The 70,757-nt window shown below is 46.4% G+C and overlaps 3 protein-coding genes across 7 annotated transcripts; 2 read left to right on the top strand and 1 right to left on the bottom strand.

The window, feature by feature from the left end:
- Positions 1-31,520: 31,520 nt before the first annotated feature.
- On the top strand, positions 31,521-39,091 carry KCNE2 (potassium voltage-gated channel subfamily E regulatory subunit 2). Of its 2 annotated transcripts, none has more exons than XM_025380362.1 (2): positions 31,521-31,653; positions 38,169-39,091. In XM_025380362.1, the coding sequence occupies exon 2, from the start codon at positions 38,181-38,183 to the stop codon at positions 38,550-38,552; it is 372 nt and encodes a 123-aa protein (XP_025236147.1). In that variant the 5' UTR covers positions 31,521-31,653; positions 38,169-38,180; the 3' UTR covers positions 38,553-39,091. The 2 variants fall into 2 exon arrangements, with proteins under 2 accessions (XP_025236147.1, XP_025236148.1); XM_025380363.1 differs by lacking the exon at positions 31,521-31,653 and adding an exon at positions 37,393-37,445 and having other exon boundaries at positions 37,727-39,091.
- Positions 39,092-43,041: 3,950 nt separating this feature from the next.
- On the top strand, positions 43,042-68,331 carry SMIM11A (small integral membrane protein 11A). Of its 4 annotated transcripts, XR_003118770.1 has the most exons (5): positions 43,172-43,259; positions 47,074-47,184; positions 53,406-53,572; positions 65,280-65,468; positions 67,662-68,331. XR_003118770.1 is itself a non-coding variant. In XM_025381194.1 (4 exons), exons 2-3 carry the CDS (start codon positions 47,173-47,175, stop codon positions 53,568-53,570), a joined length of 177 nt encoding a protein of 58 aa, XP_025236979.1. In that variant the 5' UTR covers positions 43,042-43,870; positions 47,074-47,172; the 3' UTR covers positions 53,571-53,572; positions 56,735-57,267. The 4 variants fall into 4 exon arrangements, 2 of the variants coding, with proteins under 2 accessions (XP_025236979.1, XP_025236978.1); XM_025381194.1 differs by lacking the exons at positions 65,280-65,468; positions 67,662-68,331 and adding an exon at positions 56,735-57,267 and having other exon boundaries at positions 43,042-43,870; XM_025381193.1 differs by lacking the exons at positions 65,280-65,468; positions 67,662-68,331 and adding an exon at positions 56,735-57,269 and having other exon boundaries at positions 43,142-43,259.
- On the bottom strand, positions 65,668-66,789 carry FAM243A (family with sequence similarity 243 member A). The gene has a single exon (XM_025381192.1). It carries the CDS (start codon positions 66,640-66,642, stop codon positions 65,887-65,889), a length of 756 nt encoding a protein of 251 aa, XP_025236977.1. The 5' UTR covers positions 66,643-66,789; the 3' UTR covers positions 65,668-65,886.
- Positions 68,332-70,757: the final 2,426 nt, after the last annotated feature.

Raw genomic sequence — 70,757 nt, 5'->3', positions numbered from 1 at the left:
CTAAAGCTTGCTACTTGGAGGCTTCATCTGCATGATAAAACCTTGGTCTCCAACCCCTTATCACAACCCAGACATTCCTTTCTACTGATGATAACTCTTTCAACTGATTGCCAATCAGAAAATCTTTGAATCTACCTACGGCCTGGAAGCCACCATTTTGAGTTGTCCCACCTTTCTAGACCAAACCAATGTACACCTGACATGTATTGATTTATGTCTCATGTCTCCCTAAAATGTTTAAAACCAAGCTGTATCCCAACCACCTTAGACACATTGTCGTCAAGACCTCCTACGGCTGGTCACAGGCATGTCCTTAACCTTGGCAAAATAAACTTTCTAAATGGATTGAGCATCTGTCTCAGATGCTTTTGGTTTACATGCTTATCAGCGGTGCAGAGCTGAGGGGCAGTGCAGAGTGGGCTGTGGGGATCTCTGATGGACTCAGAAAGTTGGGGCTCACTTAGACTTGGGTAAAGGTAAGGAAAACTTGGAGGAGACGGGAAATGAGTTGTGCAGGACAGGGTGGGGTGATATGGGCTGGCAGAAGTCATGGTGCACAGAGAGGGGAAGGAGGTGACACCTCTAGCAACAGGCTGTTGACTTCCAGGTGCCATTTTGACTGTCTGGAAATTCATTGTGTGTGATTCTGTGATTTGCCCCCAAAACACAGCATCTCAGCCAGGCACAGCTTCTAATCTCCCTGCTCATAGCCTTGTGTTTCTCCTGCCTCCCTCCCTGGAGTAAGGATTTGCCTAGGGGCTCAGTCTTTGGCCTTGGAATGAAGAATTTTATTTGATGGGGTGATGGGACAGGAGCCAGACTACAGACATTCAGGAGTGAAGAGTGGCTATGAGATGTGGTGCTGGGTAGAGACCCTGTGATCAGGAATCTTGGCTGTAGGAACCCACTGGGGAGGAGGTGTGAGAGTCCACTGGGAAGGCACAGTAGGCTCACGAAGATGGTTTTGTAATGTGAGAGTCTATGTGTGGGAAGGGAGAGGAAGTTCCCTTGACATGAAGGCAGATGCCAGACCAGAGTTCAGGTACAAAGTGGGCCCTGTGGAGGCAGGGATGCTGCTTTCCTGAGGCCAAGTAGAAGGAGAAGATGCCAGACATGAAGGGAAGTCATCACCAAAGACAGATGATGATAGCTGGAGAAAATGAAGACAGTCCATTTTTCATGACAACAGCCTTCTTTACAATTCTGTGGGTGCAGTGAGTGACCAGGAATGAGAGAATATATTAAAAATTGAGAAAGAGTCTGTATTGGTCTGTTCTTGCATTGCTATAAAGAACTACCTGAGACTGGGTAATTTATAAAGAAAGGAGATTTAATTGGCTCACAATTCTGCAGGCTGTACAGGAAGCACAGCTGGGGAGGCCTTAGGAAACTTACAATCATGGCGGAAGGCAAAGGGGAAGCAGGAATGTCCTACATGGCTGGAGCAAGAGGAATAAGGTGAAGTGGGAGATGCCACACATTTTTAAACAACCGGATCTCATTAAGTCTCACTCACTATCATGAGAACAGAAAGGGAGAAATTTACCCCCAGGATCCAATCACCTCCCACCAGGCCTCCCTTCCAATACTGAGGATTACAATTTGACAGTCGATTTGGGCGGGGACACAAGCTCAAACCATATCAATCATCAAGTGTAATACCGAACACTTATCTATGGTGTTACCATTGACTGCGTGTTTGTTTGTGCCTCATCTCACTTAAACAGAGACAAGAAATCTGAAATCGCTACTGTGGTGAGACAACTTTGCAGGACCTGAGCATTTACAGAAAGTTTTGTCCAAAAAGAGAAGCTCGGCAAGGAATCTGTGGCTGTCAAAAATGGAGGGTGAAGAGGGTGCCTTTCACTTATTGTTAGTAAGGTACAGTAATGGTATTTGGCCAGGATCCAAGCCACTGTGGTTGGGAGACCTTTTAGGTTCTCCCAGATTGGAGGTTTAAGTTCAGAGATGGCCGATGTCCAGTATTTTCTAAGCCAAACAGACTAAATGTAGCTTAAGGGCCAGGACTGTGGGTGAGGGGCGTAACCTGTCATCAATGCGTGGTCACAGTGTCCCTGGAAACCCTGCTGCATAGGAGAAGGCTCAATGTGTAAGCCTCCCTGCTCTAGTCCTCTAGTATGTTACATGGTACAGGTATGAGGGAGGACAGAGTAACCAATTCTTAAATACAAATAATTTCTTTGGGGAAAGAAAACAGATTATATAAGGACGAAATCACACGTGACCAATTTATTAGAGCTTGGCATGAAGATAAGTAGCCTGGTGGCTATAACTTACATAGACTTTCAGCAAAGCTTTGTCTTGTCCGTGGCTGGACATGACATACTGACTTGCTTTATTTATTTATTTATTTTTGAGACGGCGTCTCGCTCAGTCTCCAGGCTGGAGTACAGTGGCACGATTTCGGCTCACTGCAACCTCCGCCTCCCCGGTTCAAGCAATTCTCCTGCCTCAGTCTTCCAAGTAGCTGGGACTACAGGCGCATGCCACCATGACCAGCCAATTTTTGTATTCTTAGTAGAGATGGGGTTTCACCATGTTGGTCAGGATGGTCTCGATCTCTTGACCTCGTGTTCCACCCACCTCGACCTCCCAAAGTGTTGGGATTACAGGCGTGAGCCACCACGCACAGCCACTGACTTGCTTTAAAATTGGTGAGGATGTAAAGTCATGAAGAGGGAATTGGTTTAGAGGCAACACACCTGTGAGTGTGCCCTCCAGAGTTGTGTGACATAGTGGCCCAGAGAGAGTGTGGAATCTCCAGGGCTATCCAAAACACTAAATTCTTTGGTACTTACTCATTGAATCAATGGAGAGCCTTGGGGATGGCATTTGGTACAGATCTGTAAGTAACATATGAACAGCCATTGGTCTCTAATAGGAAGAATGGCAATTTTAGCCATCAGAATTATTTAGCCTGTGCCTGCTCTGTGCACAGATCCTGTGCCATGTGCCCTGTCACTCTTAACCCTTACAAGAGCCTGGGAATTAGAGATAATACTCGTATTTTATAGACCAGGAAGCTGAAGCGTGGAGAGAGAGAGTCAGAATATCTGATCTTATGCAGTGTCTTAGTCTGCTCCGACCGCCATAACAAAGTATCACAGACGGAGTGGCTTCAACAACAGGCACTGATTGCCTAATAGTCTTGGAGGCTAGAAGTCCAGGATCAACTGTTGGAAGGACTGGTTTCCCCTGAGGCCTCTCTCCTTGGCTGGCAGGTGGCCATCTGTGTGCATCCCAGGTGTCTCTCTGCGTGTCCAATTTTCCTCTTATAAGGACACCAGTCAGATTGGATTAGGACACACCCTAAAGACCTCATTTTAACCTAATCACCTCTTTCTCTAATAAGAAAGGCCTTATCTCTAAATATAGTCACATGCTGAGTTACTTGAAGTTAGAGCTTCAACATATAAATTGGGAGGGGTGGGGTTCAGAGATACAACTCAGCCCCTTTCAGACAGCAAGTAGGATGAGTTAAGGAGAAAAATGGGACTAAGGTGGCCATCAGGTCTCATTAGGTCCCCTCTCAGAAGCCAGGCGTGGGGCCGGGGATGTTTAAGGGTAAGAACACCCACATGAGGCTAGGAGGACAGAGCATGTCTCTCTCCTTCCTGCACTCCCTCCTTCCATCCCATACTAACGCATCAGTCTTCCCTATAGATCAAAAGTATTGAATGGTTCAGTTAATTTCCTTCAGCCTAGAACCTAAACTCCAGTTACAATGAGAGACCCGTTCGCGCCCACTGTGCACCGGGGCCAGATCGGAGCTGACAGGGAGCCATGCCAAGCACAACAACATTCCTCAGCGCATAGTTGAGGTGGAGCATGTGGAATGGGCCTGAGGTTCCTTGAATTCTTTTCGAGGCTGAGTTCTATGCAGCCCTCTGGCCCCAAAGCCCTCTCTCTGCATTCAATTTGTAGGAAAGTAAACAATTTGTAGCCAGTAAACAGGGAGTCCATTGTGACAATGTTCTGGGGACTGGGCTTCAAAGAGATCTTTGTTCTAAGTGATATTTAAAAATTCTTCATTAGCTATAAAAAGTTGCTTTAAAAACTCTTTCCCAGACACCCAAATACCTCTCAGATGAAGGAAAAAAAAAAAAAAAAACCCACAAAGCTTATGAATAACAAGGAATGGTCATCTGTGGCCCAGACTTCTAGTGTGGTCAAGTCAATGGGGTGTGCGAGGCTCAAAAAGAGAAGTTGCAGGCGAGGGAGCTGAGCCTCCTGCTGTGACGGGCCTGAGGAGCTGTTGGGGACAGGAGTAAGACCATGAGTAAACCGAAAATGTCTGCAGTGTCGAGCCCTGTGATATGTGCACTATTGCTTGGGGACAATTTAAAGAAGGCAGGGCCACTGGCTCCCACTGTTGCAGGGGGCATCCTTCATCCAGGTCAGTTATCTCAACTGCAGTGTGAATGTTGCCTCTGCAGGGGAGTACACCCGGGTAAACCTGAGCCAGGCACAGCAAAAAGCTCTAGAAGAAGAAAGCAGGGGGCACCTGAGCTAAGGAGACTGGGCATGCCTTCTGGAGGGGTTAGGACTTGAATGGGTGCTTGAGGAATTTGGGCAGGGAAGTCTACTTTTCCGGAGGTCTCCCTAGGGACATGGAGAACCCCCAGCATCTATGCTACTAAACCACCTATATGACCCTAAAATGCTCCCAAGGGCACCATGAGAGCAACTGTTTGTAAACAATGGCCTTTCCCCTAGGGCCCATCCTATCTCCAAGGCTGGACTCTCTGCAGAGCAATATCGCTTGGGGCCTGAGAAGCAGGCTAGCCATGGAATCTCCATATCTCCAAGAACATGCCCAGTTACTTCCCAGGAGCTCATGGGAAGCTCCTGCTGCCCTGCTGCCCACAGACTGCTCAAGAAGCAGGAAGGTGCATTCTCTGAACACCCAATTTTGCAAACATGATCGTCTAGTCATTTCCCTAATTATCTCTTTCAGCTATAATGTCTTCACATCCTTTTTTTTTTTTTTTGAGACAGAGTCTTGCTCTGTCACCCAGGCTGGAGTGCAGTGATGCAATCATACATAGCTCACTATAGCCTCAAACTCCTAGGTTCATGTGATCCTCTGGCCTCAGCCTCCCAAGTAGCTGAGACTACAGGCACACACCACAATGCCCAGCTAATTTTTAAATTTTTTGTAGAGGTGGGGGTCTCGCTATATTGTCCAGGCTGGTCTCGAACTCCGGGCCTCAAGCAATCCTCCCTCCTCAGCCTCCCAAAGTGGTAGGATTAGAGGTATGAGCCACCACACCTGGTCTGCATCCTATTCTTACTGAGATGTTTGAGACTCAAATGCATTCTGAGAATTCTTAGATAAATTTCACTCTTTATGTACCAGTGGAGGAACACTGCAGTCACCTAAGTCATGCCCCTCCTTACGCCAATGAGGAAACTGAGGCCAAGACAAGGAGCCCAATGCCCAAGGCACTCCCAACAAGTTAAGCGACTCTTCCAGTGCCCTCCTCCAAAGCATTGTTGGATACATCAGCCTGACTCTTGCCTCCTGCTCCCAGCTCATTCTTCAGTTTTCCCAGTGAGAATTCCAACACTATCTGATGGCATTTACTCCCATTATAATATAAATATATTAACATTTGACCTGTGATCAGATCTTCTTCCTAAGAACAGGTTTTGGCAGGAGAGAAGGGAAGAGCCTAAACTGTTCTTGTTGGTGCATGTGTGTATGTGTGTTTGTGCTGGGTGTGTGTGTGTATGAGGCAGACCAGAAGGAAGACGGGCAAGAGTTAGGGGACGGACAGAGAAAAGGCAGAGACAATTTTGCCCACTGCACAATATTGCCTCCATTTGGCCTGGCTTGGATGATCTGAAAGACACTGATATGATCCAGAAGACTGGGGGTGCTGACCAAAGATTTCTCCAGGCTCTCAGAAGTTGTCCTTCCAAGCATATTCCTTGGCTCTCCGAGAACCACAAGTAATTGATGACACCTCCCACCCCAGCCCCGCCTTCTCCACATCCTATTCTTTCCAGCTTCTGGGCAGATAGATGTGCTTGTTTGTAGACTCATTCATTCCAGGCTTTGCAGTAATCTCAGACTTGACAAACACAGCATGGTCGCATTCATCGTGGTCACCTGGTCCTCATTAGGGCCATCGGGGAGGCCGGTGCCTGGCTTTGTGATGAGCGGTTCCTCCTCCACGTGGGCTCCAAAGCGCCCAGCAGCCTTTTGTTGTCTGCATGAAGGCCTTGGGTGACTCTGCCAGGCTCAGCTCAACATTTTCCACATGACCGATGGCATTCAAAGCTTTGCATTGCCAATAGGCAAATGTCTTGACTGGCTTTGTTTCTTGTTGGTTCAGGTGGAATAATAAGGTTGATTCTGCCAGAAATGTCAGTGTGAGGCTGGGAGGTTGGTGTTTGTTCGTAAGGAGGCAGGAAAGCAGATAGTTAGGTGCCCGGGTGCCCCGGGGCCTGGGTGCCCAGTGCCAATGGTCAGAAAGGTTGCTTTGGCGTTTTTCATTGTTAGTGAGACAGAGATGGTGTGCCTTAGGGGTAGCATGGGCCGACAAAAGGGGTCTTCCTGGGGGGTTTGCAAATGCCTTATGCTCACTGGCCAGGCTGTTGTGTTTTTGTTTGTTTGTTTGTTTTTGAGACAGAATCTCACTTTGTTGCCCAGGCTGGAGTGCAATGGTGCAATCTTGGTTCACTGCAACCTCCGCCTTCTGGGTTCAAGTGATTCTCCTGCCTCGGCCTCCCGAGTAGCTGGGACTACAGGAACGTGCCACCATGCCCAGCTAATTTTTGTATTTTTAGTACAGATGGGGTTTCACCATGTTGGCCGGGCTGGTCTCTAACTCCTGACCTCAAGTGATCCTCCCACCTCGGGCTCCCAGGATTACAGGCGTGAGCCACCATGCCTGGCTCAGGCTGTTGTTAAATTCTGCTTCATGCAGTCTCCCAAAGGCACGTGGGGCCTGGGGATGGGGTGGAGGGTGATCTGGGACTTGTCTTTCGTTTCTGCAGCTGTGAGAATGGCTTGGCCTCAGCCACAGTTCTCCCATTTTTCTCTTGCTTCATTGGGACATTTCCGGAACCAAATATATTCAGCTAGTCCTCAGCGTCAGGAGGTAATCAAATATCTGAATGCTGGTCCTTCCATTGTCTGATGACCAGATCCAGCTGAAACACCCAATTTTGTAAAATATTCTGCTCTGGCATTTCCATAATTATCTCCTTCAACTGCAACGTGTTCACATCCTGTTCTAAGTGAGGTGTTTGGGACTCACATGCATTCTAATAATGATGATAAATTCCTCCTTTGTGCACTAGAGTCATCAGGTGAAACTGCTTTCACTTAGGGTGTTTTGTTCTACTGTACTTTGACATGGATTCCAAAGTCTGCATCGTACAGAAGACAGGCGATTGTAATTATTATTTTGAAATGGACACATTGCTGAGCTCCTGGAACTGAGCCTAAAGATAAACATGAGGACTCAGGGGCCTTGAAATCCATACCAGGCAGCTTCCTGATTCTTGCAGGCCCGTTTGGTCACTGCCAGACTAAACAGAAGCTGCCCCTCCCCTCCCTGGGCCGGCACTTTGGGGCTTTTGCTAGTTGGGCAGGAGTGCAAATCCTTGAAGACACTCTCTGTGGAAAACCCGCTTCTTTGCACTCTCTGGCTGAGACCTTGGCCAGTGCTGGCAACGTGGCCTCGAGCTGCCCTGGGGTTCCTTGACATTTCCTCCTTTGGGCCTCTGGGGTCTTTGCTCCAACTCAGCTGTGTATCTCAGGGGGCAGGAAGGAGCAGTAGCCTATGGTCTTGTTTCTCAGCCTCTGGAATTGGGAGGAAGCTTTGGAGTTAAGAAGAGTCCCAAGCCACAGGCCTTGGCCAGTTTCTGACCAGAGAGGTAGAGGGGCAATCAGGGAGGTGGGCTTTGGAGTGGTGAGGGGGCCTGGGGACAGATGGCAAGCAACAGGGAGCGTGTGTTTATTACCCTGTGCTAAAGGTGTATCCGATGTCACTCAGTCACTGAGCGCCCAGGAAGGTTACCGTCATGTCCAGCCAAGCACCTGCAGACACATAGATTCATTGGCTCTCAGCCACATATGGTGATGGGAAACTCTACTTTGTCCCATGTGGTGGCATTTCAGCGTCTACTGAGTATCACCGGCAACCCTCCCGCACTGTTCCCTGGCAGGTCCTGGCGCTGCAGGTCATTTTCTGGGGCGGCAGTTCTTTCCACAGGGTTGCCTCCCTCCTCCTGCCTGCCATGTCTCCCACTGGCTTCTCTTACGACTTTCTCTATCTCCAACTCTCTTCCCTTTCCAGAAAGACACCAGAGAAGAAGGGAGGAAACCCTCCCATCCAGGGAGTTCCCTCTTTTCACTCCTTTTTCTTTGGTTCTTAACCTCAAGCATTCCCTTGTCCCACCTGGGTGACCCTGCTTCAAGGTAGCTCGCCTTTGGGGCCTGTTTTCCCTTGTTTTTGGAAAGCAAGCCCCAGAGGTGAGTCAGCATTCAAATATAGAACATGTTCCTCGGAATAAAGGAATCCCCGCTTACATTGTGGCTGGTGACGGTGTGGGGCACAGATGTGTGGAGGGCGGGCACACGGAGAGGGGAAGGGACGTGAATTGGGTTAGGGGAGGCCAAGTGACCCCACCATGTTGCAGAAGAACCTCAGCTGCATCACAGGAAATGGCATCTGGGAGTCACCATGGAAGCCACAGTTTAAAATGTCAGGCCACCTTCCTCACAGCTGAGGAGGGGCAGATAGGCTGATGGGGGAAAAGTGCATGAATTTTTCTGGTTCCATCAATGCCTCTGAGAATCAGTAAAGAACAAAAAGAGCAAAGCCCAGACACTTGGCCTGGTTGAGGACCCTTGCACTCCTTGAAGGCAGGAATCAAGCCTTGTTCACGTTTGCATTTCAACACCAAGCACAGTTCCAGGCTCCAGGAAGCGCTGGCTGCCCTGAAGGTGCTCGGTCTGAAGGTGTTGGGCCCTGGTGTAGGAAGCAGAGCCAGAGGACCAGGATGGGAGGCACTGGGCCCAGGGTGGTGAGTTTCTGCAGATGCTGTGCTGAGAGGGCCATCGGCAGAAGAAAAGCATGGAAAGGCATTTTGATGACATTTCTTCTTAAACATTTTTAAAATAATGAGCATTCATTTTCACAGTACACATCAGAACAACACAACGATGTAATCAGAACAAGTTGTCCTTCCCTTCCAACCCTTTGCTCTCCCTTAGAATTCTGAGATTTCACCAAGTTCTGTCTAGGTGTGTGTGATTTAAAAAATAACCCTGTCTGAGACTTGGGCCTTTCAATATGCAATCTAAAGTCTTCTAGCAGGTCAGGGAAATTTTCCTGTTATTTTTTAAATAGCATTTCTCTTCCATCTGTTCTCTCTTTCTTTCTCTCTTTCCTTCTGGAACGTTTACTATTTGAATGTCATGCTTCTCGTTTTGTCCTTTAAGTCCCTTACTGTTCCCTCCTGGGTTCTACCTCTTTGTGGAAGAGAAATGCTATTTAATGTCGTGAACTTGATCTTCTAAACCTCAAATTCACTACCCAACAGTGATCCTCCTCTCTTCAGTCCATTTTCTGAGTTTTTTAAAATAAAAAAAAAGAAGGTTTTCTTTTAGCTCCAAGAAGTCTTCTTCTCAGACTTAAATGGTGTCTTCTTGAGCATTCTCTTTTTACTTGTTTTTCAAGCCTCTTTTACCTCCACGGGGGTGCTCCCTGGGATGGAGATTTGGTCCCTCTCCCCCTCATCACAGAGGTCCTTACGTGCCCACGATTTTGCAGGCCACGGACAGGCAGATCAGGGCATGAACATTCATCAGGCAGCGGACGTCACAGACATTTCTGCTTTTCAGAGCCAGCAGCAACAAACCAAGTGACCAGCCACTTCTCTGCAGATCAGAGCAGGGCATCTTCTCTGCTTTGCACTCTTCCTGGGATTAAAGTCCAGTTCTTGAACATGGAGGGATAGGGAATTATGAGAGCAAAGGTGGGAGAATTAGCTTCAAAGAGCTAGGGAGGGGGATATACCTTCTTGTGAGCCTGCAGGACTGGCAGGAGGGGTTGCAAATGTGGACCCTGTAGATTTCGGCAGTAAGTTGGGGGATTTCATGGTCAATGACAGAGATGGGCTCAAGGCAGCCATTTGAATGTTTCCTCTAATTCAGAGAGGAATTGCCCCTGAAGTATTGGCTTCAACCTCCCAGAGCTTTCACCTATCCCAGGCAGCCCAAACAATTGACTGCTGTGGGATGCTGAGGAGACTCAGAGGCAGAGATCTCACCCCCACCTCACCTGCTTCCCTCACCCTTCAAGGTGGTTTAATTACCACCTCCTGAATTCTCCTTCATCTGAGCCGTCAGAGGCTTTGGTCGTCTGTCCCTCTGTTTGCTCCCTCTCTGGGGCTCTGGGAGGATGCTACAGCGGCCCTGGGGTTAGCTCCTCCACACAAACACGGAGGAGGTACAGGGTGGCTTGCAGGTAGACCCCCGGGCTTTCACCTTCCTGAGCTGCCCTTGGTTTATGTGTGGTGAACATAGGACCCAGGGGAATTGAGGATCTGGCTGGGGTTGGGGTGGGATCTTGGCAAGGAGAGCCCAGGGGAAGTCACAGCCAGAGTCCCTCTAAGGGGAGGCAGAGTCCTGGGGAACAGGAGGCCCCTGACAGAGCCAAGTAAAGACTGAGTACACAGCCACAGCCTCTGGAACAGCATCTGCAGTGTGGCAAGATGCAATCAGAAGACAGGACATGGCCCAGGAGAAGGAGGAGGAGGCGGCGGCGGAAGTCCCCGCACCACAGAGGCTCGGGCGTCCTCTCTGCCTTGGTTGCAAACCCACCACCACCCCACACTTTCAGAGGCTGTGACCACCTTCAGGCCAGGGAAGAAAAACCTCAGTGACTTATAACTTGTGTTTGTTTTGTTTTTCCTAGAAAGTCTGAACGTAACTGCGAGAGCTGTTTAAATTTAGGATCTAAGCTATAAAGCAGATAGCACTAAAAGTTCTTTTTCCTACTAATCAGCAGTAAAGACCCAGAAAGAAGACAAATAAGTTTTAGACAAAATAAAGGGACTTGACTTTATTTCCTGCACATCCAGGTTGCACTGTGAATTGGAATTTGCAACCCTCCCCTACCCCACACTTTCATGCCTTTTTTTTTTTTTTTTTACTTTTTCCAGACCCCTTGGCTAGCAAATGACCTAAAACACATCGGAGAAACAACAAAAAGGGAAAATGCTCATTAGAAAATGAGCATAAGACGTGAACAGACATTTCTCCAAGGAAGATAAACAAATGGCTGATAAGCACATGAAAAAGATGCACCATGTCATTAGTCACTAGGGAAACACAAATCCAAACCACAACAGTATGATAACACTTCACACCCACAGCGATGGCCACAATTATTTTTTAGAAAGGAAAATGTCCGGGTGCGGTGGCTCACGCCTGTAATCCCAACACTTTGGGAGGCCGAGGCAGGTGGATCACTTGAGGTCAGGAGTTCAAGACCAGCCTGGCCAATATGGTGAAACACCATCTCCACTAAAGATACAAAAATTAGCTGGGCGTGGTGGCTGGTGCCTGTAATCCAAGCTACTCGGAAGGCTGAGGCAGAAGAATCACTTAAACCCAGAAGGCAGAAGTTGGAGTGAGCTGAGATCATGCCACTGCACTCCAGCCTGGGCAACAGAGTGAGACTTTGTCTCAAAAAAAAGAAAAAGAGAAAATAACAAGTGTTGGCAGGGATATGGGAAAATTAGAACCCTTATAACATTGCTGGTGGGAAAGTAAAATGGTCACTATAGAAAGGAGTTTGGTGGTGTCCCAGTAATTTAAACACAGAATTCCCATATGCCCCAACAATTCCAGCCCAGGTGTAAACCCCTACAATGAAAACAGGTGTTCAAGTAAAAACATGTGCACAAATGTTTATAGTATCTCCGTTCACAATAGCCAAAAGTTGGAAGGAACCCAAATGTCCATCAACAGATGAATAGATAAACAAAATGTGGTATATCCTATCCATACAATAACCTATTATTTAACCATAAAAGGGAGTGAAGTATCAATGTATGTTATAGATGGAGGAATCTTGAAAATACTATGCTAAGTGAAAGAAACCAGATGCAAAAGCCCACATACTATATGATTCTATTTATATGAAATGTCCCAAATAGGCAAATCCATAGACACAGAAAGCAGGTTAGTGTAGCCAGAAGAAAGGGGCAGGGGAGAAATACGGAGTGACTTAAAGGGTGGTGAAAAAGTTCTGGGACTAGATAGATGGCTGCACAGCATTGTGAAGGTACTCAAGCTACTGAATTGCACACTTCAAGGTAGTAAATTTGGTGTGTGTTGGTGCACACTTGTAGCTCCAACTACTCAGGAGGCTGAGCTGGGAGGATGGCTTGAGCCCAGGAGTAGAAGCCTGCAGTGAGCTGTGATTGTGTCACTGCACTCCAGCCTGGATGACAAAGGGAGACTCCATATCTTAAAAAAAAATTAAAAAAAAAAGTAAACGTTAAGTTGTGTGTACTTTATCACAATTTAAAAAAAAATCCATACAGAGGATGCTATCGCTGAAATATTGACCTCATATTAAGAATAGCCTGCATTCAGTAAGTGTTCAGCATGTGCTGGGCATTTTGTGTGGACTATTTGTTTTGGTTTGCCCAGCGATCCCAGGAGATAATATCATTATTCCCATTTTGCAGGTGAGGAAACAGACTTAGCTCAAGGGACAGCCCAAATCCCAGAGAGTCTGACTCAGAAACTCAAGCACTTAGCCCTCCCAGCATGCAGCGAGGTGGGAGGGAAGGAGGGAGCTGCCAAGGCTTCCTTCCTTCTTAGGACCATAGGTTAGAGTTCAGGGCACAGCACCCAACTTGGATGGCACAGGGTGCTCCTTCCTGGCCTCGGGCTGAAAAGAGGGTGGCACTATTATAATTGCTTCCAGCTTTTGTCTCTAACATATGGAAAAACAGCGTGGATAAGGGAATCTAGAAGGAGACATCCTCCTAAAGCCCGTTGGAAGGACGCCCGAGGTTGCAAGGACCCTCGTCCATGAAGGAATAGCTGGTGTTACCTGGCGCCTGAATGTAGGGCCTTCTCCTCTCTGGAGAATGTGGGCCTGACCCCAGGGAAGCCACTTGTTCACCATTTCCCAGCCCTGGAGGCTGCAGTCTTCTCATGCCATCACTTCCCATTAGCTTCCAACAATAAAGAGCCCAGACTCAGCCTGCTGAGCCGGAGAGATGAGGAGGCATTGGCTGGAAGCCACTGCGGAGGGGGCAGCTGTCTCTCAGAACTGACTTTGGGGTGGTGGCTGACTCTGTCCCTGCGGTAGCCAAATGCGGGCAAAAACTCCAATTGAAGGACAAGTTTCAAGGGCGGGATGGGGTGAGTAGAAAGGATGAGTCCCTGGCAGTGGCTGTCCCAGCCCTGGGCCACCGTGCCTGGGTCTCCAGTGAAATCCTGTCCAGCGGTCATCATCAGAAACCTAAGCCCTGACTCCAGGATCAGAGGTGACTGTGACTGGAGTGGACCGACCCAGAGGGGTGACCACAATGACCAGAGGAGGCTTCTGGATGGGGAGGGGGTGGAAACACCATTTGAACTCTATCCTGAACATTCAGCTTTGGGCAGGAATTGGCATCAAAGCCACAGTCCTGAAGTAGGGCAGCATCACTTCACTCTTATCTTCAAGGAACTTATTATTATTTTTTTTTTTTAAAGAGACGGAGTCTTACTTTCTCACCCAGGCTGGAGCACAGTGATGCACATGGCTTACTGAAGCCTCAAACTCCTGGCCTCAAGTGATCCTCCCGCCTTGGCCTCCCAAAGTGCTGGGATTACAAGCATGAGTCCCTGTGTCCAGCCAGAAGCTTTCTGATGATATTATAACTTTCTGACAATATTATAACGATATTTAGGCCTCTTGTGAGTTACTAAATTGAAGTGGCCAATCCTGTTCAGCTCCCATGACAGCTTCTATCGATTTGTTATGCCTTCCTGGACCACAGGATTGAGAAGGATTCTGAGTCTAAGCCTCAGTGGAAAAGATAACCATTGTTGATTAGTGATGCCTGCAGTGAGCACACAGCAGGAGCAGCAGTGGCCATGGCTAACTCCTGCAGCATGGGCAGCAGCTCCTGTTAAAACGGTGGCTCAGCTAAGGATTGGGATAAGCATCCCTGTTATCACACGTGTTCATGGGAATGATTACAAGGGAATTCATGACCTGGACAGTTTCTGGAGGTGACGATCACCCCCTTCCATCCAGAAAAATAAATCCTCCCAGAAAGACTATTTCCTTTATTCTCCATTATCTTGTGCTCCCAAGAGGGGCAGCAGGTCAAGGAAAAGGGCTATCTCCTCTTCTTTCCCCAGGAAGGAACCAATGATTGGCAGGAGGGGGCCTCTTTCTCCAAGGCTGTTCTGGAGCTCTTGCTGGCCGAGGGCAGCTGCAGCCACACAGCTCATTTCTTGACAGGGAAAGCTGAAACTTCTCGGATCCCAAGCTAAATACCGCTGCTGCGGAACAGCCAGTTTTTTTTTCATGGGCCCCTGGTGAATTAAAACCCAGCAGCCAGAGGCCCACCTGCCAATTATTGCAGTTAATTCTGTGCAGGCTTGACTCAGGAACCGAGACAGAGCGTTCTGTTTGCTACCGGGGGTGTGCAGGGCGGGCGGGTGGGAGCCGGCTGTGGCCACGGTGCTGTGAATAACCTCTGTGTGTGCCGGGCTAGGCCTGGCAGCCACAGTGCCCTCCCTTGCACCGTGAGCTTGGCATCCAAGTGTGACTTCAGTGGGGCCTCTTTCTCCTTGAGTCTGCCTAAGATCGAAGATTCCGTCAGGAGCTTTCCTTCCTTCTGCTACATGTGCAGCCCCCCACAGACCCCTGAGGAACTCAGTGACAAACACTTTTATTTTTTCCAAGGAACAAGCGAAAATAGCACTCAGCTTAAAACCGTGGGGTTTTTCTGTGGCCTTTTCTCCTCTGACCCAATTGCCTTGAAAGATCCCGCTGGTGTGGGGAGAGAACAGTCACCCTTTGTTGCCCGGAAGCCCCTTTTGTAGTGGACCACCTTTGAGTCCCGGCTTGGTCTTGCCTCAAGGTGACATCAATGCTGGTTGGTTGCTCAAGGCTCTCCCTGCTGGGTTCTTCTAGGGCCCCTTCGGTCGAGTCATTGGTTTATTTATTAGTTCATTCATTCCTAGGCCCTGGGAAGACCGTGGAGGAAAAGATGGAGTTCTTGTCCTCTAGGAGTCAAGCAGGAAAGTAGCAAATGGTTGGGTGCTGATAGTGAGGCCCAGGGAGCCGAGGCTGGGCTCCCCAGATTCGACCCTGTCCCTGCCGCCTGCATACAAGTCACATAGAGCAGCAGCCCCTGGCATGTGGTGCAAACATATAAGGAGGGGCTTCATCTAACTGAGAGCGAGACGCTACCCAGGAAGTTGTCCCTAAGGAGGGGGGTTTAAGTAGAGACCTGAACAGTGAGTAGATGTAGCAGGGAGTGGAAATGAAGGGGCAGGAAAACAGGCTCAGGGGAGGAAACAGGGTACAAGTCCCCCAGGGCGCAGGGATCCTTCTAATAACTGAGAAATCCAAGAGGCCCGGAGTCCAGATAGCTAGGAGAAGCCCAGCATAGCATGAGCTAGGGCGGGTGCCAGGCGGCCATGCCTGGCCTCAGAAGCCAGGATAAGAATGTTGGCCTCCTTCTTCAGGATGCAGGGAATCGATGGGATGACTTAAGCATCCCAGATTTTGAACACTGCACCACAGCTCCTGCTCTTGTCTTTTGGACCAGATACTTGGCCCCTGGACATTGTCTTCCAATGACTCAGAGAGATAAGCCATGTAACAGTGGAGTTGCCTGTGGTGAACACTATACCAGGGCCAAGGCTGGTGGAAAGATCATGAAACCTAAGCCCTGACTGCAGGGTTGGAGGTGACTACGAGTGGAGTGGACTGACCTAGAGACGGGTGACCACAATGCCCAGGGGAGGGAATAATGGCTTCTTCTGGATGGGAAGGGGCTGGAGAACATTTGGAGAGGAAATGCCATTTGAGCTGCATCTCGAAGATGAGGCTCTTGGATGAAGGCCATCTGAGTCACAAGACCGGGGGTGCAGAGGTGTGAAGGCAATGGTGGGTTCAGGATCAGGGTTCGGAGGGAATGTTTTATTGGGCTGTGCATCTCCTGGCCCTGGAACATTCGAGCCTCTTGACTGACCCAGACAGTGGGTGGCTGATGAGAACCATATGCTGGAAGTCTTCTGGTGGGCAGGAGGGGGCCTCATTCCAAACCCCATGCTGAGAAAGGAGCTGGCTGTCTCGGACCCCTTATTGTCCCCTGCTGGGAGGGGTGATGCTGCGGCTTGCTGGACTAGTTCCCCTTTGATGAAGGATTCCATCCTCTGGGATGGGCAGCAAAGAAAGGGCCAGCCTGTGACTTCTGTCAGCTCCCCCTTGCATCTTAAATGTGCCTATCCTGGGAGATTTCCGGACCAGAAAACTCATCGTTAAAAAACTTCATACCTGCCCCAGGTCCCAGGGGATCCTGTGTCCCGTGCTCCCCTCTGGCCCCAGCTGCAGCAAATGTCTCCTCACAGGGTCCCAACTCCCAGTAGCCACCTTAATCACATGGCAGGAGTGTCTATTTTCGTTACGTAAACAGAGTTGTCTACATTTGGATTCCGGGGCTGGCTACAGGAATTTGTAAACAGCATGGTGTACGTGTTTCACAGAAAGTTGCCAGGCCGTGCTCTCTTTCCCACTGCCTGTTGTCCAGTTTTCCCTTTTATAGAGAGTCTGGCTGGGAAAGAGAGACAGAACTTATTTGGGAATAGAGGACAATCTCTCAGGCGAATTCCTCTCCCCCAACCCTAGTCACCGCTACCTCCTCGGCTTCAATTTTGAGGTCTGATGCAAAATTAAGACCGCTTCTGAATTATGAATCCCTCCTAAATGCTAGCTTCTATAAATATAAATATAAACCTCATGGAAAACAAATTTGGGGAGATTTTATTCCCAGAAGGGTAACGAGGAATTTTGAAGTTTGAGGTAGATTTTTAAAACTCTTGGACACTGCTGTCCCTATCTGAGCTACGACCCCATGGGACATCATGACATTCTACTGGTCCCCTCTTCTACTTCCCCCAGGAGCTGTCTTGAGCTTGCAGCAGAAGCTTTTAAGGCTCCAGAGTGAGGGCAGTGGTAGCCCCAAGGAAAAGGTGGCTCACACCTGTAATCCCAGCACTTTGGGAGGTCAAGACAGGTAGATCACTTGAGGCCAGGAGTTCGCGACCAGCCTGGCCAGCATGGTGAAAGCCTGCCTTTACTAAAAATACAAAAATTAGCTGGGCGTTGTGGTGCACTCCTGTAATCCCAGCTACTCAGGAGGTTGAGACAGAGAGTCGCTTGAACCCAGGAGGTGGAGGTTGCAGTGAGCCAAGATCGCGCCACTGCACTCTCGCCTGGAAGACAGAGTGAGACTCCATCTTAAAAAACAAACAGACAGACAAACAAACAAACAAAAACCTGCAGTGAAAGGTGGACTTGTTAAGAGTCACTGAGATGGATTTGGGATGGCAGAATGGATTTGCTGAAGGAATGAATGAAAAATAGGTCTGTGACTGACAATGAAGCCTGTTACAGTGGTTGAAGTTGAATCTGAATCTTAAATTCAGTGTAGGCTAACTTTTGCTCTAACCAAAAGCTAGGGCCACAAGCCATCCTGCTTTGCCTGGGACTAAGGGGATTCTCAGGACACAGGATGGAAAAGTTCTCAGGCAAACTACTGCAACTTGGTCACCCTACTTAAAATTCAAAGAAAAGAGAATGAGGAAGAAAAGCTCCTGTATAGGAACTATCCAAACTAGGAAAAACAACCACAAGAGGTCACTGGGACATGAAGCATATATGAGCAGTTCTTTTTCTCCTTTTATGGGAGAATGAAGAAAAAGAAAATAATCTATCCATGTAGAAAGAAATAGAGGGAAATTAATGGGTTATGAGAAATCGGGCATTGGCAATCAAAACAAAAGGGCTTAGGTTCTCAGAACATTCTCGAACAAACCTGGCATTAAACAAAGCTACTGATACATTTTAACTTCATCTGCACAGAGAACTGCAAAGAAATGCATGGCTTTTAATCACTTCAAATGCTGTAAGGGTCTGAACACATCCATTTCCCAAGAACATCTGTGTTCAGAAAAGGTGAAGTTAGCATAAGCAGCAGTTTAAAACGTTTAATAAGAAAGGTTTTACGTTATATCTAGATGTTGTATTTCTTTACTGGTTGCTGTAAAGTGTATCCTTTCCAGAAAGATGTGCAGATGTTAATAGTTAATGATTTTCAAGGAAGCAAGGATGTCTGCTATTTTAATAAAGAGCTTACTGTGCTAGAAATGTCATGGTTAGTTCCGCAAGCACCGTGATGTCAAATCAGTTAAGGGCTGTGGGAAAGTGTAGCCGGTCCCCTGGATTAATAAAGCTCTGCTTTGGCGCCACCTGGCGGCAGCTACCCAAATTTCAGGTACAGAACCCAGGAAGAGAGAATCCCACCGCGCTTTTAAAAGTTTAGCAAGCAGCAGAAGGCCAGGCGCGGTGGTACCTGCCTGTAATCTCAGCCCTTTGGGAGGCCGAGGCAGGAGGATCGCTTGAGCCCAGGAGTTGGAGGTTGGAGACCAGACTGGACGACATGGCGACACCCCATCTCTACAAAAAATACAAAAATTAGGCGTGGTGGCGCGTGCCGGCCTGAGGTGGGAGGATCTGTTGAGCCCAGGAGGTCAAGGCTGCAGTGAGCCGTGACTGCATCAGCCTGGGTGACAGAGTGAGACCCCGTCTCAAAAAAAAAAAAAAAAAAAAAAAAAAAAAAAAAAAAAAAAAAAAAAAAGCAGCAAAGGCTATTTATATCACCAAAAGCAATATTTTCTGCATTTTGAATTGTGAGGAGTTGTGCAAAAGAACCTGGGTCCTCTTGTCCAAAACTTTTCATTCAGAGTGTGAGTTTTCGCAGCCTTTTTCTTTTCTCAGCTGTCAGATGAGGTTCTTTGTAACTACCTTGCAGGGTTGGCATAAAACCAGAGCCATGGTATATAACGTTTCTTACGACATGAAATACTACGCAGCCATAGAAAATAACAAGATCACGTCCTTTGCAGGAACGTGGATGGAGCTGGAGGCTATTATCCTTAGCAAACTAACACAGGAACCGAAAACCCAATACTGTGTGTTCTCACGTATAAATGGGAGCTAAATGATGAGAACTAATGGACACAAAGAGGGGAGCAACAGACACGGGAGAATACTTGAGGGTGGAGGGTGGGAGGAGGGAGAGGAGCAGGAAAGATAACTATTGGATACTAGGCTTAGTACCGGGGTGACAAAATAATCGTTACAACAGACCCCCATGACACAAGTTTATCTATCTAACAACCCCTGCCCATGTACCCCTGAACCTAAAATATACGTTGTTTTTTTAAAGAAGCTATTACTTAAAATAAATAAATAAATAAATACATAAGTAAATAAGGTTTCTTGCACATTGCCTGGCACTCAGGAATTGCTCAATAAATGGGAGTAGCTGAGCCGGTAGCAATGGCTGCTGACGTTACTGATGGGCAGGGTGAACCTGAAAGTGCTGGCTGTGGGCTCTAGGTTCAGATTGCTTTTGAACTTTGCTGCCGTCAGTAATTTCCTGAGAGTAGATAATGCAGGGTTGCTTGAAGAGTCGAGACACATGAGAATCTGAAATTGCTGCTGGAGCCTGAGCTCTCTAACGGAAGCAGAGCACAAGGTCAAGTTTCCTGGGCAAGACCTTTCCCAGAGGCTCCAACAAGGACCTAAGTTCCTGCCCAACCTTTGACAAGTTTCCAGAGATGTTATGAAGAGGAGACAGTTCTTTCTGAGACTGGGCAAACAGGGAAGGTAGTGAAAAATACTAATACTTTGTTTTGGTTTGGTTTGGTTTTGAGACAGAGTCTCGCTCTGTTGCCCAGGTCGGAGTGCAGTTGCACGATCTCGGCTCATTACGACCTCCACCTTTTGGGTTCAAGCGATTCTCCTGCCTCAGCCTCCCCAGTAGCTGGGACTGCAGTATGCACCACCACAGCAGGCTAAGTGTTGTATTTTTAGTAGAGACAGGGTTTCACCATATTGGCCAGGCTGGTCTCGAACTTCTGAGCTCAGGCAATCCGCCCACCTCAGCCTCCCAAAGTGCTGGGATTACAGGTGTCAGCCACCACACCCAGCCTAAATACTAAGAATTTTCGAAGAAGGAATTGATGCTTATAGAATTTTGGTTCCTTTTTCTGTGGAATCAACAGGCTGGACTAGATCATCTTTAAGGCCCCATATAGCTGTTTTGTACTTTTTTGAGACATTGTCTCACTCTGTTGCCCAGGCTGGAGTGCAGTGGCGCAAGCACAGCTCACTGCAGCCTTGACCTCCTGGGCTCAAGTGATCCTCCCCACTCAGCCTCCTGAGTAGCTGGGACCACAAGCATGCGCCATCACACCTGGTTAATTTTTATTTTTATTTGTAGAGATGAGAGTCTCACTGTGTTGCCCAGGCTGGTCTCAAACCTGGACTCAAGCGATCCTCCCACTTCTGCCTCTTGAAATCCTGGGATTACAGGGGTGAGCCACCATGCCTGGCTAATTCTAACATTCTTGAATCATAAGAGTTCATGACCAAGGAATACAAACAGCACAGCTTTGTGGGTGAGGATTTGGAGCAGCTGGATCTTCATTCATTGCTGGTAGGGATGTAAAATGGTATAGCAACTCTGAAAACTCATTTGGCAGTTTCTTATAAAATTAGTCATGCACCTGCTATGTAACCGAGAGATTGCCCAAAGAAATGAAAATGTATGTTCACACCAAAACCTGTACATGAACTTTCATAGCATCTCTATTTGCAATAGCAAAAACTGAAAATAACCCAGAGTAACAGATATTTAATGGTTAAATATTCATATGATGGAATACTAGTTAGCAATAAAACAAAATTAGCTCTTGATATACACAACTCGGATGGATGTCAAGAGCATTATATAAAGTGAGGAAAAGTTGATCTCAAAAGGTTGCCTGCTGTCTGTTCTTATTTCTCTAACGTTCTCAAAATAACAGATACATAGAGAAGGATACCTGATTAGTGGTTACCATGGCCTAGGGATTGGAGAAAGGGTTCAGTTATTAAAGGGGTGGCACTAGGGAGTTTCTTAAGGGTGATACAGCAATTTTGTTCCTTGGTTGTGGTGGTAGTGTCCCAAATCTATACATCAGATTAAATTATATCAAGGCTGGGTGTGGAGGCTCACACCTATAATCCCAGCACTTTGGGAGGCCTAGGAGAGAGGATCACTTGAGACCAGGAGTTGGGCAACCTGGCAAGATCCCGTCTCTATAAAAAAATAACAATCACAAGAAAATTAACTGCATATGGTGGTATCTGTCTGTAGTCCCACCTACTTGGGGGCCTGAGGCAGGAGTATTGCTTGAGCCCTGGAGTTTGAGGTTACAGTGAGCTGTGATCATGTCACTGCACTCCAGCATGGGTGACAGAGCAAGACTTTGTCCCTGGCACACACACACACACACACAAATTGCATCACTGGGTGTAGTGGCTAACACTTGTAATCCCAGCACTTTGGGAGGCTGAGGCAGGTGGAGCACCTGGGGTCAGGAGTTCAAGACCAGTCTGACCAACATGGTAAAACTCCGTCTCTACTAAAAATACAAAATTATCTTGGAGTGGTGGCAGGCACCTGTAATCCCAGATACTTGGGAGGCTGGGGCAGGAGAATCACTTGAACCTGGAAGGTGGAGGTTGCATGAGCCAATATCACGCCATTGCACTCCAGCCTGGGCAACAGAGACTCCATCTCAAAAAAAAAAAAAAAAAAATTGCATCAAATTACACACACACACACAAATGAGTGCATGGAAAAAATGGTGAAATGTGAATATGGTCTGTGGTCTATGTAGCTACAAGGATTGTATCAGCATCAGTTTCCTACTTTTGATATTACACTATAGCTGTGTTCCATGTTACTATTGGAAGAAGCTGGGTGAAGGGTACACACAACATCTTTGCAATTTCCTGCGAATCTATAAATTCTTTGAAAAAATAACTTAAAAAGAGAGAAATGTACAAAATGGTTGTATCCTGCGTTCTCTAAAACTTGAAAAAAATTGGAAAAAAAGAAAAGCAAATTCCAAAGCCTTTCTCTGGGCTGTTGGCAGCCGCTGCAGGCAGCGGAGGGAGCGCCACCTGCCCAGAGCACGTGAGGTTGGTTTTCATTGTCACTGCAGAGGTGACACCTCTGGACTTTGCTGCTGCTTAGGAACCAGGCACACTCGGCAGCACAGTGGGGACACAGTGTGGCCATTTTGAACACCACAGCCTGAGATTTAGATTTTTCTTTCTCTGGCCCTAGCAAAAGGGACCCCTATGCTAAACATGCTGCCTAGAGAGGCTTGAAAGAGAATAAACGAGACTGTGGTTGGCAGGGGTTCTCCAGATGTGGACAGCAGGCTCTCCTGGGCCATGCCCTTTCTGAATACTCAGTCCAGCTGTGCTATCTCCGTGAGGTTGCTAATTGGAAGCAAATTCTGAAAGCCACCCCACTTTGGGTGGCTTTCTGGGATTTCAGCCAATCCCAGAGAGGCCTGGAGATGAGCTTCCTTTAAGACAAGGCAAGGAACCATGGGTTTGTTCTAAATTTTCAAGGACATGGAATCCTTTGAAAAGATTTCTTAAGGGAGAAGGTGCTTGACTTTAGCGGACATCCCCCGTTGAGTCCAAACCTGAGAGCATCGGGAAAGCAGAAGGTGGGAGTTCATGGTGAGGGGTGTGTGTTCCCAGGGAGAAGCTGGGGGCGCTTTTCCTGCCCTGAACACTCTCCATCCTGGGTTTCTGTCTTTGAATTAGAAACAAAAGTTCCAGGGAAAACCCACTTCAAAATCTGCCCAAATAAAGGGCTGTGACAATAAGGAGATGTTGTCAAAAAATATGTCTTTATGGTTTGGATCTCTGTCCCCAACAAATCACATGTCGAATTGTGATCCCTAATGTTGGAGGTGGGGCCTGGTGAGAGGTGATTGGATCATGGGGGTGGATTTCTCATGAATAGTTTAGCACCATCATCCCCTTGGTGCTGTTCTCGTGATAGTGGGAGCTCTGGTGAGAGCTGGTTCTTTTTGTGGGAGGGGGGAGGGGAGGGATAGCATTAGGAGATATACCTAATGTAAATGATGAGTTAATGGGTGCAGCACACCAACATGGCACATGTATACATATGTAACAACCCTGCATGTTGTGCACATGTACCCTAGAACTTAGAGTATTAAAAAAAAAAAAAAAAGTGTGGCACCGCCCCCCTCCACCTCTTCCTTTTGCTCTGGCCATGAGAAGTGTTGGCTCCCCCTTTGTCTTCCGCCATGATTGTAAGTTTCCTGAGGCCTCCCCAGAAGCTGAGCAGATGCCAGCATCATGCTTCCTGTATAGCCTGCAGAACCATGAGCCAAAGTTTAAGAGGTTTAGCCTGTTTTCTTTATAAATTACCCAGTCTCAGGTATGTCTTTATAGCAGTGTAAAAGTGAACTAATACATACACATCTGTCAGAAAAAGATACAACATTTAATAAAGATGGAATGTAAACATCAAGTATTTTTATTTACAAACAAATAAAAGTTTTAAACTAGAACTAAAATAATTTCTATAACACATGTTTTCACTGTTCTTCAATATTTCTCTTTTAACTTTTTAAAGATTTTCTTTTTAAAATTTTCTTGTAGAGATGGGGTCTTGCTATGTTACCCAGTCTGGTCTCGAACTCCTGGCCTGTGATCCTCCCTCCTTGGCCTCCCAAAATGCTGGGATTACAGGCAAGAGCCATCACACCCAGCCAAGATTTTCTTTTTTATTGTCTGCATTTATTATATGCAACAAGATGTTTTGACGTACATATATGGAGTGATTACCACAGACAAGCAAATTAACACACCGTTAACATATTACATGCACCATTAACGTGTCCTTGTTCTTGTGTGTGTGTGTGGTGGGGGGTATGTGTGGTAAGAGCACCTAAAACCTACTCTCTTGGCAGATTTCCAGTGTACAATGTGTACAATGCTTATAAACATTTTTCTCTATTAAAACAAAACAAAAAACCACCACATATATGGAAAGGGCTGCGCTGGATGCCTGAAGAGGAAGCTTGATGGTTCTAAGCAAAGAACCAAAAGGAGCCTGATCTACAGAAAAATTGGAAAGCCGGCAAAGTTTGCTGTGAGAGCCCTTTCTCTGCTCCCACCTGTGCTGATCTCCTTTCTTCCTACAAGAGCCCATTGGCCTTTTATAGTTCCTGGGAAAAATGAAGCCGCCTTGAATTCGAGACTTCCCCCTCTCCTTCCCATCCAGTTTCAACCCCCACACACCTGTGGCCTGCACACTGGGGGTTCTTTTCTGTTTGTTTTGATCATCTTCCTCTTTGAAAATAACCTTCGTAAAACAAACCGAATACGGCACCATTTCCCTCCAGATTCACGCTCCAGGAAGAAAGGGTGCTGGAGGCTCCCGGGGGCCTCACAGCCCACATGATCTCTGTGTTACATTCATTTTCCACTAACAGAAATCACAGAACATACCCTGCCATTAGGCCTATGCCAGCCGTCTTTGTTAACTTTGGGTCTTGCTGAAGTTGAGTAATGTCAGGGCAAATAGAACACAAGGAAGCTGAGGCGTTCTCTGGCTTTCCGTTGCAAAATAGGCCTGTTGATGCTTGGTGACAAGCTTCTCAATCCCAGAAGCATGAAGCCAGCAAGGCTTGGGTGAAGAAGCCAGAAAGCCCCTTGGGTGAAGGCTCCATCAGAAGAGAATAAACTTTATCAAAACTTGGTTAGCCCTATCACAGCAGCAGCATTTCAGAAGCATCCTACAAAGTTGCTTGTTTCGTTGACAAACTCAAGAAACCCCACATGTTTGGAGAGTTCTTGGTGAAGCCTGTTCATTGGAAGTGGTCATGCTTGTGTGTAGCTTAGAGAAGAAAATTCCAGTGGTTCCTCAGTCAAATGGTGTAATCCACTCCAGAATCATTGCCATCTCTTCTAATATTCTGAACCAGGCATAGAGAAAGTAGAAGCTCAGTGCACAGCTAAATGAAATTACCAGAGATTCTCAAGGCCGCCATTTCCAGCTTTTCACAAAACCACTGTGCTCACATCAAGAGCATCAAGGAAAGCTTCCTATTCCGTGAGCTCCACTAGAAACGTCATGTATTGTTCATGGTTTTGAAAAGGTGAAAAGTTTCTTTTCCAGAATATTCTTCATTGGAATGATCATCTTGGTACCTTGTAAATCAGTGGCATTGTTTATTTCATCACAGCCAGAATCTAGAATTATCACCATTCTTTTGGGATACAGTGAGAGCTTTTTTCCAGCCAGACACAGAATGAGCAATACAGGTAAGGTCCCTGTTGTCATGGAGCTCAAGTTCTGTTAGAGACAGGAAAGAAAAAAACAATCAGTAAAACAGGATAACTTCATAATTCAAAGGCGCCATGCACAGCTGTGAGGCTATGCACAGGCTCCATTCAAACTATAGACTAAGTGACTGCTACTGCCTGGATTAAGCCCTGCCCTGCCTGGGCAACAGTACATGGCATCCCCACACAATTCAAATAATAAAAAGCGCTATCAGGAAGATAAAACGGGGTAGCCGACGACAGTGTGGGAGTCAGTATTGTATATTGCACAGGCAAGAGAAAGCCTGTCTGAGGAGGTATCATTTGACGTGAAAAAGGAAGAAGCTGTGCCAAGATCGGGGGAAAAGCATTAAGAGGCAGAGAGAGTAGCGTATGCAAAGGTGCTGAGGCAGTCTGTATAACTGCACCATGAAGAGGTCCCTGTCCGAATCTCTGGAAGCTGTGAATATGTTACCTTACCTGGTAAAATGGACTTTGCAAGTGTGATTATTAAGTTAAGGATCTTGAGATGGGAAGATGATCTTGGATTATCCAGGTGGGACAAATGCAATCACAAGGCTCCTTATAAGAAGCAGGCAGGGGGCTCAGAGAGTGGGAGAAGATGTGATCGCAAAAGAAGAGGCTGGGCCGGGTGTGGTGGCTCACACCTGGAATCCCAGCATTTTGGGAGGTTGAGGCAGTCAGATCATTTGAGGTCAGGAGTTTGAGACCAGCCTGGCCAACATAGTGAAACCCCATCTCTACTAAAAATACATAAAAATTAGCCTGGCATGGTGGCGGGCACCTGTAGTTCCAGCTATAGGGAGGCTGAGGCAGGAGGATCACTGGAACCCAGGAGGTGGAGGCTGTAGTTATTTGAGATTGTGCCACTGCACTCCAGCCTGGGTGGCAGAATGAGACTCCGAAAAAAAAAAAAAAGAAAGAAAGAAAGAAAGAAAAGAAGGAAGGAAGGAAGGAAGGGAAGGAACGAAGGAAGGAAGGAAGGAAGGAGAAAGAAAGAAAGAGAGAGAGAGAAAGAAAGAAAGAAAGAACGAACGAAAGAAAGGAGGGAGGGAGGGAGGAAGGAAAGAAGAAAGAAAAGAAAGAAAGAAGGAAGGAAAGAAAGAAAGGAAAGGAAGGAAGGAAGGAGAAAGAAAGAAAAAGAAAGAAAGGAAGGAAGGAAGGAAGGAAAGCAAAGCAGAGGCTGGAGGGATGCCAGGATGCCACGGAGAGGGCCAAGAGCCAAAGAATGTAGGTGGCCTCTGGAAGCTGCAAAAGGTAAATAAATGGATTCACACCACCCCCCGGCCTCAACCCCCAGAGCATCCAAAAGAAACTCTGCTGCCATCTTGATGTTAGCCCAGCGAAATCCACTTTGGACTTCTGACCCCAGAACTTTAAGATAATATTATAAATATGTGTTGTTTAAGTCACTTAAGTTTGTGGTCATTTGTTATAACAGCAATGGGAAGCTAATACAGATCCAAAGACAAAAACAAAACAAAAAGCAGAGAAGCAGGATGAGACTATGTGAGAAGAAAGTGAGCTCGCAGAAAGGACCAGCGGCCAGCTTTCCCATGGCCTGGCCAGCTGCACTAAGCAGTCTGGATTTTATCTTCAAGGTGAAAGGAACCCAGTGGAGAGTTTCAAGCAGGTAATCATACCTGGCTGATTACAGGTATGAGCCACCATGCCCAGCCTCTTTTCCTTTTAATGAATTCATTTACTGTATAAATTTGCCTCTAATGTTCACATTGTCTACATCCCAGAAGTTTTCATATATATTGCAGTTCCTTTGTAATTTAATATCGTATTATGTGTGTGTTTTCCTCTTTATCCATATGTTAAGTGTGATGCACTTATTTTTTGGTTTTCAGATATATTAAGGTGTACAGACTATATTTTTGTTGATTGATAATTTAACAGCATTGTGGTAATAGAACCCAGTCTATATAAAGCTGATATTTAAAAATGTGGTTGGACTTCTTTTGGACCCAGCACATAGTGAGTTTTTAAAACAAGTGTCCGTTTTATGGACACTTGTAGAGAATGCACATCATTTATTGGTTAGGTGTGGGTTGTCTCTATCTATTCATTTTATAAAGGTAATTAATTCTATTACTCAAATATTCTATATGTTTGCTTTTTAAAAAAATGTATCAGTTTCTGAAACCTAATTCCTACCATTGTGGATGCCTCAATTTCTTGTAAACCTGCCTGTTTTGCTTTGGATATTTTGAGTCTACGTATAAGCCCATGATTTTACTATCTTCCTCGCAGGTTGTTTCTTTTATTAAATTATAGTGACATTTCATATCCTATGGATCACCTGAAATTTCACTTTTTCTTAGATTTCTGCATTTTAGCCTTAGCTTGGTATGTTTTTTCATCACTTTATTTTCAAGTTTTCATTTGCTTTTATTTTGGATGCGCTTTATTTTGTATTTTATTTTTTGAGAGAGAGTCTCGCTGTTTCACCCAGGCTGGAGTGCAGCAGCGTGATCTTGGCTCACTGCAACCTCTGCCTCCCAGGTTCAAGTGATTCTTATGCCTCAGCCTTCCAAGTAGCTGGGTGTGCCACCATGCCTGGCTGATTTTTATATTTTTAGTAGAGATGAGGTTTCACCATGTTGGCCAGGCTGGTCTCGAACTCTTGTCTCAGCTTCCCAAAGTGCTGGGATTATAGGAGTGAGCCACCGCCCCAGGCCTAGATGTTTATCTTTTAAGAGCATATAGCTAGATTTTATTTTGTTATTTAATTTAATAATACTTCTTTTAATAGGTGCTTATTTTATTTAAGGATATTGTGATTATAGATATATTTGGATATTATCTTAGTCATTGGGGCAGTTATAGTAAAAATTATAAACTGGATGACTTATAAACAACAAAAAGGTATTGCTCACAGTTTGGAGGCTGGGAAGTCCAAGATCGAGGCACTGGCAGAGGCGGTGTCTGGTGAGGTCTCCCTCTTCGGTTCATAGACAGCGCTTTCTAGCTGTGACCTCACATGATGGAAGGAGAAGCAAACTTCACTGCAGCCTCTTTTAAAAGGGCACTACTCACATTCACCGGGTCTCCATCCTCTTGGCCTAACCACTTCCCAAAAGTCCTACCTTTTAGTAATATCACATTGGGAGTTAGGATTTCCCTATATGAATTTTGGGGGGACACAAACATTTATGCCATAACAGATATATTTCTACCACCTTATTTGGTGATTTCTGGTTGTTGTTTGTTTTAGACAGAGTCTTGCTCTGTTGCCCAGGCTGGAGTGCAATGGCATGATCTCAGCTTACTGCAACCTCCGCCTCCTGGGTTCAAGTGATTCTCCTGCCTCAGCCTCCCAAGTAGCTGGGATTATAGACGCCTGCCACCACGCCCAGCTAATTTTTGTATTTTTAATAGAGACGAGGTTTCACCATTTTTGCCAGGCTGGTCTTGAACTCCTGACTTCAGGTAATCCACCCGCCTCAGCCTCCCAAAGTGCTGGGATTACAAGCATGAGCCACTATGCCCGGCCGGTGATTTCTGTTTAAAAATTTTTTCTTAAAGTGTTTTTCCCACTTAGTTTTTCACTGAATGGGTAAAACATTCTACATTTGCTTTTATTAAAACAAGAAATGAATTTTGTTGCATTTCAATTTACAGATTGTATTTCTGTTTCTCGTGATCACCCACACGTTGTTAACATGATAGTATGTGCCATGTGAGGTCAAAGACTGCTCCACGCTGGGAGAACTCATTCAAGCAAAACAGCAGAGCTGTCCCTTAAAATTGATTTCTGGGAAGATAAGTTACTTTTTATTTCATTCATACAATGTAATTTTATTTTAATTCATTTTTAAGGGAACATCACATTTCGTATGAAAAAAACAAAGATTTTAAAAAATATTCTCCTTATGGGAAATAAATATATTTATAATTACATGCCTGTAATTACCAACGCGTAGTCAAACACGCTGCTTTGATTCTCCTCTCCTGGGCACCGGGGAATTCAAGAGTGAAGTTAAACCACAAGGGCTGAGTTAGAAGATTGACCTCAGTTCCCTGTTCCCACCAGCAGGTGGCACCGTCTCCTAGCGGAATTCTTACTAGAACGTTTTGCTTCCGTTTCTGCAGAGGCGTGGTGAACTGAGTTGCACCATCCAAGTGTTCCTCCTGGCTGAGTTTGCCTATCTTGTTCAGTGAAGGCAACTCATGAGGACAAATGGTGTTAATGAGAAGCTTGTGCGGAGTTAAAGGGATCCTTCTATTTCTTTAAAATACACGTAATAACGCTAACTCTGCAATAATTTGTAGATCATTTTAAATCTTAGCCATCTTCCTCTTGCCACCCAGTGTGCTTCAAGCCACATGGTTCAGAGCACCATTTAATATGAAACTCCAATTTTAAAACAAAGTGAACCTTCCTCTTACAAAACCATGAGACAAGTTACAGAGTAATGACCACCCACATGATCTTGAAGTGATTTTGAGTGAGTGAATGTAACTTCCGTGGCTGCCATTTAAACTGGATTCAAATCCAAATGGCTCCATCTCCATGTCATCGGACCTCTTGTGCCCTGATTCCCTTGACTAAGTTCATAGTACCTTCTACATCGGGTTGTGGCAATGGTTACCTGAGGTTAATCATTAGCACTCCTAAATGACAGCCAATATAAAGACTCAATTCTCCCAAATCCATGATAGTAAAGGATCTTTTGGTAAATAGAGTTTGCTTAGCTCTTGCTAGGTCTTTAAATACTTTGCTGGGGGCCAGGCACCATGGCTCACACCTGTAATCCCAGTGCCTTAGGAGGCTGAGGCTGGAGGATCCCTTGTGGTCAAGAGTTTGAGACCAGCCTGGGCAAGAGAGCAAGGCCCTATTTCTACAAAAAATAAAAATTAGCCAGGCGTACTACACACTTGTAGTCCCATTACTTGGGAGGCTGAGGCAGGAGGATCCCTCAAGCCCAAGAGTTCAAAGCTGCAGTGAGCTGTGATGGTGCCACTGCACTCCAGCCTGGGTGACAGAGTGAGACAGAGTAAGACTCTGTTTCAAAACAACGACAACAACAGCAAACAAAAACGAAAACCTCAAAACCTCTTTGTTGGACTTACTTCCGTCTCCTCCATGTAGTACTTTAGTACCCTTGCGGCTCGTTTCTCTTTTACAAGACAACAATGTTGTTATAAAGTCATTTGGAAATGGTCCCATGGAGGAGTATTTACACAAAATTTAGCGTATTTAGTATCTTCAGAACATGGCACTTGCCTGGAATTATACTGACCTCCTCAACCCACACCAGAGATGGCTGTTCTCGACTCCTCTCCCTGGGGCCCTGTCCTTCTCCTCCTCCTCCTCCTCCTCCTCCTCCTCCTTCCTCCTTCCTTCTTCTTCTTCCTTCTTCCTCCTCCTCCTCCTCCTTTCTTCTTTCTTCTTTCTCCTTCTCCTTCCTCTTTTTTTTTTTTTTTGAGACAGAGTGTCACTCTGTCACACAGGCTGTAGTGCCATGGTGTGATCTCAGCTCACTGCAACCTGTGCCTTCTGGGTTCAAGTGATTCTCCTGCCTCAGCCTCCAGAGTAGCAGGGACAGAGTAGCATTTTTTAAGTAGAGATGAGGTTTCACCATGTTGGCAAGGCTGGTCTCGAACTCCTGATCTCAGGTTCTTCTCCCGCCTCAGCCTCCCAAAGTGCTGGGATTACAGGCGTGAGCCACCACACCCGGCCCTTCCCACGTGTTCTGGCAGGGAATGCTGTTGTCCCCCAAGCCTACCCTAAGAGGAAGACTTCTTCTGGGGAGAGATGCTCACTGTGCCCAGGTCCTTCCCTGGCTGGAGCTGGCAGGAAGGGTCCCAGAGCAAGGACTTGTGCCACTCTGCCCAAAGCCAGAGTCCCTGAGGCACCCCCTCCATGAGGCACCAAGGTGAATTCCAGCTGCCAGTTAGTATTTAACTTTCCACATACGATTAGATTAAACATGTGGGTTCATAAAAGCCTAGGATTGCAGACTGCAGTTGCAAGGGCTTAGATGGTCGTAAGGTGAAGGTGCCTAGCAGGCTGAGGCTTGTGTGCAACCCACAAGAGAGCTCGCTGACACCAGCAAGAAGGTTCAGAACAGCCTGGCTTTGGAAAGAAATTTCATCCTGCCCACACACTGCATAGGTAAGTCTTAGCACGCGCTCTTTATGTTTTGAGGAATTAAGTAACAAAGTTATCTATTTGCCTTTTCCAGAAAATGATAAAAGGAATTATTTTCCTGGTATATGGCCTGGCTCCTCATCCACTCTTCCTTCTTTCTTTCTTGTGTTTTCTGTACTCATGTCTTTGTTAATTGCCTTAGAACGAAAATTTTGAGAGTTTTTTTTAAATGGAGGATTCATGGTAAATGCAGGTAATCATATTGTTTTCTCTTCTTAATACGAAAATGAAAGACTTTGCTGCCTTTTGTAGGCCCGGGTGATGTGAGCGATCTACCATGTTTCAAGAAAAGAAAACTTTGGGGCCAGGCGCAGTGGCTCATGCCTGTAATCCCAGCACTTTGGGAGGCCAAGGTGGGCGGATCACCTGAGGTCAGGAGATCGAAACCAGCCTGGCTGACATGGTGAAACCCATCTCTACTAAAAATACAAAAAAATTAGCCGGGCTTGGTGGCTGGCGCCTGTAGTCCCAGCTACTTGGGAAGTTGAGGCAGGAGAATGAACCCGGGAGGTGGAGCTTGCAGTGAGACCAGATCGTGCCACTGCACTCCAGCCTGGGCGACACATCAAGACTCCATCTCAAAAAAAAAAAAAAAAAAGAAAAGAAAACTTTGGACTTTGGGGTCAAATGAATGTTACTTTCCTAATAGTGTCCTGATTGCCCTTGTCATGAATAACACACATTCGTGACAGGAGTGGCTGGAATTAGGGGATCATTCTGTAGCCTAGAGACAGGGCACCACTAATGACATGTGTAAGCTCAAACCGTGGTCTTGATCTTATGTCTTGTATCCAGTTGAGCCAACTGGTCACAGCAATGAAAACAGAGTTATTGGAATGTGTGACCTCTGCTAGGACAGTCAGTGCTGGCCCCTGGTTTGGGTGATGTGAGTTCTAGTCCAGGCACTGCAGCCAACTTGAGAGGCCTGTGATCTTGGACAGGTGACTTAAGCTCTCTAGGCTATAGTTATTCCACCTATCAGAGAGCAAACCAGCCTAAATGATCTCCAGGGCCCAGCCTGTGCTAGGACTCAGCAAGAAGCATTCACTGGAAATGGAGGTCCTCCTAGGTTGATATACATTAATTGCCCATATTTGACCATTTCTAACTTGTATATAAATGGCCATTTCATATAATTCCAGAGAACATAAATAATAGCTGTCTTACCATTACTAAAGTAAATGCCTATTATGATACTCTACTTAGGGGTAGGATAAGTATGTATACCAAATATGGCTTGTTTTGTTTTGATTTTTGAGACAGGGTCTCACTGTCACTGCTGAGTGCAGTGGTGTGATCATGGCTCACTGCAGCCTTGACCTCCCAGGTTCAAGCTATCCTCCCACCTCAGCCTCCTGAGTAGCTGGGACTATAGGAGTGTGCCACCACATCCAGCTAATTTTTTAATTTTTTGTAGAAGTGGTGTCTCACTGTGTTGTCCAGGCTGATCTCAAACTCCTGGATTCAAGCGATCCTCCCGCCTCAGCCTCCCGAAGTGCTGGGATTATAGGTGTGAACCACTGCGCCTCCAAATATGGTTGATGTCTATCAGTTAAACAGTAATTCTGGGAATAAAAAATTGAAATCAACCCACTTATAATTTGAATGTCTTGGTATAATGTCCTTCAATGGAACTGTTTTCACACACTGTGATTTGTTTTTTCCCTGTGGTCATGGAGCAGGCGTGGGCCACTCAGCCACATCTCATGCATCCGTATGCAAAAGCCAAATCCCTTTTGGATCCTGTTTATTTGGCCTGGCCAGGGGTCAGCACTCAGGTATTTAATCCCCATAGGCCCTTTCATCCCTGTGATTAAGTCTTATCAAAAAGCACCTCCTGACCTGCTTAGCAATGGGGCCTTTGTTCACATTAGAAGGCTTGAACAAATAACGGGCAGTTGGGGCCAGTTAGCTCTAAAAGGCTGGTGAACGCTGCCATGCCTGCATCTGGAAACAAACCCAAATGACTCCAGTGGAATCCAGCACTGAAGTCCCTCATCTCAAAGACCTTTTGTGGCAGAGATTCTTGGATGGGCCTTAGGGGGCCCAGGAGTCCCCTGAAATTGAATGTAGAGTTTCCTATGTGCATATGTATACTTTCTTGGGGAAAAATAAAGTCACATCATTTTATTTTACTTTTCGAGGGATCTTTGGCACCGCTCCTCCCCCACCCCCAATTCCCACACCCCTTAAGAATAAATCAAGAATCACTGTTCTGGTAGTGTCGAATTGAATTCCACAGAGAGAGGAACTGTCATTCATTCATACATTCATTCAACAAACTTTTAGTAAAGATTTGCTACGTACCCATCGCTGCGTACGGTCCTGGGATTCAGAGATGAGTAAAGCAATCCCTGCCTTCCAGGGGCTCAAGCTCTCCTGTCATCGGGACTCAGTTACTTAATCTCAATAAATATCCTGAAGGTAGGAGTTTATAGAGTGGTTTTGAGGATCACATGAATAAACACACAATACATGGGTAATTGAAAAACAAAAACAAAACCAACATGGTCGTTTGCAGAAGGGGCACAGAAAAAGGGCCTCTGCCTAGACCTGGGGAGGTCAGGGAAAGTACTGTGGATTGGTAACAGCTGGCAGGGTTCCTACGAGAGAAAAAGAACTATACCCACAGAACCAGACCCTGTCTCTTAAAAAAAAAGGCGTGGCATGGTGACTCAAACCTGTAATCCCAGCACCTTGGGAGGCTGAGGCAGGGGGATCACTTGAGGCTGGGAGTTTGACAACATAGTGAGACCTCATCACTACTTTTTTATTTTAAAAAAGAGTTAATAAAAAATAAAATTAAAATAAAAGGGTAAAAGAGCCACTGGCAACGTCTTGAGTGGATTAAAGCCAGCTCAGCTAACTTTCACAGCAGACTATATCATTGAAAAGGGGAAAAAGCACATGTCTGTTACATTGCTTAGGAAATGTGCTTGGTATATACCCTGGGACAATCTTATCTATATTTGTTAAGTTTCCTTCCAGCCCACTAGTCTGTGTGACCAGAAGAGGGAGAGAAAGATCTGAGAGCTCTCTAAGTAATAGAACTTAAAACATCAGACAGAGGAGAGTATATTATCTTGGTGACGGTAATTCTCAATGAGGAAGATCCTGGGGAGGGATGTTCTATGGGAGAAATGCCTGCAAGTTTATTTGTTTAATAGGTTTGTTTATTCAGTTTATTGAAATTCCTTTCCCAGATGGGGAGATCTGAAACTTCTCTTTTTGTGAAGGAAACAAAAGTCGCATGCTAGAGACGGCAGGTCTTTAGAACGGCAGCAAACCCACTGCTGGGATGTTGGGGCTTTTACTAGTGGCCAGTCACAGGTTTACCTCCTGCCTGTGCTCCTTCCAGCTGCGTTGAAACCCACTTGCCCCATCTGTGAACCGTGTTCAGCTCCATTTTCTGAGCCCCCTTATCTTTCTGTCCATACCTGTTACAACTCTTTGCACATTGCATCGTCTTTGATTTGGTCTCTCCCATTCAACCCAGCCTCTCACAGAGTTCCTGTCATCTCTGCAATTTCATCGCCTAGCATAGTACCTGGCACTTTAATTCATGCATCAAACGTCCATTGAGTGCCTTCTATGTGTCAGAAATCTGCTATACCGAGCTAGACAAAGTTGGCAGACATGACAGCCGAGTTGGAAAGATGAGACCCTAAACCAATAATCTCACACACACACACACACACACACACCCCATATATATGTATGTACAAAAAAACTTGGCCGGGCGCAGTGGCTCACACCTGTAATCCCAGCACTTTGGGAGGCCAAGGCAGGTGGATCACGAGGTCAGGAGATCGAGACCATTCTGGCTAACACGGTGAAACCCGTCTCTACTAAAAATACAAAAAATTAGCTGGGCATGGTGGCAAGTGCCTGCAGTCCCAGCTACTTGAGAGGCTGAGACAGGAGAATCACTTGAACCTGGGAGGCAGAGGTTGCAGTGAGCTGAGATCATGCCACTGCACTCCAGCCTGGGTGACAGAGCAAGACTCTGTCTCAAAAGAAAAATAAAATAAAATAATAAAATAAAGTAAAATCTTTTGCCTTGCAATCATTTGCCTTGATGTCTGAAGCCCCACAATTCTCTAAAAACAGAGATGTATAAAAAAGCTCACGTACATAATTCTCTGAAAACAGAGAATATAAATGAGTAATTGCTCCATTTAACTAACATTTGTTGAGTGCTTGTTAAAAATATGGCATGATTCTAGCTGGTGTGAGGTTACCAATCTTTTTTAAACAAAAGTAATATAAATATATACACACACATTTAGTTACTGCATATGTGACGTGTGCTTTTGAAGAAAAAGGAGATGCTGTTGGAGGAAAATGGTGCTGGTGGTGGGAAGAGATTTAGAGTAGGGCCAGGGAAGTATTCTCAGAAGGGACAACTAGCTGGAAACTAAACAATGAGGAGGTTACAAAGATTGGTAACCTCACACCAGCTAGAATCATGCCGTATTTATAACAAGCACTCAACAAATGTTAGTTAAATGGAGCAATTACTCATTTATATTCTCTGTTTTCAGAGAATTATATACGTGTGCTTTTTTATACATCTCTGTTTTTAGAGAATTGTGGGGCTTTAGACATCAAGGCAAACATCAAGGCAAACGATTGCAAGGCAAAAGATTTTATTTTATTTTATTAATTTATTTATTTATTTTGAGACAGAGTCTTGCTCTGTCACCCAGGCTGGAGTGCAGTGGCACCGTCTCAGGTGGAAGAGAAAGGCAAAGGTGTTCTAGGTTGAGAGAACAGGATGTGCTAATGTCCTGAGGCAAGAGAGCTTACTGACAGGGAGGGAAGATGTCAGGTGTGACCGAACTGCAGTGAGCAAAGGGTAACTGAGGAGGTGGTCGGGAGCCTGCTCAGCCAATGGGGTAAATGTTGTTAAGGAATGAGGACTTGATTTTAAGAACAACCATCGCATCATTTTACAAGCAAACAAATGACACTATAATTTCCCTCTTCAAAAAGGCACACTGGCCGGGCACGGTGGCTGATGCCTGTAATTCCAGCACTTTGGGAGGCCAAGGTGAGTGGATCACCTGAGGACAGGAGTTCAAGACCAGCCTGGCCAACATGGTAAAACCCCATCTCTACCAAAAACACAAAACTTAGCCAGGCGTGGTGGAACGTGCCTGTAGTCCCAGCTACTCGGGAGGCTGAGGCAGGAGAACCGCTTGAACCCAGGAGGCAGAGGTTGCAATGAGAAGAGATTATGCCACTGCACTCCAGCCTGGGCAAAAGCAAGATTCCAAAAAAAAAAAAAAAAAAAGGCACATTGATGGCTATTCAAGGCAGAGAGGGTCACATATAACCCCAAAGAGATGGCTCTGGGGAGGGTTGTGTTGTATTACATTGTTGGCATTGTATTATCCAGGTGAGAGATGCTGGCGGCTGGGCAGTGCCAGTGGGAATGAAAAGCAGAGATGGATTTGAAACATAGGAATAATCTCTCAGATTGTTTCTTGGCATCACTTACCTAAAATGCTTCTTTCAAATATGGATGTACACACCCCTCCCTTTAGGATACTTGGTACAATGTGCCACCTAGACATAGGGGATGGAACAAATTGGAGAGTCCGTCAATGCCCCCTGCAATCTTTTCCCTCCATGTTATCTCATAATGCCCCACAATTCTCTAAAAACAGAGAACATAAATGAGTCATTGGTTCATTCAACTGACGTTTGTTGAGTGCTTATGAATGTGGCGGCATTATTCTAGCTCTTGTGAGGTTACCAATTTTTTTTTTTTTTTTTTTGAGATGGAGTCTTGCTCTGTCACCCAGACTGGAGTGCAGTGGCGCGATCTCGGCTCACTGCAAGCTCTGCCTCCCGCGTTCACACCATTCTCCTGCCTCAGCCTCCTGAGCAGCTGGGACCACAGGCACCCGCCAGCACTCCTGGCTAATTTCTTTTTTCTTTTTTTTTTGTACTTTTAGTAGAAACGGGGTTTCACCATGTTAGCCAGGATAGTCTCCATCTCCTGACCTCGTGATCCACCCACCCTGGTGAGGTTACCAGTTTTTTAAAAAACAAAAGTAATGCAAGATTGCTGATGAAAATTTGGAATATGAGAAAAGCATAAAGAAGAAAATATATCTTTAAGCACACCACCCACTGTTAACATTCTGATCTATGTACTTCTAATATTTTCTCCATTTTCATATGTATACATACATTTATTTACATGCATATGTAGATATCAAAGTGTATATATATAATTTTGTCTGCCTTTAACATTTTTATTGTACAATAATCATGCATTATAAAAAAAAGAAGTGAAAATGTATACAATCAGTTTAAAGACTATCAAAATATGGATTCAATCACCAGCCAGGAGATGAAGAAATACTATTACTTCTCCCCTGGCATCTCCCTCCCACCTTTACATAGCCAAATCCAGAAAAGATCTGTTTTCCTAACCTTGTTTGCCTATTGTATTATCTAAATTGCAGCAGGAGGGAAGCATGTCTACTTTATCCAATTTCACACAGACGTTGGAAGACGTCTTCCAAAGGATTTTTATTACTTACATGGACAATTGGCGCCGGAACACGACAGCTGAGCAAGAGGCCCTCCAAGCCAAAGTTGATGCTGAGAACTTCTACTATGTCATCCTGTACCTCATGGTGATTATTGGAATGTTCTCTTTCATTATCGTGGCCATCCTGGTGAGCACCGTGAAATCCAAGAGACAGGAACACTCCAATGACCCCTACCACCAGTACATTGTAGAGGACTGGCGGGAAAAGTACAAGAGCCAAATCTTGAATCTAGAAGAATCAAAGGCCACCATCCATGAGAATACTGGTGCGACTGGGTTCAAAATGTCCCCCTGATAAGGGAGAAAGGCACCAAGCCAACATCTGACATCCAGACACGAAGAGATGCCAGTGCCACGAGGCTAATCCAAATTGCCATTGCTTAGAAGAAAGCGAGTTCCTTGCTCTCTGTTGAGAATTTTCATGGAGATTATGTGGTTGGCCAATAAAGATAGATGACATTTCAATCTCAGTGATTGATGCTTGCTTGTTGGAGCAATAGTTTGTGCTGAAGACCTCTTTTGCTTTCTGGGCAAGTAAATGTCATTTTAATCAATGTCAGTGGTGAAAATAAAGTCAAATTTGAAGTAAAGTGTCTGGGCAGTGGCCGTGGGGATAGAAAGGAGAGATTTACAAATCATTGAATCTTCTTTCTCATGAAACATCATTTGTGTGTGACAAATTCAATTTATAAAGAACCCAGATGTATTATGTAGAAGCTGAGGCTCAAAAGCTATCACTTGCTTACCAGAGAGACATAGGAGCATTTATCTATAACATTAATTCATGAGTGTGGAGTCAGAAGAGATGAATAAGCAAACCATAAGGTTACCTTATATTTATTGTTTTCCTGGCCTTTAACCTATTTAGAAGTCTTAAGACAGAACGAACATTCTTCTTTTTTTCTTTCTCTTTTGAGACAGGGTCTCGCTCTGTCACCCAGGCTGGAGTGCAGTGGTGCAATCTCAGCTCACTGCAGCCTCAATCTCCCAGGCTCAAGTGATCCTCCCACCTCAGCCTCCCTAGTAGCTGGGACTACAAGCACGTGTGCCACCACACCCAGCTAATTTTTGTATCTTTTTTTGTAAAGGCAGGGTCTCACTGTGTTGCCCAGGCTGGTCTCAAACCTGAACAAACATTTCAAAGGACAAACAATCCATACCAGAGAAGTCAAATATTTAAGAACTACCCAGTATAACAAGAACACATTTTAAAACTAACATTTAAAGTTTTGCAGAAAACTAATCTTAAAAAGTTCTCATTAAGAAAAAAAAGTTACAATTGTTGCTTTATAAATGTATTCTTTTAACTCAATTTAGTTTTCCTCTATTTACAATTACTTATTTGCATTTGTGTTTAAGAAACTAAAGGATACAGAAAGGGTCTAAATTGCTGATGCCTTCTGAAGACCTAGACAGGAACTACTTAATATTTTACACCATGTGGGGCAGGATATCATAGAATGTCAGGGCTGATCATTCTACTGTTGGCAGAGACCACTTCACTTACAGATGAAAAAACTGTAGTCCACTGAGAGGAGACGATTTCATTCACTAATTCGGTCAGGCAACATTGACCTACTTGGTTCACTGGCCTAGACCCCAGGAGCATAAGGATGAACAAGGCTGGGCTCGGGGGCTCACATCTGTAATCCCAGCACTTTGGGAGGCTGAGGTGGGCGGATCACCTGAGGTCAAGAGTTCAAGACCAGCCTGGCCAACATGGTGAAACTCCGTCTCCACTAAAAATATAAAAATCAGCCGGGTGTGGTGGCAGGTGCCTGTAACCCCAGATACTGGGGAGACAGAGGCATGAGAATCGCTTGAACCTGGGAAGGGAAGGTTGTAGTGAGCAGAGATTGTACCACTGCACTCCAGCCTGGGCGACAGACGCTAAGCATCATAGTACAATATGACAAGGTCCTAACAGAGATCAATGCAAAGGGGACACAGCCAGCCAGTACAAGGACAGGAGGACATGTCTAACGCAGGTCAAGATCTTCTTTCTCAGAGCAGTGGAGAGTAGCAGGTCAACGGCAGCAGAGAGATGTGGGGCCTCAGCATCCCATAGCTTTATGCCTCCTAGTCTACCCTGTTCTTCTCCCTACACCCCAGCCAAGGCACAGCAATGATGGGCAAGGCCTCAAGCCTCAGGGTGCTAGGACAAAATTTAGAAAAAGAGGCTCTTCTTCAGAGAATGCTTATAGAACTCTTTATTCTAACCACAAGGTTTGTCTCTTTAAAATTACAGAGTGAGATATACACAAGGTATCTACTTCCTAACAGATTTGCAATTATGCCACGTGAAGCATTCAGTACAGTGTTAGAGAAAACTATCCATATTCCAAGAGCAGATGTAGGAAGAGTGACCTCCCTCCTCAGATCAGAAACCCAGAAATGCTGTCCCACCCAGAAACATCCATTCAGAGAGGCCAGAGCAGCCACCAGGCTTTAAATCCCAGCCCTCTGCTCTGCATCTAGACAGAAAACCGAGGTTTCCATCAGGTGACAAAGACCCTCTCCTTAACCAAATTTTCAGGCTCCTCTGAGCCCTCTTCCTGACTACAGCCCAACAGTGCGCTATAAAAACTACAGACTCTTGGCACAAATGATTTTGCCCACCTTCGCACACACTAAGAGACTTAAACGCTAGCATAGGTTCTAAGAGCTGAAAGCTAAAGTGCCTGCCCGAGAAAAGTGAACGCCGCCTGAAGAATTTACCATTTGTTCCAACCAAAACCTGGTGACAGGCAGATAGTCCCCTGATCCCTCTCTTAAAGCAGTTACTTTAGAAAGTTTCAATTATAAATCCTTTTTCTCTCCCCTGAGATGTAAATCTTCTACCATTCAGAACTGTACTGTCTCTTTGAAATGCAAACATTCAAACTCTCTTCGCTGGATGGGTGCCTTGCTCTAACTTACTGCCCCCAATCATAGGCAGAAGTTTGCTTCTCCTCTAGATATGAGCCAATTAACACAGATCACACTGACCAACCCCTTCCCACTTTTTATGCATTTCCACTTCCTTGACTCTGCTCAAGCCCCATCCCCACTCAGTTACCTTTGCACAAAGGGAAGTTGAGCTGGGCCTCTTCCCTCTGGCAATAGCTGATGATTTCAGTCAATCCTTACTGCTTTAACTAGTGACTGGCTTTCTTTACCTTTGACACAGGTAAACACATGGAGAGCAAACTCGAGGTTTTTCTGGCGGGGTGCAGTAGCTCATGCCTGTAATCCCAGCACTTCGGGAGGCCAAGGTGGGAGGATCACTTGAGGTCAGGAGTTTGAGACCAGCCTGGCCAACATGATGAAACCCCATCTCTACTAAAAATACAAAAATTAGCTGGGTGTGTTGGCGGGTGCCTGTAATCCCAGCTACTCGGGAGGCTGAGGCAGGAGAATTGGTTGAACCTGGGAGGTAGAAGTTGCTGTGAACCGAGATTGTACCACTGCACTCTAGCCTGGGCGACAGAGTGAGACTCCATCTCAAAAAAAAAAAAAAAAAAAAATCGAGGTTTTCCTAATTAAGTACATTTTATTATCATCACTGAAAGTACAGGTGATAATATAGAGGGTTATCAGCCAACTTCACTTTTGGGGAATGAGAAATGCTGAATCTCTCCAAGCATGTTGGGTGTCTAGTGGTTGAAGCCATCTGCCAAGATTGACACTCTAGGATCCACGCCCACCCAACCTGGGCTTTTCACTTTCAACCCAGCAACTGAAAATGTCAGTTCAAACAACTTGCTGTTTTTTCCCACCCCATTTGCTTTTAAAGTTCCTTCTGCCTGTTCTACTGGCTCCATATGACCGGAATATCACTATTTCGTAAAGCATAGTTCAGATGTTATTTTAAAAGGAGCCCAGGATAGTGGCTGATTTGATAGAATCTAGACCCAGATTACCCAGGGTCAAGTCCCAGCTCTGGTACTTGCGGCCTTTAAAACCACGGAAAAATTACTTTAATCTCTTTGTGTCTCCATTTCCTCATTTGTGAAATGGTTCTCATTATAGCACCTCCCTTACAGCCTTGTTATGAGACTTAGGCAATAGCCACGAAGTGCTTAGAACAAAGCTATTTTTGTAACGTTCTCCAGGAACACTTCCCTTAACAGAACCAAGCCCTCCACCCCTCAGTTTTTTCTTCCCTCCACACCCTCTACCATTCTAACATAACCACAAAGAGTCCTGATGGGATTTGGAGTTACACTGCCTGGGTTCGAATCTCAATTCTGCCACTGCCAGTCGCGCATTTTCTATTGCCAGCCACCTTACTCCCCCCGGCCTCAGTTTCCTCATCCTTAGAAGGGGAGCAGAGCACATGGTGGTAACTCCCTGCACATTCCTCTCGTTCCTTGTATTGCGTGCCCAGTTTGTGCCCCCCCATGGCGCTAGCACTGAGTGGGCTCAAACTCTGCACGCGTTTACTAAGCATGTTGACTGAAGAAATGTGGGAACCTAGTACCGGGGCACCATACCGTTACCCCAAAGGAAAATGCATGCACTTTGTCAGAGAAGACGAACACCGCGTCTGGAAACCTCTTAAGGGCACCCACATGTCCTAGGCTGCAGACAGCAGCGAGGAGACACCCAGGTAATGCGAGACAGCGGAAGGCGGAGAGGTCCCGCGACAACCCACCCTCCAGCTCAGGTGAGTTCAGAGCGAGAACACACCGTCAGGCTTTGACAAAGGCACCCGATCCACACCCCAGCACCTCCCCACCGGGTCCTACGTCGACTTCAGCCTCCAGCCACAGGACCGAGAGCTGCTAGCCAGGGCTGCCCGCCTGGGCTCATTGCGCCTGCGCACGGAGCGGCGCGCCCCAGGACGGCTGCCCGAGCCCACTGCGCCTGAGCACGGAGTAGTGCACCCAGGTCGGCTGCACTGGCCCATTGCGCCTGCGCACGGAGTGGTGCATTTCGGGACATGTAGTTTTCCCCGGCAGGACGGTGGAAGTCGTGGTTTGTGTGCGGCCTGGCGCGGAAGGCTCAGCCACCGGGATCAGTAAGTGTGTGACGTTGGGTTAGGAGGGTGTGACCCAAACTCCAAAAGCTCTTTGGGGTGCTGCGATCTCGCGGCCGGCCCTGCGCTCGCGTTTTCCCTCCTAGACAAAAGTCGGCGGGCGCCCGGTCGCGCTGGGGCGGGGATCCGGAAGGTGAAGGCCGCCAGGACCCACAGCGGGGCGCCCCAGCCGGACCCGGCCGTCGGGCGCCGTCAGCCCGCTGAGCAGCATGTTCCGGCTGGCACGTGGCCCGGGCGGGGCCCATGATTGGTTCAAGGCTACGGTGTTGGTCTCCGGCGGGTCTAGGGGGACGAGCAATCCTCTGGAATGGTGGGGGAAGCGATGACAGCCCCTGGCCCTCATCTTCCGCTTTGGGGGATGGGGGGGGGTGGGGAGGGCAAGTGTTGCTCCCTGAGTGTTGGGGGAAGGGGGTGGGGAGAGGACCCTGAACTGGCCCCCGGGTTACCCAGGAGGAGCTGAGGCCCAGAGAGGTTCAGCGACTCGCCCAGGGTTGCACAGCGAGCACAGGCACCGACGTTGCCCTCTGGGGCCTGGACTTCCAGCAGGGAGAGACGCAGACACCTGTCATCGCTTCTTGGCGGATCCCTGAAATGTTGAGTTGTGGAGTCTGGGCAGCTGAGATCGGGCAGGGCTGGTTTCTTGAAGGTCAAGGCCCCCGTGTAGAGGGCCAAGTCATGCCCAAGGTTCACTTGGCAGCCCCCTCCCTGGACCTACCCCTCCTTATGATTGGGTGAAGGGTTGGGTGAAAAGGGTAGAGACCGGGAATGAGAACAGTTTCAGAAAGTTCAGACAGAGGGCGCAGCGTGATTAGTGACTGGAAGGAGACAGCAAGCAGTAGACTGATCCTTGAATTTGTTAGGTGTGCCAAGAAGAAAAGGTATTAATAGATTGTGGACGACACGTTATCCATATTGCTTTAGTTGGTCTAATCAAAATAAGCGAATAGCTTTTTTGTTTCTAAGAGAAACCTGACAAAGGAAGACAGGGTATTCTTGCAGTGAAGGAAATAGAAATATTTGGAGTTGTATCTAAGCCACTTGTTACTTTTGTGTTTTAAGCTAAGATCGTGGATAGTTCCAGGGAAAGTTAAAAATTTCCCGTACTTCATAGATTTTATGCCCCTCAAAAACGTCCCCACCTTGTTGGCTTTTGCAGTTCAACCCTCAGATACCAGCTGCCTGTTTTCTAATATTGCATTGGGTGTACATATGGCAGCAGAGTGATACTTTTAGCTTTTTTCTTCTCATTTGCCAAAGGCTCTATGAAAATGGCTGGCTTGGGCATGTAATTGAAGGGAGGTGGGGAAAAGTGGTAATTCAGAGGGAGTGGGTGGAAATGAGCAGGGCAGATCAGGGTGGTTCACCCTCTTGACTCCCACCTCACTACAGCCCTTCTGCTGCTATTGCGGATTAAATATGTTTCTTTCCTAAAGAGCTTGAATTTTATCACTCCAGGTATGAAGTTGAGGTAGCTGCCAGTATATTTTGGCAGTCAGGTTCTGTGATATCAGAGAGGATGGTGAATTGTGAATTCCAGAGTTGCAGAATTGTTCTTTAGATTCTGATTTTTTAAATGACAGCACTTTGGTTCAGAGGGTTAATGACTTACCCCAGGTCATATGCCACTCCATGGGTGCCACCAAGAGTAGAGCTCAGATCTCCGGTTCTCCTGGTCCTCAGGCTACTGATCTTTATTCCCTGCCCTGCTGTCTTGGAATGACTGCATTTTGCCCTGGATGTCACTAGCCTATATCCTTCAGCTTGGCATGTCCAGTCATGGAAGGAGAGAGATTTAACATAACAAGAATGGCTGACATTCAGTGCTTTCTATGTGTTGGCCGTGGTGCTTAGTGTTTACAGTCTAATCTGCAAGAGAATTTACAGACGGGCAAGTTGAGGCTGAGAGAGGCCAAGTGACTTGTCCAAGGTCACACTGCTAGTGCACATAGCACATGTTTTCCAGAGGGCCAGACCGCTGGATGGTTTTTCATTCATTTCCTCCTGTAAGATCGTTGGACCTATTTCTCGTTCTTGACTTTGGGAATCAATATTCTACGTACATCAATTCACTGGGTATGCAGTTTTGTCTCAGAAAATTTTCAGGGAACAGCCAGACTCATCTACTATATCTGTATACAACTCAATTAAAGCAGAAATTGTAAAAATAAAATTTGTAAGACCTTTAACATTTTAATATACAACATAGCTATTCACTAAGATTATTAGAAATACTCAAAGTGAAAATTGTAGCAACAGGTTATAGCATGTTAGGAGCATATTTCTTTAGGGCAGGTCAGAATCTGCTGCTCTTTAAAGACAAGTGGGCCATTTACACATGAAGGTAACGAGCACGTTCAGCCACCATCATTACAGTTAAACAGAGCTACGATTTAAATTCCTATCGCTACCTTATCTGACTTTGAAGAAGTCATGGGGAAAACTTGGCTACCTTGTGCCAACTGCTAGCTTATTTTCAAGATATTATAATCTTGAATAGATGGGAGATCTTTGTAATTGAAAGTTTTTAAAAAAACATCTTGCCTGAAGTTCATCTTATCCCTGTTCTAAAGGCCTCTGACATTTTCAGCCACTTTTCTTAATTATGACGGTAAGTACACTTCAGGAAAAGTGTTTCCCTGACTTTTGAATGCAAAGCTCTCTGCCTGTGTCAGGATAGTGCCAAGGTTAGAGCCCTGGAGCCAGACTGGATGGGTTCGAATCCCAGGCCCCCCTGTGAGACCCTCGATGTGTTACTTAAATTTTATGTCCTCCGCTCTAAAGTGGAGGCAGTAAGCTGTCTCATGGGGTAGTTGTGAGGGCTAAATGCCTTAACCCGTCTAAGCACTTTAGCCACCTTTTTGTCTCTGACACAAAAAAGTTAAGCTATGATTATTGTGCTATAAAGCACTGAATTTCAGAAAACGTAGGGGCAGTGAACACGATCTGCTTGACGCCTTTCTTCACCTACAGATGGGACTGAAGCCCCAGTGGAAAGTCACTTACCAGAGGGTGTAGGTTCTTCATCCAGAGCTCAAGTCTTCTTGGGGTACGTGTCATATTCTAAGAGTAGTGACCTACAAGACCTTGGAGGGAATCCCAAGGCTTGGGCTGCCTGCCCTGCCTTCTTCCTTCCATATGCCACGGTGTGGCGTATGACCTGGGGTAAGTCATTAACCCTCTGAACCAAAGTGCTGTTATTTAAAAAATCAGAATCTAAAGAACAATTCTGCAACTCTGGAATTCACAATTCACCATCCTCTCTGATATCACTTCCTTCCCCATCTTCTACTAGGTCTCCCTCAAGCTTTAGAGAGGATTCTGCATCTGAATTGCATCCGACAGTTTTTCTGCCCTATCCCTTATTCCCTTGCTCCCAGATCATCTTTGAAAAACCAAATTGAACTTAATTGACACTCAGAGGACTTGACAAAGACTCACTCCCAAACGAGCTTGTGTTTCGGTCTGGAGGCAGGTGGAGGGACGGATTTTAGACTTGGGCTCTTAGGTCCACAGATGAATGGGATGGGAGCCCATGTTCCCTCAGGAGAGATGCTGTGCTGCTGGGGGCTACAGAGAGCTGCTGAGGAGAGCTTTCTGCTCAGCAAGGGCCAGGCCTGTCTGGGTCCTCGCCCAGCCCATCCACTTCCCACCAGTCTCTCAATCGCCTTGTCAAGGACACAGCCCACCTCTCTGCGGAGTTGGCTTTCTGTTCCCATGCCCTCTCTCCATCAGAGAGACACCTTTCTAAGCTGGTCTGCCCTAGGAACTCCAAACTGTCCTGTTTCTTCCTGCGCAGATCAGACCTTCCAGCTCCCTGGACTTGACCTTCCAGCTGCCTCTCATGTACTTGTCTGTTGGGGGTTTGTGTTGATCAGGAGTGAATTCACAGTCTACCATGAACTGGAAGGTGAGTATAGTTTTAAATATTTATGGCTTGGGGTGTTTTTCTTCCTTCTGATTGTGAAAATTCAGAATAACAGTTCTATACAAGTAGACTGATTAAAAAGAAAAAGTAGGTGAAAGCATAATATTTATGTTTCATTTTAAGTTAAAACGTAAATGTACATTTACTCACTGGACTTCTGGAAGAAGGCCAGGCCTTTTCTTTGAGTGTACTTTCACTAACTTCAAATCTTCCTCACTTTTGTTATAAAAACTATATACCTTTAAAGCTTTACCTGCAATTTTGCATTGTGCTTTCTTTTTTATGCTTTTTTTTTTTTTTTGTAGAGATAGGGCTCCACTATGTTGCCCAGGCTGATCTTGAACTCCTGGACTCAAGCCGTCCTCTCGCCTGAGCCTCCCAGAGTGTTGGGATAACAGGATTGAGCCACCGTGCTCGGGCCATTTTGGTTCCTTTAAAGTAGATGCAGTGGACTGAATATTTGTGTTTCTCCAAGTACATGTTTTGCAACCATAGTGCCCAGTGTGATAATATTTGGAGTTGGAGCTTGTAAGAGGTAATTAGGTGATGAGGCTGGAGCCCTAATGTTTGGAAGAGTGACTGTATTAAAAGGGCTCCAGAGCGCTCTCTTACCCTCTTTCTGCCGTGTTGGGGGTACAACAAGAAGCCAACCGTCGGCAGTCTGGAAGAGGGCCCCGCTAGAACCCCCTGTACTGCACCCTGATCCTCAGGCTTCCGGCCTTCCGAACTGTGATAAGCACCTCTTCAATAAGTCACCCCGTCTGTGGTCCTTTGCTCTAGGAGCCTGCATTGACTGAGACAGTGGATTAAGATCTTACGAGCAATGCACACACAGAATCTTTCCAGCATTTCACGCTCTTCCCTCACCTTTCACAGTTGTCTTGCCAACAGCATTTTTTTTCCAACTCAAACTTGAGTCTTTCAAAGCATTCAACTTAGTTTTCATAAAAACTCTTGCTTTATACAGTCATATTTCACAAGTGTGATGTTTAAATAAGTTATGGAACATAGCACCAAGTACAACTTAAATAAACTGGTTGGCGAGTAAACACACCTGACCCCTGTGAAACATTAGATTCAACTGGCGGGAGCAGAAGTTCAAGGGCAGCCAGGGAGTAGGTCAGCAATCAGGTTTCACCGAGAGAAAGGAGAAGGTCGTTGTAAGTCCCGGAAGTCAATAAGGTGAGGTGGAGGTTGTTTAAGAGAGCAGCCACTAAAATAATGTTTATTGTAGTCACTTTGCAAAGTCTAAAATCAAGCAAAAGTTGTACATTGTCTCACCATCTAGAAATGGCTACTATTAACAATCTCGGTATATTCACTTTTTCTGTATATATGTGTGGCGTGTTTCCATACATAGGATCTTATTCTGTGTGTTTTTTTCAATTATTATAAGCATTTTCTTCAAAACATCCAGTGGTTTTCTATCGCAAGGAGAAACTGGAAAGGTCTGGAAGCACGATCCGGGAGGCAGGAAGGTAGCTTTCCCATCTTCCCCAGCTCTGTGGGGCGAGAGGCTTGGCAGGCCCTGCAGGAGGGCCGAGGGCCCAGGACCCGGTGTAAGTTAAAGATGCAGAGTGAGTGTTCTGTGAAGGGTTGGAACATATAGGAGAGTTTGTTTAGAATGCCTTGAGGATCAGAGCTCACGGTGGAAAGGTTGGGAAGGAAAGAAGAGGCAGTGAGAGGATGGAGAGGGGAAGGAGCGGAACACAGTGTGGGCCGAGGTTTAGGGAGGCCATTCGCCCACTGCAGTGGCTAAGTCAGTAGAGGAGAGAGGTAGTAACTGGTACTAAGGGCTAAGGTTCAAAGCATTAAACCTAATGCCTCAAGGCTGTGTTTCTCACCCCTGAGCACTAGTTAAGGCAAGGATTTCGAGCCCGACTCCAGAGTTTCTGATTGGGTAGATCTGGCTGGGGCCTGAGAATTTGCACTTCTCACAAGTTCCAGGCAGGGCTGGTGCACACTGGTCAAACGCAATGCGTAGGGAGTTTTCCTCTTTAATTGTGAGTGACACCAACCCACGTGACCACTCGGGCCAGTCTTGCTTGTGACAGTTTTTTCTGCCATCAGGAACAAAATCTGCCCAAACCTTCCCAGCTTCTGCACCGTGGCTTCCAGGGAGCAGCTTTGTGTTTAAACACAGCCCCATCTCATGTAGTGTTAGAAAGGAATGGCCCCAGGCCGGGCGCGGTGGCTCATGCCTGTAATCCCAGCACTTTGGGAGGCCGAGGCAGGTAGATCACTTTGAGCTCAGGAGTTCGAGACCAGCCTGGACAACGTGGCGAAACCCTGTCTCTACAAAAAAATACAAAGGTTAGCTGGGCATGGAGATGCGTACCTGTAGTCCCAGCTACTAGGGAAGCTGAGGCTGGAGAATTGCTTGAGCCTGGGAAGTGGAGGTTGCAGTCAGCCGAGATCATGCCCCTGCACTCCAGCCTGGGCAACAGAGTGAGATCCTGTCTCAAAAGGAAAACAAAGACATGGCCCTGATTGCAGAGAGCTGCGGAAGGTGGAAGGTTTGGTAGCCCCCGGTGCATCTGGTGGCCTTCCCCCTCTGGCTCAGTGGGCCATGGCCAGCAGTGACAGTCTACAATGCTACCTGTGCATTAGCAACAAGTGTGGCCCCATTATTTAAAAACTTAGTTATTCCCGGCTGAGGCGGGCAGATCACGAGGTCAGGAGATTGAGACCATCTGGCTAACACGGTGAAACCCCATCTCTACTAAAAAATACAAAAAATTAGCTGGGCGTGGTGGCGGGCGCCTGTAGTCCCAGCTACTCGGGAGGCTGAGGCAGAATGGCGTAAACGGAGCTTGCAGTGAGCCAAGATCGCACCACTGGACTCCAGCCTGGATGACAGAGCGAGACTCCGTCTCAAAAAAAAAAAAACAAAAAAACTTAGTTATTCCCATTTCACAGGTATTAGGGTTTTGTTTTTAAAAGTTAATGTAGATCTGGGCCAGGCACGGTGACTCACCCCTGTAATCCTAGCACTTTGGGAGGCTGAGGTGGGAAGATCACATGAGCCCAGGAGTTCAACACCAGCCTAGGCAACATAGTGGGACCCCATCTCTCCAAAAAATCAGAAAAAATTAGCTGGGCTTGGTGTCATGTGCCTGTAGTCCCATCTACTTGGGATGCTGAGGTGGGAGGATGGCTTGAACCTGGGAGGTCAAGGCTGTGAGAAGCCGTGATCATGCCACAGTACTCCAGCCTGGTTGGAGTCTCAAAAAAAAATTCATGTAGATCCAGTCTACCCTGGCAGCATTCATTTTCCTCCCCGAAGGTCTGTATGTTTCAAGAGATGTAAGGGATTTGTTCAAAGGAAATTGGAGGAAGGGGTTTCATACCACTGAAGGTTAGTGCCTAAGAGGGGGCAGGAAGGGGCTCTGGAGCCCTTCGCTTTACCCTATGAATGTTCTTGACCCCTGCTGCCCTTGTGCTGCATCCTTCTCAGTCCACACTTCTGCCTCTTGCTGTGCCTCTCCACTGCCTGTAAAACAAAGTGAACACTGAAACCTCCCACCGGTGTCCAATGGCTGATATGTTTCCATTTCCACGCATTTTCTAACCTCTGGATGAGAGAGTACATTCCTGCAATTGCTAAAGCTAAGTTTCCTATTTGGATTGTAGATAGCTATGGGCAGTAATGTGGTCTTCATTATATTAATAATAGGGCCCTGGCCAGGCGCCGTGGCTCACACCTGTAATCCCAGCACTTTGGGAGGCCGAGGCGGGCGGATCATGAGGTCGGGAGTTGGAGAGCAGCCTGGCCAACATGGTGAAACCCTGCCTCTACTAAATGTACAAAAAATTAGCCGGGCGTGGTGGCACGTGCCTGTAATCCCAGCTACTCGGGAGGCTGAGGCAGGAGAATTGCTTGAACCCAGGAGGTTGCAGTGAGCCGAGATGGTGCCTTTGTACTCCAGCCTGGGTGACAGAGCAAGACTCCGTCTTGAGAAAAATAATAATAATAATAGGGCCCCATTGGTTTATTCAGAGAGACTGAGAAAGCTGGAAGAGAGTAGCTTTTCCCAGTGTGAGTCAGTGCGTCAGGTAGCCTGGAAAATCCTAGTAAACAAAAAGAAGTTTATACAACAACATTCTTTTCATAGCTGGTTTGTAGGCATGGCACCAAACCTTCACCTCTAAAATGCAAACCTTCAAGGAAACAGGATTTCAAGGTTTACTGGAGGGATGGGATTAGCCTAGGTCTGAGGGAAGAAGAGCCTGGAAACGAAGTCAGTGTTTAAAGCTACTTATATTTACCAGAGTAAAAACTTGAAAAGTTTCACTTTCGGAACTTTTTCAGTCTTTTATACTGATGCCAGAGTGATCTTTCTGAAGTACATGTGTCGTGCTTATTCTTTACTGTTAAAACAATTTCATGGTTGAAAACTATTAGCTAATTACTGAGTGTTCTTGTGTTCTTACTGTTTTAGTAAAATTGCAACGATTTAAGTATTTGCATCCCTGCCTCCTCCCATGATTTTCATTGTATTTCTATCATATCATGCTATATCCCTTCTGCAAATATCCATACATAACCAGTTAAATGATTTCAGAGGTAGCGAGTCCAGTTGCCTCTGGAAAATTCAGTAGCCGAGCCATAGTGTATTTGCATATTGTAAATGTGAAGTGGATGGGTGTGAGGAATGAATCATATACAGTACAGGACAGTGTGATGCTACAGAGTTGGGCTTTGGAGCATTTGGAGCTGGGTCGGGCCCTGCCTCGCTGACTGCTGGCCTCCCCGCCTCTGCATTTTCTCAGCTCCCCCACAGTCAGGACGAGCCATCTGCTTCTGGAGGTGGCTAAGGGCAGAAGGGAGAGAGCCGCGTAAGGCAGTTTGCACGCCGTGAGTTCCCAGTCTACAGCAGCTGATGCTACAGCTTCTAAGTGTGAAATCCACATCTAGTTCTGAGTCATAGTTTCGATACAATCATAGGAACATTTATCTACATACATTGTGATTTCATGAATTGCAGTTTATTGAAAATCAGGCTTCAGTGGAAGGGAGACTGGCCCCGGGGTTAGAATGTCCTTCCAACTGGCTCCTCACGAGGGAGCTGTGGGACGCCTCAACCGTTCAACCTCCAGGAGCTCTACTTTCCTTGCTTATATAAACAGCGGGTCGATTAGGTCCCCTTGGAAGTTCTTTCCACCCCCTGGTCCTATGAACATGTTGTGCACACTAACTAGGTTCAGATCAACTTCGGTTAGACTATAAGAGGGAGGTGCACATGTATCCCCCGTAGTGGAATCTCATTCGTATTTCATATAATAAGTGATTGGCAGAAATAAGGATTTCATTGGGATAAAATCCTACCTGGTCCTCTAAAATAATGATTGCTCAACCAAAGCATACCTTTTCACTATTTGGGAGGGAATTTTTAATCACACAAAAAGTACATGATTATCATTCAGGTCATACGAACCATGTGTATGGAACTAATATTTGCTTTGAGGTACTATTGCAATATATAGAATTTCACACACACAAAAACCTACTAGTGCAAAGAGTGAGTAATTCAAATCCATAGTTTTTCCCTAGACTTTATTTTAGTGAATGGGGTTGCAAGAGCAGTTAGGAAGTAGCTATGTTTTAATGTTTTGACTTCTGTTGTGTTTTATTTTACCGTCAATTGCCATTGCTAATGAGTCTCTAGAAGCAAAAGAAAATCCCAGAATACTAAAGCTGCAGTTTCCAGAAGCAAGGTCTGATTCACTCTTACTTTGCAGATGAAGGGGCAGGAGCTCAGAAAGCAAGCAAGAAAGGAGCTCATTGCCTGACCCAGGTCACACAGTCAGTCGGTGGCAAAGTAGAGCTGTGACCCAGGCCTCCGGGCTCCAGCTCCTTTCACTGGATCTGGCTGCTGCCTCAGAAGCAAGGGCCTGGGTGATCAGCAGGTTGCACGGTTGAGCTGTGAGAGACCAGAGTTATCACGCCTGTATATGGCTGGTGATCCCCTCCATGAAGCCAGTTGCAAGCAAGCAGCAAAGAGCAGAGCTGTAACTTGACTGTTGGTCCTATGTGGATAGAGACCTTTTCTGCCTGGTCTCCCATGTAGCCCCAGCCCCCTATCCTCGTGCCTGTTGCAGAATAGGTGCTAAGTGAATATTTGTTGACTGAAGGAACATAAGAGAAACCTCCCATGTCAGTGATGGAACATTTAGTTAACATGGCTTCTTTCTTCTTGAAGGTTCTTGAGCATGTGCCCCTGCTGCTGTATATCTTGGCAGCAAAAACATTAATTCTCTGCCTGGCATTTGCTGGAGTGAAAATATACCAAAGAAAAAGATTGGAAGCAAAACAACAAAAACTGGAGGCTGAAAGGAAGAAGCAATCAGAGAAAAAAGATAACTGAAGGTGAGTCCACAGTACCCGGCCTTGCAAGTGGGAGCTGGCCAGTGGGTTGGGGTGACCGACCAGTGAACGAGAGAGGTCTGAGACTTCCCTGTCCTTCGGGTCTGAAGGGCTGCGTGGGGGCATGTGGCCTCTCACCTGCTCTAAGGTAGAACCGCTCCATAAAGGGCCAGGTGTGCAGATCCTGGTCCTGGGATCTGAGTGCTGCTGAGCCAAGGCGCACGGAGGATGAGTTCATCCTTCTCGAAACCTGCAGTGGCAGTGGTTTTTGCCAGGTATTGGGTTAAAAATTGAGGACTTAATGACAGCTGTGGACCTTCTTCCCAGAGAAGCACACATGCTAAAACCGTCTGCGTTTGTGTGTGGGGAGAAGTTTGCAGAAGTGAGGCGTCCAGGAGTACAAGACCAGCCTGGGCAACACAGCAAGACCCCTTCTCTACTAAACATTGTTTTACAAATCTAGCCAATGTGGTGGCATGCTTTTGTAGTCCTGGCTACTCGGGAGGCTGGGGTGGGAGGATTGATGGAGCCCAGGAGGCTGAGGCTGCAGTGAGCCGAGATTGTGCCACTGCCCCACTCTAGCCTAGGTGACAGAGTAGGATCCCATATCTTAAAGGTCATTTGAAATTCCAAGATTAAGAAACCCTGTTATCTTTAAGATAAAGTCTGACTCCATGGTATGATAAATAAATCCCTTCCCAGTCTGGTCTTAACCCAGACCTCATTTGCCACTTCTCTCCACTCCCCATCCCCCTACAGGCCATTCCTCTGCCACCATGGCCTTTGGCCTTGCTTATTAGGTTCTTCCCAAGGACCTCCTCACTAGGCTTGAGGGTGCAGTCATCCTTGTCACCCAGTGCCTATCACAGTACACACTGGCGGGCTTAGAACATACTTGGGGAGTTACAGTACATCAAAGTACCAGAAAGTTACTGGTAAGCCCCTGTTACAGATTTAACACATGACAATTCACAATTACCTTGATTCCAGTGTGTTGATGCCGTTTCTTCACTTTGCAGGTTGAGTGCTGTACTTTAAAAATCAGAGGATTCAGCAAGGTGTGGTGACTCATGCCTGTAATCCCAGTGCTTTGGGAGGCAGAGGTGGGAGGATCATTTAAGCCAATGAGTTCAAGACCAGCGTGGGCAACATAGTGAGACCCTGTCTCTACAAAAACTTTTTTAAAAAAAGCTTAACCTCACACTTATTGGGTGTGGTGGCGCATGCCTGTAGTCTCAGCTACTTGGGAGACTGAGGTGGAGGATGGCTTGAGCCCAGGAGTTCAAGGCTACAGTGAGCCATGATCACACCACTGGACTCCAGCCTGAGTGACAGAGCGAGACCCTGTCTTAAAAAAAAAGGATTCAAATGTGGTGGTGGTGGGGTTCTAGGTCAGTGGTTCCCAAACCTGGCTAACGATCATAATTGCCCAGGTGTTTGTTTAAATGAAGATTCCCAGGCTTCAGCCCAGAGAGATTCCATAATGGCTCTGGTTAGGTTTGGGTGTCTGGGTTTTTTGTTGTTGTTTTTAGGATATGGGATCCTACTCTGTCACCTAGGCTAGAGAGGTTCTGTGGCACAATCTTGGCTCACTGCAGCCTCATCCTCCTGGGCTCAGGCAGTCCTCCCACCTCAGCCTCCCGAGTAGCCAGGACTACAAGGGCATGCCACCACACCGGCGAGGTTTTTAAAACAATTTTTAGTAGAGAAGGGGTCTTGCTGTGTTGCCCAGGCTGGTCTTGTGCTCCTGGGCTCAAGCGATACTTTCACCGCAGCCTCCTGAAGTGCTGAGGTTACAGGCGTGAGCCACTGTGCCCAGCCTCTGCTCTTTTGAAAACCCATTAGATAATCCTTAGGTTGTCTTCTCAGCAACAGGTAGGAACCACTGGGCTAAGTGGCCTCCCAAACCCAGCCCACTCTGAGATTCCACGCTTCTGTCAGTAGGAATACCTTTGCAGTGCCGTCAGGCTTGTTGAGGCTAAAGGCCTACTGATGACGAATAGTAGCAACACCTACTGAGTGGTTATTCTGTGCTGGGGACTTTGCTAAGCATTTCATGCACAACCGTGTTATTCAGCCCTGATGACTCTGTGAGGCACGTTCAGATTGAAAGAATGGCTCACTCTACATGGTGAAGAACAGAACCAGAAATCGATCCCAGGTCAAATGCATTCAATCAGCACGGCCAAGCCCAAGCTGCACTACCTTCCCGAATACAGGCAAGTGAGCTCGCAGGGACGCTTCGCTCTCTGTTACTCACCCCTTCTGGCATCTGCTCACTTGCTGGTCCTCAGTGAACTGTAGGCTTTTGCTAGATAGAAGAAGTTATTTATTTTCTTTTTTTTTTTTAAGGTGTTTTATTGACTGAAATTTAGGAGTAGGCATTACGATGGGGAGGAGAAAAATTAAAAAGGGTGAGGGAAGGCAGTTTAGATTAAAATGTTACTGATTGAATTTATATTCCTGACAATCCCCATTTTGTGTGCTAAACTGATCAAAGGAAGAAAAGATGAGATGGAAGATCATAAAGGCGTCGTCCCTCCCACAAGCATCACCAGAGACCTGCAGTTAAGTCAGGGCTGGATGGCTTAGAAGCAGCTCAGGGAGCTGGGCTTCCTCTGTAGGCTGGCAGCTTCTTAAAGACTAGAGACTTCCTTCAAACTAAAAGGGTTTTCAGGCTGGGTGCGGTGGCTCACACCTGTAATCCCAGCACTTTGGGAGGCTGAGGCGGGTGGATCACTTGAGGTCAGGAGTTCGAGACCAGTCTGGCCAACATGGCGAAACCCTGTCTGTACTAAAAATATAAAAATTAGCTGGGCGTGCTGGCACGCACCGGTAATCCCAGTTACTCGGGAGGCCAAGGCGTGAGAATCACTTGAACCTGGGAAGTAGAGGTTGCAGTGAGCCAAGATTGCGCCACTGCACTCCAGCCTGGGCGACAGAGACTCTGTTTCAAAAAAAGTAAAAAATAAAAGGGGGGTGGGGTGTTTCAGATGGAAGGGAAACTGTGATACATTCGTTAATAAATAGACTTGAGCAATCGACTTGAGTGGTGTCCGCTTGTTAAGTTTAAATGGCTGAGCAGAGGTCTTTATGCTGAGCAGTAAACCTCAGGTATACTCTTATCAAACATTTCCTACTCATCCCTTTGGTTTTCCCTTCTAGATTCTGCCATGTAAATGTCAGCTTGAGTGGACTCCAGCTGAGAAGAAAGAGAAGAAATACTTAATTATTGAATACATTGTCAGAGGATAAACTCCCAACCTAGACCTTGCACTTACAATAGTGTGAATTTGTCCATGTTTTTAAAAGAACCAGTCCTGGCCGGGTATGCTGGCTCTTACCTGAAACCCCAGCACTTAGGGAGGCCAAGGCAAGTGGATCGCCTGAGGTCGGGAGTCTGAGACCAGCCTGGCCAACATGGTAAAACCCCATCTCTACTAAAAATACAAAAATTAGCCAGGTGTAGTGGTGCACGTCTGTAATCCCAGCTACTCAGGAGGCTGAGGCAGGAATTCTCTGCTTGAACCCGGGAGGTGGAGGTTGCTGTGAGCCTAGATTGCACCACTGCACTCCAGTCTGGGCAACAGAGCAAGTCTCTGTCTCAAAAAAAAAAAAAAAAATTAAAATTGAAATTAGAAAAATAAATAAAAGAACCAGTATTTTGTTTACTAAAATAAAATGCCTTTGTAAAAAAAGGTGTCGTGGCCTTTGGAATAAGTCAAATTGTATATCTCTTTCTCTTTCTCTTACACAGCACCCTCCACCCCATGTTGTAAAGGGGGGTGGTTTGTAAACCCACAGCTCCCCCGCCATCTCAAGCTGGGAGTTCCCAGGTGAGTGGCTTCCACAGAGGACAAGGTGGTGCAGAAACATCTGCTGTGGAGGTGGGGTCTCCCCAGCACTGGGTGCCTCGGCCAGCTACTCCCGACCCCAGGCCCCCTCATAGGCTGCCCTCCGTACCCTCCTTTCTCCTCTTTTCCTCCTACAGGTGCCAGAGCCCTGTGAGAGTGTTTCAGAGTGTTTTCATTGTTAGGGTGGAGGGAGGCTGTGTGCGTCCAGGTGAGCTGGCCCCGGGGGCAGTCGTGGGAGCCCACCTGTGTGCCTCAGAAGTCCAAGGCGGGGGATCTGCTGACCAGTAGACACTCATGTGCTAAACACAAGTGCTTTTCTAGGCTTTGGGATTTAAAGCTACACTTTGGAATTTGTGGAAGATCTGGCCATCTTGGAAAATTAGGTAGAAGATGACATAAGGGCTGGACTAAACCACTGATCATGCCAGCGGTGCCCACGGCTTTTCTGTTGTTTGTTTTTGTTTTTTTGGAGATGAGGTCTTGCTGTGTCCCCCAGGTTGGAGTGCAACGGTACAATCATAGCTCACTGCAGCCTCGAACTCCTGAGCTCAAGCTATCTTCCCACCTCAGCCTCCCGAGGAGCTGGGACTAGGCCCTGCTAATTTTTTTATTTTTAATTGAGACAAGGGTCACGCTGCACTGCCCAGGCTGGGTGTAGGTTTTTTGTGAAGAGCATTTGGGAGTTTTGTTTTTGCTTTGATACTTTTCCTATACACTCTTCGACCACTAGGGGGAGATGATTAATCACTAATTGAAGGGATTTTGTTCGTTTTTTATGTTCTGAGTTTTTTTGTTTGTTTTTTTTTCAATAAAGAAGGAGTTTAACTGAAGTAAGGCAGGCCACGCAGGAGATGGACTTATTATTCAAATCGGTCTCTGAAGGCTCAGAGGTTAGGGGTTTTCAAGGCGAAGTTCTTGCTATCATTCCACTTCTTAGGTACATGAAGTCGGTAGATGTGTAGTTTGATGTTAAATTATTGGCCAGATGCATGCACCACTGGTTGTAGAGACTGGTAAAGCCCACTAGCAGGACCCCACCTGGACCACAGCGATCCCGCAACCCTCTGGACCATGACCGAGAACAAACACAAAGGACCTGAGATGTGTTGCAAGGCCAGAAGCCGACATCCGCATTCTCCACCCACGGAGAGCCCCAGAGTCCCTCATGCACATCCTGCTTGATCATATTACACACATTCACACATTCCGAACACATTTGTTTGGTTTTCACGCTTACAACATACTAGAAACGGGAAGGAAGAAAGACTTGTCAGCAGCAGAAATACCTTTGAGCAAGAGGGACGGTCTTTGAGAAGCAGACTTGAGAACTCACCGTGTGCTCTTCATGTGCCAGAGACTGCAGCAGCCACAGCGTCCCACATGGGATGCCGCGTGTGATGATGTTATGCTCCTCGTGATGACCTCAGGCATGAGGAAGAGGTTCAGCCGTTTCACAGTCTGTTTAACAAGTACATACATAACCCAGACGTACATGAGGAATCTCAGAAACCAAATAATTCAAAGAGTCTGGGATTCTTTCAAAAGAGTTGCCTCTGCCCAAGCTTTCTTCAAATTCTGTCTATAGGGAAACATAGCTGTCAATGTCTCATTCCCGAAGCCTTCCAGATGCCTGGATCTTTAGAGTTCCCTCCCTCACCCTGAGCTGAGTACACAAATGTTCTGGAGGTTTGCTTAGTGCCCTGCTCTGTGCCGGGCCCCACAGGCAGAGGTGGCAGGTACCCAGGCCTGACATTGGAGAGCTCCTGCGCCACTGCCGGAAACACACACACCGTCACACCGTGAGGGAGCTCCCCCGTGCAGGTCTCATCTGTGTCACAGTGAAGCCAGAGGATGGACGGCGGAGAGTCCAGGAGAAGAGAAAGGAGGATGGATTCTCAAACATGAGCAAGCAGGAGAGGCCGTTTAAAATGCAGACCCTGGCCTGGTGCCGTGGCTCATGCCTGTAATCCCAGCACTTTGGGAGGCCGAGGCAGGAGGATCACCTGAGGTCAGGAGTTTGAGACCAGCCTGGCCAACATGGTGAAACTTTGTCTCTACTAAAAAAAAAAATTAGCTGGGTGTGGTGCTGCATGCCTGTAATCCCAGCTACTCGGGAGGCTGAGGCAGGAGAATTGCTTGAACCCGGGAGGTGAAGGTTGCAGTGAGCCGAGATCACATCACTGCACCCCAGCCTGGGTAAAAGAGTGAGACTCTGTGTCAAAACAAAAAAACTAAAAACTAAAAATAAAATGCAGACTCCTGGGCTGGATTCCAGGTCCAGTGCATCAGAACCTACGGGAGAAGGACCAGGAATTTGTGATACGAACATCCCCAGGCAATTCTTGACCCTCCTTTTGAGACCTATGCTGTAAAGGATGGGTAGAGGGAGAGGCAGCAGGAGCCCAGCCTGGGAAGGAGCCATGGGGGTAGGTGGGAGGAGGGGCAGGAGAGAGTGTGTGCGGCAGCAAATCATTCAGCCCTTACTCCCCAAGAACTCACAGCAACCTGCATGGAGGGTAATGGTATCATTATCCCCTTTTCACAGATAAGGAAACTGAGGCAGAGAGGCCCTGCCTAAGGTCACCCAGCTGGTGGGAGGCAGAGACAGGCACCAGCCCTCATGGTCTCACTGAGACTGGACTCTTCACAGCTGTGCTTTCGAGTCTGAGCCAAGTAAAGAGAGGACTAGCAAGAATTTTTGTACTTCGAAGTCTGGGACATAAAATCTTCAAGACGTCAGCGTCAGTGACACGATGGTGACAGAGGCCAGCATTGCTGGAAGGATCCTTAAAAGGGACAGGATGGGCCCTTCTTCCTCCCTTTCTCCTTTTTGGCTGCTGGAATACTAATGCAATGGCTTGTTCCACAGCCACTTTGGACTCAGAGCTGTCTTTGAGACCTGAACCAAGTCTAGGACAATGGAGTAAAAAGATAGGATCCTGGGCTCTCAATGACTATGGATCCATTATTTCACCCCTGAACTGATACCTTGATACTTCTTATTTTTGGTGGTGGTGGTGGTGGTAGTGGTGTAGCTTCTATTTCGTTGGCATCTCTGTGATCTATTCATAATTCACCAGTTTTAGCTGAAACATGGAGCCAGATAGAGATGGGCTCAAGGGCTTCCTGATAGGAAGACTTGGATTCTGGTCCTGACCCTCCTGTTACTACTGTTATGTACGTGGTTAGGTACAGGTTAGACCCCAGCCTGGCCTTTGTAAAATGAGCTCAATGATCACTGCCCTCCCTACTGTACAGTGTTCATCTGAACTGAATGAGGTCAAGCATGTAAAGATGGTTTGCACGTGGCAGCACAATCACAAATGGAAGGGTGTATACTGCCTGGGTGGGCAACTCAGCCACCAGTTGGCCAGGCAGGGGCTCCATCCAACCCAATTGGATTGAGCCAATGGCCAACGAATCCCATTTGCTAATTTACCTCTTGGCTCCTTCTAGGGACAGCAGTTTCCTAATGTACCTCCACCTTGGAAGCCTCCTTGGTCCGTGGGAGGGAGAGGGGCTGTGGGTGTTAGTGATGGGAAAGGTCAGAGAGGATGGGATGTTCCATCAGCCAACCACTCAGAAGGAGAATAGCGCCACCAACATCAGGAGCTCTCTTCTAGTGGACATGTCTAGAGATACGTGGCTCAGCTCGGCGTTGCTGCTTGTGGTCACCCGCTCTTGACTAAATACAGTGCTCTAAATACGGTTGCTCCCAAAGAGACTGTGGGCTGTCCTCACCAGCCGTCCTGTCCCACTCCCACCAGAAGAAACCTCTTCTTATTATTAATTCCTTAACCAATTGCAGGTATTGCAGATGGTCTTAAAGGAAATGCCAGAGAACAAAGTTTCCTCTGATCAAAGTATCTTAAGATGTGTGTACTCTCATTAGATGCCAGTGATAAAAAGGAACAAAAGTTTTTCTCAAAGAATGTAAAGGAAATGAGGTCAGTGATGATAGGTCTAATTGTGGACATGTTTGCTTCGACCTTAGCATGGACACTCACTCAGTGGGTGCCAGACATGATGCAGTGGCTTGGCGCAGGTTATGTGATGTTTTGTTTTGTTTGTTTGTTTGTTTGAGACAGAGTCTTGCTCTGTCATCCAGGCTGGAGTGCAGTGGCACGATCTCGGCTCACTGCAACCTCTGCCTCCCGGGTTCAAGCAATTCTTCTGCCTCAGCCTCCTGAGTAGCTGGGATTACAGGCATGTGCCACCATGCCAGGCTAATTTTTGTATTTTTAGTAGAGATGGGTTTTTGCCATGTTGTCCAGGCTGGTCTCGCACTCCCAACCTCAAGTGATCTGCCCACCTTGGCCTCCTAAAGTGTTGGGATTACAGGTGTGAGCCACTGCACCCGGCCAGGTTATGTGATTTTTAAAGTCCCACTGTATTTTATTAAGGAGTTGATTGAGCCTCAAGGAAGTAAAGCAACTTATCCAGAACATATAGCTACGAAGCTAGAAACTCAAGATTCCAACTAGGTCCATCCAATTCCAAAAGCCCGGTGAATTTTCTATTACTTTCTATGGGAAGTTTTCAGGTTTAGTATAAAGTAACATTTCTTAATTATGAATACAATCTTATGTAACAAAATTGCATATTAAAGCGTAGTCCTTTTGATCCTTCTTTCTTCTTTTCTAATAGTTTTACAAGGCCTCAAAGGAATAGAACTCTAAATCTGTTTTATTAAATTGCTTTAGTTTTCAAACAAAAATAGCTCCTGTTGGTTTATCTTTAGCTGTTAACCTAAACACATTCCTTTTTTTTATCGCTGCAAAATAATGTGTATTTAAAAGATATTCTGTCTCCTCTTTAATATTATGTGGAAATAAAATTTTCTGGTGTCCAGGGGCAGTTGGCCATTTTGACGACTGGTGTCTCATCTGAGGTCAGAGGTGAGCCTTGCAACGTAGAAATGATGGGGGTGAAAAAGGAAAAGCTCAGCTTCAATAACTGAGCTAAGCACGGCGGTGAGGAGCACAGGCTTCAGAATCTCACAGCCCTGGTGCCTTGCCAGCGCCTAGTTTCCTTACCTGTGAAACAACTGACAGGATTAAGAGAATTAAATTATAATAGCTGTGTGTTGGCGGCGAGGCAGCATGAATAATGGCTCTAAGTGTGAATTCTGGGTTGATTCTCTCTGTGCCTCAGTTTTCCACATCTTTTTTTTTTTTTTTTTTTTTTGAGAGGGAGTCTCGCTCTGTCGCCCAGGCTGGAGTGCAGTGGCACAATCTTGGCTCACTGCAACGTCCACCTCCAGGGTTCAAGTGATTCTCCTGCCTCAGCCCCCTGAGTAGCTGAGATTACAGGTGCTCGCCATCACACTTGGCTAATTTTTGTATTTTAGTAGAGATGGGGTTTCACCATGTTGGTCAGGCTGGTCTCAAACCCCTTACCTCAAATGATCCGCCCACCTCGGCCTCCCAAAGTGCTGGGATTACAGGAGTGAGCCACCGCGCCCAGCACTGTTGGTGCTACACACCGAGTGTAGCTGTTGGTGCCTATTATTCCAGAACCCCGAGAGGCGTGGCATAAAACAGGATGTAAGGCAAAACCCACTCATCTCCCAAAACTCAGGCCACCCACACATGGGCCAGCACAATGAGAGCACATTGAAGTGACCAGGGAAGTTTGAGTACCATGGTTTGCTCTCAAGGAACTTAAATCCTAAAATGTCCATGAAATCCTGAGGGAAAAAGACCTCACAAATATACTACACAATAGGAGCTGTTTCACCAGGTTAATTGCCAATGAGAAATGCAATATTTCTATTGACAGAGCAAGACTTCCTTTAGCACCTGTGGCTTGCTGAATAGTGGCCACCAAAGATATCAAGGTTCTGTTCCCTGGAACCTATGAATGTTGCTCTTTATATGGAAAAAGGTCTGCATATGTAACCAAGTCAAGGATTTTGAGATGTGGAGATGGTTTTAGATTACTCAGATGGTTTTAGATTACTCCCCTCCCCTCCCCCCCCCCCTCCCCCCCCCCCCCCCCCCTTCCCTCCCCTCCCTCCCCTCCCTCCCCCTCCCCTCCCCTCCCTTTCCCTCCCCTCCCCACCGTTCCCTCCCCTCCCCTCCCTTCCCTCTCCTCCTCTCCCCTCCCTCCCTTCTTTCCTTCTTCTCTCTTTCTTTCTTCTTTCTTTCTCTCACTCTCTCTCCCCTCCCCCTCCTCCTTCACCCCCCTCCTTTCTCCCTTCTCCCTTTCTCTTTCTTTCTGAGACAGGGTCTCACTCTATCACCCAGGCTGGAGTGCAGTGGTGTGATCAGAACTCACTGTAGCCTCAAACTTCTAGGCACAAGCGATCCTCCTGCCTCAGCCTCCTGAGCAGCTGCAACCACAGCCACTATACCTGGTTTAATTTCTGTTGTTTTAAGTCACCAAGCCTGTGGTAATTTGTTTTCAACAGCCATGACAAACTAATATAGCACTGTTGACTGTCAAGTGAGGCCTGCAACAGTGGAAACTTTATAGTTCTGAGTGGTCAGCTGTTTGAGGTGTGATTAATCTCCAGGAAAATGTTACCAGGATTCCCTTTTTAACCATGACAAAATGCTGTGGAAGTCCACCACTTAGTTGCTGAAAAGCACTGAACATTCGCCTTCATCTGACAAAGTCTTTCTGAATAATACAGGGAGGTTCAGGAGGGAAAGAAGGCAAGCAAAGGATGGGATGCCTTCTGCACTTGGCTGTCAGGAAATTCTGGGTAGAAATTCTTTCTTTCTCTCTCTCCCTCTCTCTCTCTCTTTTCTTTTCTTTTCTTTTTGAGGCAGGGTCTGACTTGTTACCCAGGTTGGAGTGCAGTGGCGTGATCTCTGCTCAGTGCAACCTCCGCCTCCCAGGGCTCAAGTGATTCTCCCACCTCAGTCTCCTGAGCAGCTGGGACCATAGGTGTGCACCACCATGCCCAGCGAATTTTGGTATTTTTTGTGGAGATGAGGTTTCGCCATGTTGCTGGCCTCAAACTTCTGAGCTCAAGTAATCCTTTCACCTTGGCCTCCCAAATTGCTAGGATTACAGGCATACGCCACTGTGCCCAGTCCAGAAATGTTCATAAATTTTTTTCAAAGACCTTATTTTTTACAGCCATTTTTTAGATTCATGCAGATTTGACTGAATTGAGTGGGTGCCCCACCACCCACCACCACTATCAACATCCCATATAAGCTTACAAGGTTTTTTTTTTCTTTTCCTTTAGAGACAGAGTTTCACTTTGTCACCCAGGCTGGAGTGCAGTAGACAAACATAGGTCACTGTAGTCTCCAACTTCTGGCTCAAGTGATCCTCTTCCCTCAGCCTCCCAAGTAGCTAGGACTATAGATGCATGCCACTCAGCCCAGCTATTTTTAAGTATTTTTGTAGAGATGAGGTCTTGCTATGTTGCCCAGGCTGGTCTTGAACTTGTGACCTCAAGCAGTCCTCCTGCCTCGGCCTCCCAAAGTGCTGGGATTACAAGTGTGAATCATTGTGCCCAGCCATAAATTATTCTTTTTACATGCCTCAGAATGATTACCTCTAAAATTACTGTCTGAATATACATAACCAAGAGTGAATTTTATGATATGTTTAATGGGGGTCAAGCCTTTTTCTATAAAAGTGAAAAAGACAACGACAAATTCTTACAACAGACATCGGCAGCAGCCCCAAACCTACATGGGGGGTGTTGTCCCAGCTGCAAGTGGCTCAGCTACAGGGTTTCGAGATGAAACTCCACGGCACAGTCTAATGACCTGCTGGGCTTCCTGGAGTTAGTGGGGAGATTGGCTGAATAAGTGGTCTCTGCAGACCCCCATGCATGCCACCCCTTTGCCCACCATAGCCCACTTGAACCCACCACTGTCATAACTTTCCAGGTCCTAATTGGGACCACCTACTCCCCTTGGAGGGTCCGGATGGAGTCTCCCCTCCGCGGATGCCTCTCTCTCATCCTCCACCACTTTGCCGACAAGGAAGGAAGGATAATCGGCAGGAGGGAGTCTTGCTTGGTGACCATCTGGACAATACCTCACACATGGCAAGCTGGATGCCTGTGGGTGACTTTGGTGGGTGGAAACTGGTTGGCACGCTATTTAATTTGGGCTTTTTGTGGGATGACTGCACACTGGTTCTCTTTTATTCTCAGACCTAAATTTTGACCATACAACCTTTCAGCCTGCTCACCCCTGCTTACCGCCATCCTCCTTTGGGCTGGGTTAGACTAATCCTCCCCTTGACAAAGCCTTCAAAGCAGCCTTCACAAGATAAGAGTCGAGACCCCTATCTTACCAATACATTTTAGTGAAACTTCTAGTAAACTCAAAGTGCTTGCCAACATCCTTAGGAACAAGCAAGTTCTTGCAGCGCCCCTGTGGGGTCGCTGTTGAAGTATCTTTGGCTGCAGTGGTGTAGAATCCATCTCAACAGAGTTGACGGTAAAGACCAGACATGTAGCAGCCTCACTGCTTGTTGGAGGAATCGCCCTTAGGAAAATTTCCCAAGATAGTAGTTTTCCCATCTCCGTACTTTGCTAGTTAATGTTCTCCACTTGCTTGGGTTTATCCTTTCAATTCCTTTGCTAATTAAACTGCTGAAAAGTATACATTCGTAAGAATAGACACTGTCAATGGACTGCAAACAAAACTCTTTTCTGTTATTGATGATAAACCATTTCAGAGAAGACCAGGCTGAGTCTAAAGGGTTCAGATAATTACAAGGGGAAGGCAGAGAGAGTAGTTCATGGCCATAGGACTTGGCCACCTCTGGGCAACACGCAATGCTTGCTAAGTTAATGACTGTAGGGATATAGAACTGGCCCTCAGCCTCTCTGTCTTCCTTTGGCCTCTGCTCTTCCTGCTGTCTTCTCTCTTTGACCACGATGACACACTTTCCATAGGCCTTCCTCACCACATCACAGAACTCAGAGAAGAGGCTGTCTTCTGGTTTGATACACAGCTCATCTCTTAGGAACATCCGATATTTCCAAGGCACCCATCCTTGACTACCCGCAGCGTGCACAATACACCAAGTTGGGGTTTGTATGAAATATCCATCACTAATATCTTCCCCAGTTACTAGACTTTCTGAGATATTGGTTTCCCCAAAATATACAGTCTTAAATCCATCATACTGCAGTGTTCTCAGTGTTTTCAGATACTGGAGGCATTGCTTCCTCTTGATGCCATCAAATTGACTTCTGATAATGACGTTTCTTAAAAGAGGGCTTGCAAAGCGAGGCATGGTGGCTTCTCAAGTGTTTTTAAAAGCTTGCATGTCTGCATCTGGGGAGAGATGGCAAGTGGGGATGATGACCTCATAAAGGGCTTTCTTACAGCGGTGCCAGTCCTACAGATACACTTCAGGTTTCAAAGCATCATGGAATAAATACTCAGAACAACTGCCTTCTGACCCATAAAATATGGAAATTGCAGATGCTACCCATAAAAAACGCTACTTTGACATCACTTCTGCAAAAGGTCTGAGACAGAAGTTAGCAATCTTTTAATAGTGATGAGCCTACCCATTTGGCTTAAGATGGGGAGAAATGTTTACATTCATTTATCCATTTCAAAAATATGTACTGCCTACCTGCTATACACCAGGCATTGTGCCAGACACCAGAGGTATGGTCATGACACAACTAGGGAGTCCTGGACTTACGTGTTGTGTGTCTGTGTATGCATAGAATTTGTGCCAACTGCCTTTCCATTTGCACAACTAAGAGTGATTTTTTCCAGTGGCAGAAGGAAGGTATGGCAAATAGCAAAATAAAGTCAGTCTGCACACCTAACTTCCACTGGAGCTTGCAGGTATTATTATTATTATTATTATTTTTTCTGAGAGGGAGTCTCTCTCTGTTGCCCAGGCTGGAATGTAGTGGCGCAATCTCAGCTCACTGCAACCTCCACCTCCCAGGTTCAAGTGATTCTCCTGCCTCAGCCTCCCAAGTAGCTGGGATTATAGGCGCCCACCACCACGCCTGGCTAATTATTTGTATTTTTAGTAGAGATGGGGTTTTACCATGTTAGCCAGGATGGTCTCAATCTCCTGACCTCATGATCTGCCCGCCTTAGCCTCCCAAAGTGCTGGGATTACAGGCGTGAGCCACCGTGCCCACCAAGAGCTTGCAGTTATTGAGCTAATTCAATACCTCATCTTGAAAGCACTTTTAATTTTATATACTCAGGCAAAATGACAGTTTGCTTCAATCTCTAACAGTCTCTTCAATTTCCTTTGTATTTTCTTGCCTCTTTAATCAGAGCTAAAGATGTTTCATAAAATGGGCATGAAGGATTCCCTCAAATGAAGATGTAGACAAAATGATTGGTGAGGTCCTTTGCTCTACTGTTGAATGGAGGAGGATTTTTCCCCCCCCCACACACACAGGGGTTTTCTTGGAGCTCAAGTTTGGACAACCCCAGACAGTAAGATAATCTCATCATGGTAAAGTTAATAAGAAATATGTGGTCTCCAGACAGCCTCTCCCGGAGGCCAGGATCAGCAGGTTTGGGTGGATAATTGGCTTGTGGTCATTTTCTCTTAGGATTTTTCTTTTAGTAGTGGAAACTGTTTTTCAGATCAAATTTGGATGCCAACTATGTGGAACAGAAGTATGGCTGCTGTGGTTGAATTGATCCCCCTGTCAGCCACACCCTTTGTCTCCCCCTACCCCAAGGGACTCTGTGGCCTGGAACCGCAGTGTGAAATGCTATATAGTGCAATGAAGTCAATTCTAAGACAAGAGTTCTTTGCCTCTCTCATCTAATTTTTAGTTATGGAGATGAGACACTTGTTCAGAAGTATGGAAAAGTATATATAATATGTTATCTTTTAGATATGTGTGTAAATATGCATATGTATACAATGTGCTTATATTTTAACGCATAAACAACATGAATAAAGCAAACACTCTAGACTTCTCCAAATGTATCTTGTTTTATAGTTTTCACTTTGGAAAATGTCAACATTTTTACAGTAAAAAATATTACTCAGCCATAAAAAAGAATGAAATCACGTCTCTTGCAGCAACATGGACAGAACTGGATGCCATTATTCTAAGTGAAATAATTCAGAAACAGAAAGTCAGATACCACATGTTCTCACTTTTAAGTGGGAGCTAAATAATGTGTACACATGGGGACAGAATGTAAAATAATAGACTTTGAAAGGGAGGTTGAGGCAGGAGGACCATTTGAGGCCAGGAATTTGAAACAAGCCTGGCCAACATGGTGAAACTCATTCTCTACTAAAAATGCAAACAAATTAGCCGGACATGGTGGCTGACACCTGTAATGTCAGCAGTTTGGGAGGCCAAAGTGGGTGGATCACTTGAGGTCAGGAGTTTGAGACCAGCCTGGCCAACATGGTGAAACCCCATCTCTACTAAAAATACAAAAAAAATTAACTGGGCATGGTGGTGCATGCCTGTAATCCCAGCTACTTGGGAGGGTGAGGCACGAGAATCATGAGCTGAGATTGCACCACTGCACTCCAGCCTGGGTAACAGAGCAAGACTCTGTCAACAAAAAAAAAAAAAGGAAGAGGAGGGCGAGGGATGAGAAATTACTTAATGGGTACAATGTACACTACTACACTCAAAGCCCAGACATCACCACTGAGCAACCAATCCATTTGACAAAACTACACACCTGCACTTGTACCCATTAAATGTATACAAAAACAAAAAACAAAGGCAAATCAAAAAGGAAAATGAGGCCGGGCGCGGTGGCTCAAGCCTGTAATCCCAGCACTTTGGGAGGCCGAGGCGGGTGGATCACGAGGTCAGGAGATCGAGACCATCCTAGCTAACATGGTGAAACCCCGTCTCTACTAAAAATACAAAAAACTAGCCGGGTGTGGTGGCGGGCGCCTGTAGTCCCAGCTACTCGGAGGCTGAGGCGGGAGAATGGCGTGAACCCGGGAGGCGGAGCTTGCAGTGAGCCGAGATCGCGCCACTGCACTCCAGCCTGGGCGACAGAGCGAGACTCCGTCTCAAAAAAAAAAAAAAAAAAAAAAGGAAAATGAAACAAAGTGATCTCTAAACAACACAAACAGTAACTGATGAACCTAGCTGCGTATCATCGTGTCAGTTCCAAAATCACACAGAGACGAATTGCTTTCGAATGACCCTACAACACAGTATTTTGATCATATATTCTCCAGTAGGGTATAAGCTAAGGACAAAGAAAAACACATGAAATCTTAGATGGTACCCGGTAGTTTTATTGTTAATAATGATGCTGGTATTATTATTTTGAAACTCATGTCCATTTCTCAGCTACCACTTGATACTAATTTTTTTTTTTTTTTTTTTTTGAGATGGAATTTTGCTCTGTCACCCAGGCTGGAGTGCAGTGGCATGTTCTCAGCTCACTGCAACCTCTACCTCCTGGGTTCAAGCGATTCTTCTGCTTCAGCCTCCCAAGTAGCTGGGACTACAGGCGTGTGCCACCACACCTGGCGAATTTTTGTGTTTTTAGTAGAGATGGGGTTTCGTCATGTTGGCCAGGCAGGTCTCAAACTTCTGACTTTAGGTGATCCGCCTGCCTCAGCCTTCCAAAGTGCTGGGATTACAGGTGTAAGCCACTGCACCCGGCCAGTGATTTTTAACCTTTATCAATCTGATAGACAAAAAGATCATTTCATTGTTTTAACTTCTTTAATTATGAGTAAATCTGGCAATATATTATGAAAACAATGACAAGAATAATTTGATACAAAATGCACAAAATCAGACGTCCTCGAAGATCATTTTAGAGGCAGCATGAAGTGGGGCAGCGCTGGCGGTGGGGGCTGGGTGTGGAGAAAACCAGCCAAAGGAGGACTCATGGGATCCTGGAGCTTTTGACTGGGGTTCACTTGGAGCCCAGACTCAGGCCGGTTCTGACAGGAGCACCTGCCAGGCCTCAGCTTAGGGGCACAAGGTGGGACACATGGACTGGGTGTGTGGTCCCAGAGCCTAAGAGGCACCAACAGAGGGGTCTCTGCAGAGACCAGCGTCTGGCCAGGAACTGCTTTTGCACAAGGAGCCAGAAGTAGTTTGCCCCAGTAAGTGGGGGCCTGGACTCACGCAAAGCATTGCACCACGGATGGCCAGAGAAACTCAGAGAACCTTCCTGTGCTTGTTAACATACTCTCTCACTTCCTCTGTAGCCTCCGCCAAGCCAAGCAGTCAGCTCCTAGGACTCCCCTCCCTCCACCTGAGGCTTCTTCTCCTCCCTTCCTCAGGAGTCTCCAGCCTCCTGGGGTTTCCCCTCCCCGCTGCCAGCTCCAGCAGGGGCTGTCAACGGCCTGGGAGAGAGAAGTGGGCTTCCTGGGGCCACCTCCCCGACTTGGGAGTGTTCAGAAGGTGATGG

This window comes from Theropithecus gelada, chromosome 3, assembly GCF_003255815.1.
Source record: "Theropithecus gelada isolate Dixy chromosome 3, Tgel_1.0, whole genome shotgun sequence".
NCBI lineage: Eukaryota > Metazoa > Chordata > Mammalia > Primates > Cercopithecidae > Theropithecus > Theropithecus gelada.
Note: the sequence above shows the minus strand (reverse complement) of the source record. Positions and strands in the feature narration are given on the sequence as shown.

Bases quoted from the DNA above. Each gene is read 5' to 3' on its own strand.
- FAM243A (XM_025381192.1), bottom strand. From the start codon at position 66,642: ATGCCTCGCTTTGCAAGCCCTCTTTTAAGAAACGTCATTATCAGAAGT.
- KCNE2 (XM_025380362.1), top strand. From the start codon at position 38,181: ATGTCTACTTTATCCAATTTCACACAGACGTTGGAAGACGTCTTCCAA.